The 70,190-nt window shown below is 43.6% G+C and overlaps 7 protein-coding genes, 1 non-coding gene and 3 pseudogenes across 10 annotated transcripts; 5 read left to right on the forward strand and 6 right to left on the reverse strand.

The window, feature by feature from the left end:
* Positions 1–9,272: 9,272 nt before the first annotated feature.
* Positions 9,273–10,980, reverse strand: LOC133910171 (uncharacterized). Its single transcript, XM_062352683.1, has one exon. It carries the CDS (start codon positions 10,378–10,380, stop codon positions 9,595–9,597), a length of 786 nt encoding a protein of 261 aa, XP_062208667.1. The 5' UTR covers positions 10,381–10,980; the 3' UTR covers positions 9,273–9,594.
* Positions 10,981–13,159: 2,179 nt separating this feature from the next.
* Positions 13,160–13,902, reverse strand: LOC133910172 (uncharacterized). Its single transcript, XM_062352684.1, has one exon. The coding sequence runs from the start codon at positions 13,809–13,811 to the stop codon at positions 13,455–13,457; it is 357 nt and encodes a 118-aa protein (XP_062208668.1). The 5' UTR covers positions 13,812–13,902; the 3' UTR covers positions 13,160–13,454.
* Positions 13,903–16,945: 3,043 nt separating this feature from the next.
* Positions 16,946–20,970, forward strand: LOC133909223 (uncharacterized). The gene is made up of 3 exons (XM_062351558.1): positions 16,946–17,878; positions 18,672–18,826; positions 20,336–20,970. The coding sequence occupies exons 1-3, from the start codon at positions 17,185–17,187 to the stop codon at positions 20,696–20,698; spliced, it is 1,212 nt and encodes a 403-aa protein (XP_062207542.1). The 5' UTR covers positions 16,946–17,184; the 3' UTR covers positions 20,699–20,970.
* A 368-nt stretch (positions 20,971–21,338) lies between these two features.
* Positions 21,339–24,076, reverse strand: LOC133909225 (uncharacterized; annotated as a pseudogene).
* Positions 24,077–24,221: 145 nt separating this feature from the next.
* On the reverse strand, positions 24,222–26,803 carry LOC133909228 (uncharacterized; annotated as a pseudogene).
* An 18-nt stretch (positions 26,804–26,821) lies between these two features.
* TRNAL-UAG (transfer RNA leucine (anticodon UAG)) lies at positions 26,822–26,901 on the reverse strand. The gene has a single exon. It is a non-coding gene; the product is annotated as a tRNA-Leu (tRNA).
* A 208-nt stretch (positions 26,902–27,109) lies between these two features.
* On the forward strand, positions 27,110–28,128 carry LOC133909227 (uncharacterized). Of its 2 annotated transcripts, XM_062351561.1 has the most exons (3): positions 27,119–27,527; positions 27,622–27,675; positions 27,757–28,128. In XM_062351561.1, exons 1-3 carry the CDS (start codon positions 27,255–27,257, stop codon positions 27,988–27,990), a joined length of 561 nt encoding a protein of 186 aa, XP_062207545.1. In that variant the 5' UTR covers positions 27,119–27,254; the 3' UTR covers positions 27,991–28,128. The 2 variants fall into 2 exon arrangements, with proteins under 2 accessions (XP_062207546.1, XP_062207545.1); XM_062351562.1 differs by lacking the exon at positions 27,622–27,675 and having other exon boundaries at positions 27,110–27,527.
* Positions 28,129–28,194: 66 nt separating this feature from the next.
* Positions 28,195–31,905, reverse strand: LOC133909224 (sorting nexin 1-like). 2 transcript variants are annotated; one of them, XM_062351559.1, is made up of 11 exons: positions 31,769–31,905; positions 31,524–31,658; positions 30,561–30,696; positions 30,285–30,418; positions 30,109–30,180; positions 29,803–29,962; positions 29,345–29,478; positions 29,170–29,238; positions 28,986–29,065; positions 28,667–28,727; positions 28,195–28,592 (listed from the first exon to the last, which is right to left on the reverse strand). In XM_062351559.1, the coding sequence occupies exons 1-11, from the start codon at positions 31,778–31,780 to the stop codon at positions 28,383–28,385; spliced, it is 1,203 nt and encodes a 400-aa protein (XP_062207543.1). In that variant the 5' UTR covers positions 31,781–31,905; the 3' UTR covers positions 28,195–28,382. The 2 variants fall into 2 exon arrangements, with proteins under 2 accessions (XP_062207543.1, XP_062207544.1); XM_062351560.1 differs by having other exon boundaries at positions 31,773–31,892.
* Positions 31,906–32,106: 201 nt separating this feature from the next.
* On the forward strand, positions 32,107–33,059 carry LOC133909226 (protein S40-7-like; annotated as a pseudogene).
* Positions 33,060–61,638: 28,579 nt separating this feature from the next.
* LOC133909230 (NAC domain-containing protein 90-like) lies at positions 61,639–63,352 on the forward strand. Its single transcript, XM_062351563.1, has 3 exons — positions 61,639–61,981; positions 62,096–62,445; positions 62,864–63,352. The coding sequence occupies exons 1-3, from the start codon at positions 61,825–61,827 to the stop codon at positions 63,119–63,121; spliced, it is 765 nt and encodes a 254-aa protein (XP_062207547.1). The 5' UTR covers positions 61,639–61,824; the 3' UTR covers positions 63,122–63,352.
* Positions 63,353–68,640: 5,288 nt separating this feature from the next.
* On the forward strand, positions 68,641–70,067 carry LOC133909231 (transcription factor DIVARICATA-like). Its single transcript, XM_062351564.1, has 2 exons — positions 68,641–69,173; positions 69,405–70,067. Exons 1-2 carry the CDS (start codon positions 68,809–68,811, stop codon positions 69,586–69,588), a joined length of 549 nt encoding a protein of 182 aa, XP_062207548.1. The 5' UTR covers positions 68,641–68,808; the 3' UTR covers positions 69,589–70,067.
* Positions 70,068–70,190: the final 123 nt, after the last annotated feature.

Genomic DNA, 70,190 nt, shown 5'->3' on the forward strand with positions numbered 1-70,190 from the left:
TCCAAACTTGGTTTTCTCTCATGGATTCTAACTCGGATCTCATGGCTCCAAGCCATTTTTCGGAGTCTGGTCCCACCATTGCTTCCGAGTAAGTCTTAGGTTCATCATTGTCCAACAATAATATGTCGCGCTGCCCCGTGGTTAGGAACATAAACCGCTCGGGTGCACGACTGAACCTTTCCGACCGACGTGGGGCTGGTGTATCGACAACAGGTTTTGCAACATCTTGCATACCGAGTTGTGGTTCAATAGGAGTTGAAACACTTTCAAGTGGTTCCCGAATTTCTTCGAGTTGCACCGTGCTCCCACTAACTCTCTTTGCGAGAAACTCTTTCTCAAGAAAGACACCATTCCGGGCGACAAACACTTTGCCTTCTTCCCGGTTATAGAAATAATATCCTTTGATTTCCCTAGGATACCCCACAAAGAAGCATTTATCAGATTTGGGAGTGAGCTTATCAGACGACAAACGTTTTACATAAGCCTCACAACCCCATATCTTAAGGAAAGACAATCCGGGACGCTTCCCGGTCCATATCTCATATGGTGTCCTCTCTACAGCCTTAGATGGAACCCTGTTTAACGTGAAAGCAGCAGTTTCTAGAGCGTATCCCCAGAAGGACAATGGAAGATCAGATTGGCTCATCATCGACCGGACCATGTCTAACAAAGTTCGGTTCCTCCGCTCGGACACCCCATTCCATTGTGGCGTACCCGGTGGAGTCAATTGTGGAACGATTCCACATTGCCTTAGATGATCACCAAACTCATGGCTCAAATATTCACCTCCACGATCTGATCGCAGAAATTTAATTGTCTTGCCTATATGATTTTGTACTTCATTCTGGAACTCCTTGAACTTTTCAAAGGATTCAGACTTGTGCCTCATTAGGTAGATGTAACCATATCTACTAAAGTCATCGGTGAAAGTAATGAAATACTGAAAACCACCTCTAGCTGTAGAACTCATCGGTCCACATACATCTGTATGTACTAGGGCCAATAATTCATTTGTCCTCTCACTTCGACCAGTGAAAGGCGTCTTAGTCATCTTGCCAAGTAAACAAGACTCGCATGTATCAAATGATTCGAAATCAAATGAATGTAGAAGACCATCTTTATGGAGCTTCTGCATACGCTTCTCATTTATATGACCTAATCGACAATGCCAAACAAAAGTGGGATTCAAATCATTAAGCCGAGGCTTCTTTGTATCAATGTTATAGATAGTTATATCCTCAAGATCCAATATATATAATCCATTTACTAATGGACAATTACCATAGAGCATACCATTCAAAAATATCGAACAACACTTGTTCTTTATTATGAATTCATAACCGTCTTCTTCCAAACATGAAGAAGAGATAATGTTTTTGCCCAAGGCAGGAATATAATAACAATTATTTAATTCCAAAACTAATCCTGAGGGTAGCGATAAGGAATAAACGCCAACGGCCAACGCAGCAACTTTTGCACCATTGCCGACGCGAGCATCCAGTTCGCCTCTTGCACACTTCCTAGTCCTTTTCAGTCTTTGCAACGATTTGCAAGTATGAATCATTGATCCGGTATCAAATACCCATGAATCATCAGGACGAGTAGCAAGATTAATTTCAATAACATTTATACCTGAAGAGGAAGTCTTACTTCCCTTCTTCTTTTTGAGTTCTTCCAAGTACAATTTGCAGTTCCTCCGCCAATGACCAGTCTTATGGCAGTGGTGGCAAGTGTCAGAAGCGGCAGGGCTAGCCTTGGGTTTTCCAACAGGTTTAGGCTTAGAACTCGAGATCTCATCCGAAGTTTTAGCCTTGTCCTTGCGCTTTCTCTTCTTGCTATCCTTTTGAACCATCATCACATGACTAGAGCTCTTCTTAATGCTTTCCTCAGCAGTTTTTAGCATCCCATGCAATTCAGCCATGCTTTTCTCCATGCTGTTCATATGAAAGTTCAAAATGAACGGCTCGAAGCTCGCAGGGAGCGACTGGAGAATTACATCCGTAGCCAACTCAGGGCTAAGGGGAAAACCAAGTTTTTCCAGGCTTTCAATGTAACCAATCATTTTGATCACATGAGGACTGACTGGACTGCCTTCTGTTAACCTGCACGCAAACAAGGACTTTGAGGTGTTGTACCTCTCGGCCCGAGCTTGGTTCTCAAACATGCCTCGGAGTCCCACAATCATATCATGGGCATCCCTGTTCTCATATTGCTTCTGAAGCTCAGAGGACATACAGGCAAGCATGAGGCAGCTAACATCCAGTGAATCGTTGGTGTGCTTCTCATAAGCCCTCCGATCCGCGGCAGGAGCATTATCAGCTGGTTCATCAGGATATGGGACCTCTAGAACATATTCCTTTTTCTCTTGTTTGAGAACAATTCTCAGATTTCTATACCAATCAATAAAGTTTGTTCCAGAAAGCTTCTCTTTTTCAAGAATCGATCGCAAATTAAAACTGGAAGTGTTACTAGCGACCGGTGCCATGATCTACAACAGAAAATGCAGGTTCAGCACTATGCCTATGTGAATCTTCTATTAAACAATTTAACAAAAGATACTTCACTATATGTGTTTTCCCTCTAACAACATATAGAGGATCAAGATCCATATTCAACTAAGTTCTAGTGAGCTTTGGCATCACTGCTAGAAACTTAGTGACATAGGTAAGCAACGCCTTGCTAATCACATCCATATGTGACTCTTGTTTGTTGGGTGGCATCGAATGCCCCGGCGCCCAACACCATGCCCCAAAGCCCAAAACCGTTTTGATAGCTTTATCAAGTAAACCAATACTATGCGTGTGGATGTCCGACATCCACTCTAACTGGTTAAGATAAATGATGGCACCCTGCTTTGGCAGACCTACCACACAATGATCAAAACCTTTGTAGGTGCAGCTATTGGAAGGGCATCAATTACTCTTGATTTTTCTGAGGGAAACTACTCAATCATGAAAATCATATCCATCACATATAAAACATGAAAGAATAGTATGACAGGAACATAAAAACATCACAGGCAATCATATTAAATGTGACATAGTATGGCCCCTTCACATGGTGATCTTCATCGCCACGGTTCCTGTCCTCCGGGTCATCATGCTTCAAATCTCCATGATCTTGTTCTAGTCTATTACACCTAATAGCACTAGATAAATTACATGAGAAGAAGCATCACAAGTCGACACGCAGGCCGTTATACAATAACATGACAGCCTTGGGCTGCAATTAACCATGACTCGCAGGCCATGAAAAATTACACACATGCATCACATATCACAAGGCCATACCAGTCACAACATTCTCTGCAAAAACGAGTTAAGCGTAGAATCGAATTCTAATGTCGTGATGGGATCATGTTATTACAACAATCTATGCGTGTACGCGACGGCGAAAATACATAGATCGCATCTATGAAATCGCTATGAAAATCTCATCGGATCGATCGTATCGAGCCAATTCCGAGTCATTCATAATGCCTCAATTTCCATTAGATCAATCCCATTGATCATCGCGTGAGGTTTTTCCAGAAACGATGACAGCACACACGACCTCGATCTGCTGTTCTCCCGACCATGTCGTGATGCACGCAGTTAGCCCCGATGGTGATTCCAGCCGGTAGGGGCAAGTCGCACGCAAAAACAGGTGGGAGATCGAGCTAATCTTTTTGGCTATGTGGTTTCATCGACTGGCATCTCATCCGATCTCTAATTCACCAACCGTGCATTGATCAATCCATCATATGAACTGATCAAAAACAATAGATCTAATCTATTTCTATCACATATCTTCTATATGTGATTGATCCAGAACGAAAACTACGCAGGATGGCTCTGATACCACTGAAGGGTTGCGGGTAGGCTACGCTAGCACAAAATAAATTTTCTCTACCGCATTCAACCAGGAAGCCATGCGAGTAGGGGATCATGAATCGTTACCACTTGACGAGCAGTGCAGCGGAAGAAGAGTTGGAGCAGACCAATCCAACGTCGTGCGCGTCAAGTAGTCGATCGTCAACCTCGTCCCGAGCACCTTCCGAGTACTCGCGGGTACGTCCCGAGTACTCCCGAGCAGATCAGCACCGCAATAGTAGCAGCACCTCTACGGTATCCACACGTACAAGGATGGAATCGCCGTGCGCCGGTGTGCTAGCACCGCGCGCCCGGCTAGGGTTTCGAAGGGAGTTCGGGAATAGGAGGCGGCCAGGGTTTCTGAAAAACTCTATGCGCCTTGGCCCCTGCCTATTCTTATATAGAGCACGCTAATGGGCCTTTAATCAACATTAAAGCCCATTATGACTCTAAACCCTAATAGTTCTTTAATCAACATTAAAGCCCATTAGCAGATCCAATCCGCAAACTCGATCGCCTCTAGGGCATATTACCAACATGTCTCTCTAGTCGCCATGCAAGCGTCCTCGCTGTTGGGCGGTGAATGGAGAAGAGCAAGCAACAATGTGGAGAGCCTTAGGGGCTGGTGAGAAACGAGTATGCATGGAAGCATTGGGATTAAGAGAAGAGTAATGACTACACAGTACGAGGGGTCACAGGAGTTAAACCTTAGAGGGTATCCTTGGAAGTTTTATCACCAAAAGCCTTAGGCGCCATCTAATATGAAATCTGCATGCAAAAGTTATACACCAGTTAATATGGAACGGAGGGAGTACCTTGCAACATGATTGACATGCTTCTTTTTGCAGTTGCCATCGAGATCGTGGTCGGCAACAGGGAATCTGTCTCGTTTTGGCACTCAACTTGGGGCGACGGGTTGCGTGGACTTCGTTCCACTCCTTTTCAATGCGAGTAGTGACAGACGGAAAAGTTTGGGAGAGACCCTACACAACAACTCCTAGATCGCGGACATTGACCTCTCTCAAATTACATCTCGTCTACATGTTAGCCAAGCGATTCGTCTGTGTCTAGCCTCTGGTGAGGCCACCTTGTGGTCCAACATAGTGGACGCCATTGTATGCAGGACGAACACCAATATAGGATACTCCACTTCTTTGGCCGACAAGATGCATTTCTGGGGATGCATCGACACATATTATATCGCCATCTTCTGGAAAGCGTGGGCACCGCCGAAGTGCAAGTTTTTTGCTTGGTTGACTGTCTAGAACATGCCATGAACCACAGATCGCCTGGCGAAGAGGAGGTGGCCTTCGAACTCCATTTGCACCTTGTGCCGATGAGATCCAGAAACCTCACACCACCTCTTGGTCGACTGCCGTTTCACTAGGCACATTTGGGGACATGTTGCAACATGGCTTGCCCAGCCGCCCATCGGCCCCTCTAGCTAGTTGCCATTAGCTTCGATGCATGATTGGTAGTTAGCTATGGAAGCCACACGCTTCATTCCACGAAAAGGTTTCAGGTCGCTCCTCTTGTTGGTTTCCTGGGAGATATGAAATGAACGAAATCGCCACATCTTTGATCACCGAGAGCAATCGTCGGCCTAGATATTTTGCTCTATTCAGGAGGAAGCCTCCTTTTGGGCTTTTACGGGAGCATGCCAGCTAGGGCACCTTATAGCTCGAGAGTAGGCTTTCTGGCGAGCCTCAGGGGTCACCTGGGCCTGAGTTCTTTCTTTTTGTCCTGGTTACAAAAACGTTTGGTTGATCTATCGAGTCTCCTTATTAATTTAACAGAAAGTTCTCCTACCGATCCATTAAAAAATCACATTATGCTTTTTTTTTCCCAAAGAACAGGCAGACTACATACACTCTTGCTCACTGTGCATTTCTTTCATGATGCAGGATAGACAGAGTTTCTGGTCCTGTATAAGCGTTATGAGATGTACTGTGCTTGCACTAACTGTGGAGGAAGGAGTGTACAGAGTGTTAGATAGACGAGCCAGATGTACGTACTAGCTAGCTTGCCTATGTACGTGTTATTGCTAATCAACTAGTCTAGTCACTCTGAAACCTGAAACAACAAGATGAACTGTGAAAAGTGACTGTAGCTGGTTCGTTGCAACGTCAAGCACATGAGTTAAGCTCATAGAACCGGTATTACTACCATCATTCTCTTGTCCGTGTCGAGGCTGTATACGACAAAAATCTAAAATTAAACAACATATATAAGTGTATTTACTAAAATAGATAGCATATTATCGTATTTATAAATTTAGTATTCGTATTCGACGTATCATTTAAAAAATAGATTTTCGGTACACCGTACGTCGAAAAAACCATATTCGGCACACCGTGTGTTGAATACGGTATTATAGCCCATATTTGACACACCGTGTGACGGATATCAACTGTATTCGCACACGGTATACCAAATATTAATCGTATTTGGCACACAGTGTGCCGAATATGGGTTATAATACCGTATTCGGTACACAATGTGCCGAATATGGTATTTGCCTTTCGTGTGGTCTCCGATGGCGTGCAAAGCCCATATTCGTGTCGAATACGGTTGATATTTAGCATACGATATGCCGAATATGAGCTACAGTGCCGTATTCGGCACACCGTATACCGAATATTAACGTGCCTATGGTTTTTCGGCGTACGATATACCGAAATTCTATTTTCAATAAATGATGTATCGAATACGAATACTAAAATTATAAATACGATAATATATTATCTATTTCAATAAATATGTTTATGTATGTTGTCTAATTTTCGATTTTTGCTGGCTACATAGTACTCTTTAACACGGAAGGATTTGAAGGCCGCTGGGCATCGACGCACTGTTCAAGCACTGTACTGAACTTTTCAAACGCTGTGGTGTACTCTCCAAACACTGTTCACTTTTTTTTAAAAAAAATGTGCCTGCCGCCTGCAGAATCCAGCCATGGTGTCAATCTAGCCATCCATATGTCTTCACCCTCAGCCTTTGCTACCGACGAAATCACTGTCGCTCCTCGCTACTAGACCTACGGTGCTTCAATGCCGAGGAGGTCGCTTATAAGCTCCTCTACTTAGATCCCCGTCTTTCAAAACCGCTTCCCCAACCAAAGCTCCCGTGCTCCCATTGTCCACCACACCGGCCGAACACCACATCCACCTCGCCGACGAACTCCTAGCCGCGAGCCACGATGAGCTTCGCCATGCTCTCCTGAGCATCGCGCACCCCCTCCCTCCCTCCTTCCCTCGCCACAGCGCCCTACCACCATCGACCTGATCGCCGCCACACGCTATGGCCGCCGCCGAGCTAGACGCCGTCGTGTATGTCGCCGCCACCCGCTCAAATGGAATCCCATATCATATTAAAGCTCATGGTACCCCTCTCCAGCCAAGCTCTGCCACCGTTCACCATCGGCGACCAATCAAAGCTCGGTCAAATCACCGTCCCCCTCCCCATAAGCATTTTAGGGTATTTTGATTTTTGAAAAATTCGAGAAAATACCGAAAGGAATGTTAATTGTATTGATAAATCGGCTGAAATAATCTAAAATACATGGAAAAAAAATATGTAGATCTTAAATAAATATGAAATCAATTTTGTTAGGTTTGTATTACTATCGTCTACATGTTAAAATTATATGCATGAAAGTGCTACTGCTTTTTCTATAATTAAATGAATGTGTTAAATATTGATAAAGTCATAACTAAATGCCAAGATGTCTAAAATTGATGAATCTAATTTTATTAGCCTTTTTTTATTATGGTCTGTACAGAAAAAATATAGTTCAATTATGAAATGCATGACGGGCGCAGCGCGCCTTCCGTCCTAGTTGTGTTCATTCATCACAGAATGTCCTATTTTTCTGACCGTATTACCAGTATCCTATTTTTAATTGGAAATTTTCCATTAGGGTTCTTTTTTCTCAATTGTAGGAGAAGGAGAAGGAGAATGATAAGTAAGAGAAAGAAGAAACATGAAATGATCTAGACATGAATTATGATGAATGATACTGATGAGGTGTAACTTAAGTAGAAGATTGTTTATCTTGGTGTTTTATTATCCACTTAGCCTATTATCATAACATGTGTGACTGTGTCTATTTATGACTTGATGATTTTGTGTGACTGTGTATTATATCGAGTACTCAAGTTACGATATGGCGATAGTTTTTTAGTTGAGACTTATGCTATTATGTGGTCTACCTGTGTTTGATATGAATTGTTTTTTTAGTGTGAATTAATTATGTATCATGTTAATGCTTGAAGTCATGGTTCTACAGGTCAATGCCCTCCGTTTGAATTGTTCGGATAGACTGTTTTCAATATCCTTATGTTTCTGAGTCCGTACCCGTTTCTGGCTTTCTTATTTTTAAGAGAGAATATGAAAATAAAAATAGTTAGGTTTTTTTTTACCATTTCTATCCGTTTTCATCTCTGACATGTAGTCACACATGTTACAATAATAACATAATAGAATAGACTTCGACCCTCGTTTGATTCTGACGGCCGGATTGACCATTCCATCCCTACTGAGCCGCAAAACACTAAGACAAAACAATCTTTTACTCATAGAATGGCAAAACACCAAGTCAAATAATCTTTCGCTCAGTCTACAACTCATCAGCATCATTCATCACGATTTATGTCTATATCACTTCATGTTTCTTCTTTCTCCTCATTCTCATTCCCCTTCTCCTTCCCCTACAATTGAAAAAAGTCTCGATTACAAACGGTATACCGACAATCCAGTCAGAAAAATAGCAAAACAGTTTTTGTTCCGTTTCCACGTAAGTCCTAAAAATTCAAAAATAATTAAAAAAATATATAGAAAACGGATCATAACGGGTAAATCCCGTCCGTTTTCATCCTATGCCACTTCACTGGGAAGAGTTTCGAAAACATGAATCTTTTTTCTTTCGAAAACATGATTCTAATTTGTTGTCAAGGAAAAGCACTTTCCTTTACTAAGAAGAACCAGGAAAAGATCTTAGCTGTGACAGTGGAGTGAGGTCGCATGTCATGAACAAATTCAGTGGTACTCTGGCGCTACACTGCACCCATGGGTGGGTTTCAAGCCTGAGCAATGGAGCGTCCATTCACACGAACCGTGCATTCATGTCACGGGATGTTCAAATGTTCAGAAGTCCATAGCCTATAGGAGGCTTAGATACGGTCGCAAGCAAATTGTGGTGCGGCCGTGCGGTGGCGATCAGCGGTCAAGCCGCAACCGTGCACTCGTCGACCTCGGTGCCCACGCTACGGAACGATAGACTGATAGGTGCGGTGCGTTGAGTCGTTGAGCCACCGGTGCGGAGTACCAAGCCGAAAGTGAGGCCAGTCTTGACTATCGGTTGACACTGGCAACTTGCCCTAGAAATTGAATCACACAGAAAACTGAACATATGTATCACTCTGAAATCTGAACTCTGTAGCACATTGTGTGCTCATATTATTGCTGAGGTATGTGCACCAATCATTGGTTCAAGTTTCAACAAACAAGCTCTTCAAAGTGCAAAATTCCAAGCAGGAAAAAAACACCGAAATCGAAAACTCTCAGTTCTAGGCCAGTCCCCAATCACCGTCGGCCAAAGCCGTGCCCATCCGTCGCTGACGAAGATCGAGGACACTCGAGCGGCAGCTCGAGCCCACCTACCGGCAACCGCGGCACTGTCACTTAGAGCGGGTCCCAGCAACGACATATCCCGGGCCCAATTGTTTCCCGCCCTCTCCCCAACTTAATTTACCCGCCGACGGGCCCACTGCTCAGTCTCTTGGCTGTCGGACTTCTCCTCCTCCTCCTCGTCGGCCGCCGCCGCCGCCAACGCCTCGTCTCCCCACGAAGCGGCTCTTCTCCCGGACTTGAACCTCCGCATTCCCGCAATGCCCGGCTGCTGCTCCTCCCCGTCCTCGTCCTCCAACGCCATCTTCTTGGCCGCGCCGCCTCCTAACCGGCCACAGCCGTCGCACCGGAACATGGCCACCACGCCGTGCCACCACCCGCGGCGCCGGCCGTGCCGCTCCCGGTCGGACAGGACCTTCCCAATGCATGACACCTTGGGCGACCGCGGCTCCGCCTCGCCGCCACCACCGGCCGCGCGCTTGTCGGGCAAGATCCGGCCCTGCGACGGCTGGCGCCGGGTGAACCGCGGGCGGATCTTTGCCGGGAGGCCGAAGAAAGTGGTGCCAGCCGCGGCCGGTGCGCCGGCGACGCGCGTCGAGTTGGTCCGCGTCTTGGCCACGATGGGGTTGGAGACGCCGGCGGCCGCAAACTTGGGGTTGGTGCTGCCCTTGGTGGAGTCGTCCCGTTCGTATATCGGGTTCAGCTCCGAGAACGCCAACTCGTCGCCGATGGAGATGGTTATCGACTCGGGCGGGAAGTCAGGGTCCGGCGGCGGCGGCATCCGCGGCGGCGAGGCGTCCCCGCTGCCCCCCGCGATGACCGTCTCGCAGGACACCTTTCTGTCCCCGGCGCCGGCGCCGGCCACGCCGCACACCAGGCTCTCCAGGTCGACCTGAGGCATTGCGCACACACAGCTCGCTTCGATGCCCACTCTGCCTCAAGGTACAAGTGCAGGGCAGAGCAAGACTGCAAGAGATTATACTAGCAGCTAGGAGCCTAGGACTAGGAGCAGGAGCAGAGGCAGCGAGGAGTGGTTGCTACTGGGCGCTTCCCTACAAAATTTTCTTGAGGTAGATGGGGGGAGGCAAATCACAGCGATGCTGCATCAGCAGTGCTCAGAGGCTGTCCTATAGAAATATTAGTGACTCGGAAAATGCCACCTCTGAAACGAAACGAAGTCCAAAAACGGATCTCGACCATTTGTCTCCCCGAAACACCAGTCTCAGTGAGTTGAACGAAGAGTTTACCCACTAGCAACTGAGGTTAAAGAAAGGCGATGACAATGGCAGCCTATGAAAGCAGCAAGCAAGTAAATCTCCCTAGTCTACGATAATGGCGAAGCAGACGGGAGTGACCAAGGCGATTTTATGTCGATCTTGAGTCCTCCGACAGTGCCCTGCTGTGGCCCTCCTGATTAATAATTTTAGTCTTTTCATTTTCCGCGTGGAACGGCTAGTGATCCCTTGAGACCGATCTGTCTTTTAGTTACGCAGCAGTGACCACCAAAATGTGATGAACCTGTTCGCAAATAAAGAACAGTTGCGCCTGCAGGATCATCAGGGCAGTCGATACCTGTCTTCAGTTAAAAAACAATTTCACCACCTCTAACTAAAACCAAGATCAGTAGCACACCAGTTTTTTTACAGTGGTCAGAAGTACGATTTTGATGGGTAATTTTACAGCAGGAGTGGTAGTTGATGAACAGAAAGAGGGGGAGGCTTGGTAAAAGGAATCAAGGCCAGTTCTTGGCACAAGGGCTGTTCGGCTATCACATGGCCATGTCGGACTGGGAAGTGAGTAGCAGAAGGCATCAGCTGGGCGCCAGCCCAATTTGTACTATTTTGTTGCCTTCGCTGCACATATAGCAGAAGTCTTTGATCGATGGGCTCTGTGAAAAAGGACCGTGTCTTAGCTTATAAACGTGCAATTTTGCCCAGTCCTCCGAGTTTCCAAGCTCGCTTGACATGGCAGCATTACATGAGATGAGCCTAAGAGCATTTCCGGGCTAATAACAAAACATAGCACATGACCTAACGATCGGAGAGCAGTGCTCACGATTCGCTACCTCTATGTCATCTTTAGCATCAACATCATAGCGTTTTCGGCATCTTCTCCAAAGGAGATCAATCTCCTCCCGATGCTTCTCCCCCTTATAAGATCGGTATGTTCACTGCAATCACATATGTTATTTCATCATGTCTCTCATAATCCGTTTTCTATGTTTCTATCATCGGGTATATTAGAGAGATATTTATATAGCGCTGCTATATACATATCTAAAGTACGCTCCTGCTATATGATCATGCTAGATTATTTGTTCAACTCCATGATTACTCATAAATTAAATTAAACTTAAAAGTGCTGATTTTTCCAACATATAAATCATCAAGATTTCTAAAATGGAGACGCAATAACAACACTGAGAGTATCAATATGTAAACCTGTCAACAAAAGTGCATTTATCCTAGGAAATTCGTCGAGTTGCATCTTGATTCCGAAGAGGTCCAAACTTGGATCTTGGTCAACAGCCCCACAGGCGCATAAGCTCCCATGGGGTCGGAATTATTGTACTCTGCGACAGATTCACATTATGAAACAGTGACGAATGGGACGAGGGGCCAAATTAAGATCAAGTGTCAGGTATGCCGACTTTGAATCTTAGTAGGCTTAGACATCTTCAATGGTTTCCTTTTGTGAGTCCCGTTTTATTTTCTAAGAGATTCTTATTTTCTTCAACGCTCTAGGTTCATTCTCTCCACCTCATGATTCTCTCATTTCATTTCACAATTCCCTTAGAAGGGAAGCTATTGGAGATGAGAGAAAATAAAGGGAATAAGAATAGGGATGAGAATTAGAAAGAAAACGAAATGAAAGAAATATGGTTGAAGATGGTGTAATAATATGTGCCCAACAACTATAACAGGCATCAAAGGCAGGATTTCTGAACTGGAGCACCCAAGCAACAACTATAGCAGAGTATTCTTGTCAAAGCAAGTCAAAGGAAATTAGAGGGCTAGTAGAATCTCGATTGTACAATAATCGCATTGCACAGTTGAATGCAAGTCTTTCAAGATTCAGACCGACAGCGGCAATAATCAATAATGCATCGAGCAAACTATTCAACAACAGTACATGGTAATACAATTACACAATCAAATGCATGTGCTAAATGGACACTTAGCAATTATTTGGTTCGAGCTCAAGAAAAATGTCAAGATAGTTTGTTATCACTCGATCATAAAATTTTGTACGATGAGACGCTGACTATAGAAAAGAGCAATATTTTAAGGCATAACAATGAGTCTGAACAATTTGATTTCTACAACTGAACTTCATACCAACCTACTTGATAGTTCACAATAGACAATGTTTGGTTGCGGGTTCTAGAAATTAGCAGGAATATTAGTCGAGTTGGTTGAGCTCTTTCTGTCAATTTATCCGGAGGACCATACAATGCACTGCTGATCTTCTGCAACCAAAAGCCATGCTAAAGGCCAAAATTAGGCTGCCAGCACGTTGGTTGAGCTTTCTCTATCCATTTGTCCATAAGACAGCCTAATACACTTCTCCAATGATGATAATTCAAGAAGATTCAATGAGATCACAGTATTAACTCAGTCAGCAATCCCACCATTACATCAAGTGGATAAGAGCAAACCAGCATCATGGAGTGCAAAACATTCGACGTAGCATGTTCACTAAGATGGGTTTTGGTGATGTTAACAATAAATTCAAATCCTTCGTGGGGAAGATCATACATGATCCACAAAATTTTAAGCTTCTCCCGAATGATTCAAGTACAAACAGAGAATCACCAAAGTCTCAGCACTTTATATTATATCTTCCTCTACTTCTGATCTAGGATCACCTACCAGACAAGAAACCAAGGACAGCCGCCAGCTCAAACGATGGGGAAATTGCTCTGAATCTTGTACCCCGTCACGTCAAGAAATTGGCAATGAGAGGCTTACTCCGTCACGGGCCGGAAACGGGCTTGGCGGGCCCGGCCGCCGGCTGCTGCGGCGGGGAAGGGGTCGGGGCAGTGGAAGAGGAAGCAATCTGCGACTCCTCGGCGGCGGCGAGCTTGCGGAGGCGTTCCTGGAGGACGCGGACGCGGTCCTCGGTGCGGCGGAGCTTCCGCCAGCGCCAGGTGAGGTAGGCGCCGAGGCCGCCGTAGACGAGGATGTAGGAGCCCCACACGTAGGGGTAGGTCTCCGCGTGCTCCTTCGTCTTCCTCCACTGCTCCTCCAGCTTCGCGATCACGCCGCCTCCATGCGTCGCGCCCTCCTCTGGCGCCAGCGGCGCGGCCTCACCGTCCCCGGCGGCCGCCATAGCTGCGCTTCTTGGTGTGTGGCCTTGCGGGTGGGGCTCGTTTCGATTTCTTTAGGGCAAGCGCGGAATGTGGGGAGCAACTTGTGATGGACACCGGCCCAAGCTGGTTTCATTAGCGTGTTGCTTTGCGCTTGTATATGGGCTTGTCTGAATCTTCACTGGGCTCGTAATTTTAGGGCCATATCAGAGAGAGGATAATTTTGGCTACCTTAGTGGGCCAAAACGATAGCCCACAAAGTTTCAACCGGAAATGGGCTGAAAATTCTGGGCCGGCATCCGCCAGCCTTTAATTACCTGCTGGCGCTGTTCGGTGTCAGAGCCTACTACTGACAGTGAAGCTGACCCATCTCTAAAATTTATATGGATCTTGCTAGTGCTAGCTCTAGCTATGCAAGAGAATGACATGTTAGTGCTATCTCTTAGATAAGAAAACAGTTTCTTTTAAAATTTATATGGAACTTGTCGTTTATAAATTTTAATACTTTACATGTTGTCCTACTTTAGCTATATAAGATATGAGGAGTTGTGAAGGATAAGATTTTTATAAATTTAAAAAAATATAGTCTCTCACTTTAAATCTAGTGACAGAAGATGTCCGGCTGGGACGAAACTGTTTATTGTCAGAGCTCCTTCATGTGGGATAACCGGTCTAGCACGTGCTGCTGCTACCCAGAGCAATTAAGGTGGATCGTGTCGCGGCTATAAAATTGATCTATGGGTGGTCTGGTTCATCTGCGCGGTGTCAGTATCCCAGCGAGCGCATGTTGAAGACCGTGCCTCGACGACGCCGCAGCGAGAGGCCGAGAAGGAGCGCCATGCCCATGTGAGGTGTCGTGGGCGAACGGCACCAGACCGGATCAAGCGAATTCATCACGGCCGTGCCGCCGCGGCAGTGCGACACGCCACGCGGATTGGCCACAAGCCCACAAGGCCGTCGCGCCACTGTGTGGTGCGTCGTCGTCGTCGAAGCGACACTTGAACGGATTTGGGCAGGTCTGACGTCTGGGCCGCGCCTGGGCTGTCAGTGCCTCGACGGTTGTTGGTTGAACCAGTCTTCGGGGCTACTCGACCGCTAGGACTGTCCCATGGTTTTGCTTTCGTTTGGCGTTGTCGAGAGGCAATCGGCAACTCTATTTTTGGCGACGAAGAATTTTATGTTAGCCTGATCGTTCGAAGCGGCAACTCTACTCTCAACAGATTCTCTTTACGGTTAGATTCTCGTCGTGAAGGGATTTCCGTTCCCTTCAGCGCTCCCAACAGTTTCCCTTCACGGTTCTTTTCACGACGGGATTCTCAGGTTCATTCCCTTCAGAACGGTATTCTCTCTCCGTTCCCTTCGCGATTCCCTTCGAAGGGAAGCTGTTGAAGATGAGAGAAAATAAAAGGAATGGGAACGAGGAAGGGAATCGGAAAAGGAACGAAATGAAGGAAATATAGTTGAAGATAGTCTAACACCTGATCTAACAGTCCCAGGATCGAACATCTGGTTACGAATTTATAATCGAGTAGATGCCAATTCAGTAACAGTTCAGCTACTAGAGGCAGGACTCCTGCCAATGGGTACTCACTGCAACTATTAGATCCCGTTTGTACCTCTTGACCTCTTAGTATGAGTGATTGTATGAAAAGAGCTTGTCAACGAACTTAAATGTTCATCTTCAAAATACTCCTAAGACATCATTCTTGTCCCGTTGGAATGTAGTACTGGATTCTTTTGAATAAGTGATCACCAGGTGCGATTCTAGCTTTCAAATCTTTTCGTTGAATTGTGTCTCCTAAACCTTAAGGTTAGTAATCCATTGCCGTCAAATGCGTTATTATATAGCTCCTCGTTAGGATATTTTCAGGTTTCCATGGAGCACTGGGGTGATCGCTAACGCTTTTGGTTATTTGAAGGTCACCTTGAAAGCAGCGGCGGATCCACAACCGTGTTAGGATGATACAGGATGGCTCTAGCATAGAAAATCCTATGTATCTTTATGTAGTATCTAACTCAAATTAGCCTATATAACTTCAAATCAGCCCAAATAACTTCATATCAGTTTAATATACATTGGCTCAACCCCGGCACAGGTTTGTTCTTGGATCCGCCCCTGCTTGAAAGTTCAAGACTTAACAAAACGTTGTGATTTTAAGGACCGATCCACCCATTTAAAAGACAGGTTGTCAAACAGGCCAGCGAGTCTAGGGGAAAAAAACACAGCACTGGTTTGGAATTGATTGGTGCTTACAATCCTAAAGAAACTTAAAATGCAAGAAATCTTTTTACAGGGCGTTCGGATGCAGAACATAAAAAAACACATGGATTTAGAGAGAAATATAGAAATAAATGAAAGTTTGTATGAGGTTGGACTGGTGTTGGAATTTTCTCCAAAATTGTTATGGATCGAGGCATTCCTTAGGAACTTCGTAGGATTTCAGTGGGTCCATTCCTTTATTGCGTTTCGAGGATCTACTTTACAAAGATAGCCTTAGAATGATTAATCGCACTGCATAATGTTGCACCTTTCGGTGGGTTATGTTAGCTAGGCTAGACTGGCTAAGGGCTAAATTAACTCTCTGCACCAGAAATGTTTGGCACGTTAAACTCTAAAACTAAGTAGTGGGACCAACCGCAAATTATATTTTCAATAAGATAAATTCTTGCCATTTCTCTAATATATAAAACACAAATGTGTTCTCATAACATTTCTTTCCTTACTTTTCATCCATCTAATAAAAATATCTAACATTTGAATAGTTTAATTATTTTTATCATCCACTCTCGTTCTGCAGTCTCATCATCTGTTTTACTAATATAAATAAATAAAAAATCAAAAGAAAAATTAGCAGTATTCTTCTCATCTTTTTGGATCCCATCTAAAACCAACCTAGAACATCACTCTTGATATATTACTCCAATAATATTCTGATAACATATATGCTTTTTCATACCTTAATTTTATATTTAATATTACTATATTTAATATTTATATTTTTGTTGCCATGCATAACACTTAGCTAGTAATGCTAAAAACAACCCATCGCCATTGCATCCGCTCCTGCTGCCCCACAGACGTTCTTATAAATCTGACAGTGTTCCATCAGTCAGACGGATCCTGAAAAACAGGCTTAACAGCCTACCAGCAGCGCCACGCATAACACTTAACAAATCTTCCGGATCAAACCAACATCCTTAACAAAATCCACGCAGAGCAGCAAAAAGGTCGGCCAGCCCGGGCCCACAAATACCTCCGCCAGACCGCCAACCTCGCCCCCACCCCAACGGCCCTCCCACGCAAGCGCATCCCGCCTCGCTCCCACTCCACGCCGCGGCGGCCGCGCTCCTCCGCCTTGTCCCCAAAACCTTTCTCCCCGCACGCTCCCGTTCCCCATGGGCAATTGCTCCCCGTCCCCGCGCCGGCGCCGCCCGACGGAGCCTGGCTCCCCGCCTCTCCACCGCACCGTCTCCGCGCCCACCGTGACCGTCAACTCCACCACCTCCGTGTCCCCGTACGCGCTCGCCAGATCCCCCTCCGTCTCCGCCGCAGCCGTCGACGCCGAGGACGGGAACGTCGTGCGCGTCTACGGCTCCGACGGCTGCCCCGTCGCGTGGCGCCTCCGCGTCTCGCTGCTCTACAAGGCCGCCGCGCCCGTCCACTTCACGCCCTCCGAGGCGGCCCCGCTCGGCCGCCCCGTGCTCCGCCTCTCCGCCGCCGACCCGGAGGTCTGCGGCCCCGCCGACGAGCTGCTGCATCACGTGGACGCCCGCTTCGAGGGCAAGCCACGCGTCGCGCCGCCGGAGAGGTCCCGCCGGGCGTCGCCGGCGGCCGCGGCCGCGGAGGAGATCGCCGAGCTGGTGCGGCTGCAGCACCTCAGCGCGGAGCGGCACCTCGAGGGCGTGGTGGCGAAGGTAGCCGAGATGGTGAAGAAGGGGAAGAAGTCGGGGAAGGGGAGGACCGTTGTGGAGGGCGCCGAGGTGAGGAGGGTCGGCAAGTGGTACGGCGATGCAATGGAGGTGATGCTGGAGCACGCCAGGATGGAGGAGACGCTGATCTTCCCTGATCTCCAGAGTGCAGCGCGTCCAGGTTGATTTAAATATGATCGCATTTATTTGTGCTGCATTACGTTATGCTCATAATTTTCATTGGATATCCATAGAGTTTTAGGCATTTGGTCGTACCTGTTTCCGTGTTTTACTAGTTTCGTTAGATTTGCACACCCAAACACTGCTGGTTATCTAATGGGCATATGTGTTTTTCGAGGATTTATGGGGAGGGTTTAACACATGCCTGCATCCGTCATTTCCTGTTGCACAAAAAAAGCGGTGCATTTGCCACTCCACTGTTTGATACCTTGCTCCATACGCAGTTCACATTCGTTTTTACTGATATTTTAGGTCCATTGGTTATTTTGAGGGATTGTTTACTAGTGCTGGTAAGTTTTGATGGATTTGGAGAATCTATTTAGATAGATGAGATAAAGGTGGCGTGTCCCTTTTCTTTCTCAATATGTTGCTGTACTTTGATCCAAAGTCTGTATTCCCCTGCCTTTCAACCTGTGCAGGTCTCGCTTTGTTCTGACCGGTAAAATAACCTAACAAAAGATTGCAACGTCGTGTACCAGAGCAAAGCTACTGATGAAAAACTGCACACCATTTGGCAGCTTCCAAGTCAAAAACAAGCAAAATGAGGCAATGCGAGAATTGTACTAACAATCTCCCACACCCGAAGTGGAATCATACCAATAGACCAGACCAAACGCTTATCTTGGCATCTTCGATCCAAGAGCTTAGTTGCGGATTTGTTTAATCAGCAAGTGGTTACTTCCCGATATGATTAGGTTGTAGTCTTATCTGGTGCTAAATACTTTGTGTGGCAGGTGTGTGTGATAAGGTTAACGAGCAGCATGGGAGGCACCTGCCAATGATGAATGGAATCAAGGAGGATATAAAAACACTGCTGACGTTGGAATTAGGCAGCCCCCTCTTCCATGAGGTGCTGGTCAACCTCTCGGTTCGTCTCAAAACTTTGCAGGTACAGGGTCAATGCATTTTGTAGCCAGTCAATCTCATCTTACTGTTCTTTTTTTCTTCTGCAAACTCATCTTACCGTTCTTCATCTGCCAAGAGCTTTAGAATTCTGTCTCTGCATTGCTTCTGAAATGTTTCAACTTAGTGCAGAATATACACTAGTACTAGGCTTTCTGATGGTGCAAGGTAGTATTTTGGTTTGAATGTCATGCGTGAAAGAATAGGCCAAGCACTATCTTAGGTATCTTCGGAAGTGTGCCATATGTCAACGGTCAATTGTTTAGGAGGTTGTTATGCAAACTTCACCTTTTGTAACTTGCAAGGCTTCTCTAGTGCCTTCAGGCAAAAGTGATAGTTATTTGTTGGTGCGGGTGTTATACTGTCCTAATCATACCCTTTTAGCAAATAATCTGCCATGAGAGATTCTCAGAGAAAGAGTAACCGAAACTTCGACTGAAGTGGGCTAGAAGAATGACGAGGGATCATTCACCAAGATAGCCTGAGGATAAAATCAGTTCCTTTCATCCTCCCGTGGAAAAGTTTGTTAGTCTGTTGCACTACTGTACACTTGCACTTTTCAGTGAAGTGGGAAGATCATGTAGGTCATTGATAAGGACCACTTCCAACCTAATTTTTCTATAAAACTTGCGTGGTCTGTCAAATAGGATCTGGATTCACCACCATGGCTATTGCATACAGCTCTTCTACTGCATTGGTATTGTGTTTATGGGGAAGTTGGAAAGGAAAAAGTAGGCTGCAGCAGAGCGCAACCTATTTGCTCTGTAAAACTTGCATTGTTTCAGCAACAAATTGCTTGGGAAATTTGGAGTCTTAAAATTGGATAGGGATCCACCAACATGGTTTTTGCACACAGCTCTACTTTACACTGGAAATTTGGAGGGTGTGTAGTGAACGTTGAGGGGAGAAAGTAGGATGCAGCCTCGCTCAGTACAGCTGGCCCTATTCCACATGTTCCTACCAAGCTGTTGAAATGAGTTTGACATAGGTCTGGAGACTATTGTCAATCGCATATGGGGGCACTCATCATGTACGCTTCCATTCCATGGATGCTTCACCTCTTTTGCTGAGATACCAGTCAGAAATCCTTGTTGCGCACCTGAGATTTGGTGACTGCCCTCACTGGGCTGGTTACTGATAACATTGGTTGATAAATGATTAGGAAAAATTAGCCAGCAATTTGGCTCAGATCGAGCTTAGTAACCTTAGCAACCTTTGAAGTTTGCTCAATGTTTTTTAAATGGTATTTTGAACCAGTGAATGTAATTCGTATGGATAAGGAGAAACTTGTCCGTAGAATATGGCAACTATTTAGAAATGAGCTCATGTAATAGGATTAGGTACTGATTTGACTTTTACAAATTACAATCGATTACTACTGGTAATTCGATATTAAGAAGAAACAATGAACTCCTTCATAAGCCATTACAAATTAACTTCACATTTCTATTGATTCATGTTTGGTGTATATCTGAAATCTTTCAAACGTTGGCAGGATCACACCAAAGAGCACTTCAAGGAAGAAGAGAGTGAGCTGCTCCCACGATTAGAAGCAGTAAGACGGATGCAGCGGGAGGAGGGGAAAGTTTCTGACAAGTCTAATTCTGCATGGGCTTCTGAGGCGATAGGTACAATGGAGGTGACACACTCAACAAAGCTCTTCCCCTTCTTCATGACTGGTCTCCTACCTCAGGAGGCTGTGCAATACTTAGATCTAGTATGCCGATGTACGAAAAGCACGCGGCATCTGGTCTCCATGCTCAGATCCCTCGCGGAGCGCCTGGAAGATGCAAACCCATCAATTATTCACAACAACCCCACCAAACTGTATGAGCATCTACTTGTAAAATCCCCATAAGCTCAAAGCCCCCTCTGTGCAGCTACTCGGTGTGTGCCACTTAAATTGTGAAAGCTAACCTTTTCTTTTCTTATTTGGAGTGCAGCTATGTATTTCGGGTTTATTGAGCGATTGTGAAAGCGTGTATAGCATATGGTGTTATCCCCAGCGTGTGTTGAAATGGGAATGATTGTTTCTGACTACTTCAGATTCAGAGGTGGTTTCCGGTTGTAATCTGTTGATGCTAATTCGACTCAGAATGAAGCATGATCACGGCTTCAGGTGTTCATATCTGATCTGCTTGTGATGTATGTATGTTGTAGATATGCAGAGGCTCTTTTGTTTCACTGAAGTAATTCGTTCTATCCTCTCTTATGAAGAGTACTTTGATTTCGGTGAAGGGAGTGCTTATTGGAGCAAAACAAGAGACTCTGAAACCAGCATTTCAAAACTTATGCCGAAACAATGAAACCATGCCCGATGTAACGAACGTTGGTTACCACTACTAATATGACACTAATTCACGGTTCCTGGCTACTAGACACTACAAGTGGACGAAACCTGACTACTAATTCAGAAACTAGGCTGATCAATAAGCTCAGAGCAGCATCAGTGTCAGATCCTGGGCAGATCCGACATGAATCGGCACAAGAACAGCGAATTCAGAGATAAATTGGAGAGATTTTCGATAGCAACCAGATAAATTCAGATGGTATCCAGAAGGTACAGTACTCTAGCTAAACCTAGGCAACTTCTTTCTCAAAGATCTCACCTGCTCTATTCTCCTAAAAAGTTACAGCGTTGGGCTTTACTGAAAAGAGGAAGAAAAGTTGTTAGCACCCGTAACAGTATATTACGGGACACGTTGTGGCCGTTGGATCGACTTAAAGCGATACCTTTGAATGGTGGATGTTGGATCTTCATTTACGCGCGCAGGCTCCTTCGCCCCTTTCTTCAGTCGTCGCTGCATCTTCAGTGTCGTCAGGCTACAGGGTCACCACGCCAGCTACGGATAAGAAGGCGTCCGTCCACGCCATGGGCGGACCCACCATGATGCATGGGTATTCAATTGAATACCCAACTTTTTTGCAAAAAAATTAAGTATATAGCACATATACTACGTATATATATCTTTGCTGCTTCAATTCATCAGACCACTCAGCAAATTGTAAACTAATTGTTTTAGTAAACTAATAAAAGTGATTTCACTAATTTTGGAGGTGTTATGGATTAGTTATGAATTAATCTATCTGCAACATATTTACTCAATCCTGCACGTTACAATAACTATTTTAAGATTTCATGTATTTTTACACGATAGAGGATCATGTAAGAAGACTAAAAAATTTTGTTTCATAATTTTTGGATTAGTAAATAATTAACTATGCATTTAACTCGAATTAATAAATGAGTTGCACGTTTTTCTTTTTTTTCAAACTTACTCTCCATGTAATATGATGTAAAGTATATTATTTTTGAAAACAAATTTCACAAAAGGTCTTATAATTGTCTCTAGTTTTTTTTTTAGAATTTTTTGTGATTTTTTTAAATTTTTTAAATTTTTGGACGTGTTTTTGCAACAAAATCAAACTTTTGGAGGTTTTTTTTGCAACAAAATAATTTTTGGAGGGGAAAGTTAAAATCCAAGTGACTTTAGGAGGGTTTGCATTTTTCCCTAACTGAAAAGAGCCCACATAGCAACAAATATCAGGTATTTATGATCTTTATGTTGTGACTGCCCAGTTCGGCAATCAGCAGTTGAGCGTAAATTTTTTGTGCAAGTTAAGGATAGTGACATCATTAAACGCTTCCAAGCCATAAAGGAACACAAAGTTAAATTGTAATTTTGTTTAAATGCTTTGTAATTTCTTTTAATTAGTTGAAACTTCTCTACTATGAACAATTTATACTTTAAAATTTACGCTATTATGGACTTCTCGTATTTTGGATTGAACATTTTTTTTAATACTGAATACCCAATCGTTAAATCCTGTATCCGCCACTGGTCCACGCGGAAGATACGGCCGCGGTGGCGCTACTACTATCCACGGAAGGCACTGTCCCCGGCGTGTCCGCCGGCTGAGCCGATGTCGTCCCATCGCCAGGTGACGGTGCCTTGGTGGGCGCTTCGGATGGGCGTGGCCCGGGGGGACCCCGGGCCGGTGAGACCGGCGCAGGCACGGTGGGCGGCTTGCCCCTCAAGAAACTTGCGGCAATGCTTCGACTGCCGTGCGGCGAGCATCGTCGCAGCAGCCATGGCTGCGCAAAGCCTCACCCCGTTCTCCTTGCACGCCTAGACGACAATGAGCTATGAATCTATGGCCAATGCAGCACTACAGGAGTATGCAGTCTGGAGAAACGAACACGAAGTCTGGAACTCACATCGAGCACACTTGTCGTCTCGTCGCGGCCGAGCCCGAGCCGCAGCATCTGCGTGGACCTCTCCGTGCCGGTCTCCACGAACGGCAGCGTGGACGTCCGAAGCCCGTTGATGGAGTAGCGCACCATGTCCACCCCGCGCGCCCAGAACGGCTTCCAGGTATCCCGCTGCGGTATCCTCTCCTCCAGCCCCGCCTCCGCCGCCGCCGTCTCCTCCGTGCTGCGCTCTCCATCACCGCCCAGCGGCGCCACGAGCTCCCACGCCAGCGCGTTCGCCGCCGCACACGGCCGTGTGGATCCGGACGAACAGCGCCGCTCCGCCCGCGGCGGCAGGCGGCAGCTCGTAGAGCGTGGCGAAGAGCACCGGTGCGTCGGAGGACTCGGGCTCGGTCCATGGGTTGCGGTTTAGCTCGTGCTCGAGGAGGGCGTGGAAGTCGGGCGCGGACTTGGGCGCGGGGAGCGGCGCGAGGGGGAGCAGCGGAGGCTGCGGCGGCGCGGGGGAGGGGAAGGCGAGCGTCGGGCGCGGAGGACGGGGTGCGCGCTCTGGAGGGAGCGCAGCGCGGCCTGGAGTGTGGTCACCGCTGCCTCGGCCGCGGCGCCGCGGGAGAGGTGGAGCGCGAGCAGCGTCGTACCCGTGCCGCCCGGCACGGCGTGGCACCAGCTGTACTCCGTGCCGCCCGCCGCGTGGGTGCGCCACTCCGCCGCATCGGGCTCGGCGCCCGTGCCGCCGCTCGCGGGATCCATGAGGGGGACGCTGCTGATGCTGCCCTCGGCGCCGCGCAAATAGGCGTTTGTGCGTGTGAGTTTGGATCGGAGAAGACGTGTTCGACTGGTGAGTGATCTGATCTGAAGGGGCGGTGTCTCCTTGTCGCGTTGTCCGTAGCTCGTCAGCAGCCTGTTCCGTGGCCGTCTCTGCTGATGGAGAACCACTGACCTGACGAGGCGTTCTGACGTTTCAAAGCAGAGAGTGAAATTTCATTCAAAATTTCAAATGAGAGGTCGAAAGCAGCTACAAAAATACAGTGCTATGGCGCCATCCAAAGCAGAGAGAATTTCCTGCCAGCTATCAAGTTATCATATGAAATCAAGGGAACCATGAGTCTATCATTTCAATTGTTTTGTGAACTCGATGCCAGACGTTCATCTACTACTCAATATCCGCATAGAAACAGAACAGTTTCTTCTTTATTAAACGAGGAACATTGAAACAAAGTATGGGGCTATAATGATTTCTCTATTGGTAACGGAAAGTATAGCATGTTGTCAGAAAAAGAAAAGAAAGAAAGCACAAAGGGCTCATTTGGTAACAAAATGAGAGTAGAAATGTTATCCCTCCGGTCATCAAACTTGGCGTGTCACACTAAATGAATGTTCCAAATGACAATAATATTCAATTTTGAACAGCTGACAGGAAGTTAGGCGCAATTATCTCGAGTAGTCCCTTGGGGTTGTCCACATGAATCCAATGGCCAGAGTTGGGGAGAACGTGAAGTGACACTTTCCCTGCATCAGGTTTGCGCTCTCTCCTTGATAATGCTTTTAGCCTTTGAACATCATCGAGGTCCCATCGATCACTGCGCTCTGCTTGTACTATTGCAATCTCCAAATCCTTTGGTGGGTGCTCCAGCAGTGCCCAATAGCTCCTTTCCCTGAATTTTAACAATAATTTAACTCAGCAACACAATTGACAGCAAAACATAGGTCTGATGTCATATCAACAGGAAATACTTGATGCTCATGCATAATACACGGTTACATGAGAACTTCACTAATTGAAGATGGATAAGGAATAAGATCAGAAAAGAGTCTAGTCATTGGCGGTAAAACAGCACCAAAACTTACCTATAAGAATTAAACATGAGGTCACATGTTTGTTGTCCTTCTTTAAGTTGCTGCCAATCCATTCTGAAAGTGACTTTGAAAACCCAAGGCTGAGCATATGGTCGACAACCCACCTGGTAGTAAACAATAACTCAAATTAGCATCAAGGATATGAACACATGCAAATCATTAACATGTGCAATTCCAGAGGCTCCTCATGCTAAACGTCCTGAAAGGTTCAAAATATTTTCTATCCTTCAACACTAAGGTTGCTTGCCTGACTGAATCTACAGTACAGAGAAAATAATTGTTACATCAGGCATCAAAAGAACATATTTAAAATTTTCAAAGGGCTATACTTCTGGTCGACTGTTAATAAGAAGTACTACAGATTTGGTAAACGACCAGTACCTAGACTTCTAGACTTTTATGTTTCCCTTAATATACGCAATTATCTCTTCTGAACATCAAACTAACAAATCCTCCACAAATGACTTTTAAGTTAATAAAGCAGTTGTTAAAAATGCTCTACCAAAATTTTGCGTCCATACTACTTTCACAATTTGTTCTATGTGTGTGTGTGTGTTGCTAGTGTTTGTATCCATGTAGATATATAAATGCATCAGGTAGCAAGGATGACTAAATCTCAGCAAGGGAAGGGATGAGATAGTACTTGCGCGATGGAAGTGAAGAGGGAAGACTCACTAGAGTTTGCAGAACCCGTTCAACTTCACCATCACTGTTATCAGTTTCTACTTGTCCAGGGACAGAATCAAGCACCAGAGCTGTTCTGCATCAAAGGAAAATATAGCATAGTGATAAATATCCTCTACTCTGAATCCAGTAATATGCACTGTGGGCAAGAACAACAAATTACCAAACCCTCCAAACCAGTACAACAAACTAAGGATGCAAATCAAATGAACTACAATTATAAGACGCAAGAAGCTAAGTAACTGCCCCCAGTCGTACTGTGATGTAGATTCTAGTTACAGGTACACAACTAAAAAATGTGCTTATTTGTCTTAACATACAGAAGCATGAAATTGCAGTTTTCCGCATCCAATTTGTTATCACATCTAAGTAAACCTCTGTGCAACGATATTTTCACTTACAAAATCAAAACAATCTGCGAAGATTACAGATGAACAAGTATCTTAGAATAAATTGCGCCAAGGCTAACAATAACTCCTCGCACCTGTTTGGGAAGAACAGCAGACTCTCCATACAAACCACGCGAGCAGCTCTCTGCGAAGTCTAGCCCGACCTTTCCACCCATGGAGTGACCCACAACAACATCCGGCCATGGCCAGCCACGGGCCTTCACCAAATCGGCGAGGTCCTTCGCGGCAGTCGACATGTCGTGGGGCGGGCCGAACCCTTTTATCCCGGCCGACCTGCCGTGGTTCCTCAAATCCACCAGAACCATCCTCCACTCTGCACGTCAATGCATACACACGCAACGCCATAAATTTAGTTCTCTAATCAACTCGAGGCAGCGGAGAAAATTAGGGACAAGTAGTGTGGTTGTTGCATAAAATTTGAGGCTCGAGGATACCGTCCGAAGGTGCGCGATTGTGGAGTTCGGAGGCAAGGGCGCGAGAGAAGGAGCGCCAGTTACGGCTGGAGCCGAGGAGGCCATGGAGGACGAAGGCGGTGGCGGTGGGAGGCTTCGCGGGGGACAGCTGGATCTCGTCGAAGGCGAGGGTTTCGGCCTGGTTGGGGGCGTCGGAGTGGACGGGAGAGGAGAGGAGGAGGCACGGACACGAAACGGAGGAGGACGAGAGAAGGCGCGAGCGGAGGGAGGATGCGGCCCGGAGAGACGCCGCCATGGCCGATCGCCTTTGCGGGAGCCCTGGCCAAGGCCGCGACGTCAGTATGAAGCCGCCGAAGGCTCAATCAACCAGTTCAGGCTAAAAAAAATGAAAAAGGAACGAAAAGCATTGACAGCTGTGGGATTTGAACCCACGCCCTTTCGGACCAGAGCCTAAATCTGGCGCCTTAGACCACTCGGCCAAACTGTCATTTGATGATGGTTTAACACTCTAAATATATTTCATTGTATAACTTGAGGGTAGTACTAATAACCTTATTCTTATCGTCGTGGGTTCCCCCCAATCAACGGCCAGGATGGTTTAACGAAACTTTAGTGCTTCATATCACGGGCTGCGAGTTTGAGCCACACACCTCGTGAGGCCGAGCAGTTCGCTCCAGGTTTCAGATCCATCAGCTTATCCATTCTTGTCCTCACGAATGAACACACAGCCTCTTTCAAATAAAAAGAATGGACACACAGCTGCTCTCGTTTCCTTTGCTGTCCTGAATCACCATTCCGGCCTCCCCCGCAGAGAGCTTGTATACGCAGCTGCAAGGAGAGATGTTGCTGACCCGGCTACCCAGCTCTTCTTGTTCTTCGACGGCGCTGCAGAGGCATGCGTGCACCGGCAAGGCCCCCTTCCGCGGCGCCGGATGCTGCAAGAAGCGTGAGAAGCTCCCCGGTTTGAGAGCCAGAGTGGCCGTCAAACTGCCGTGCGCCGCGCCAGGGAAGGGCGGCATTGTCCCGGCCGGCAACGAGGACGGGGTCAGCCTCGGCACGGTGAAGCTGCCTGGCAACATCGACATTGCTCGGTTCGAGACCCTACTCTTTCAGGTCAGCGTTCCTGCCTCGAAAAGCACAAACGGCATGGATCGGCTGGCGCTTTAGCATAACTTAAACTCTGAAAACGATGATATTTTACTGGCAGTGGGGGAACAGCCTCTGCCAAGGCGCCAACCTGCCACTCCCAGTGCCTCTGAAGGTAGAACAAACTAACGAGCTGCCGATATGACTTGTGCTCCAAAGTTCTTCACCTGACGGACAATTTTCATGTGCAACACAGGTGGACAAGGTTGAGGGCGGAATCAGACTAGGGTTCATCGCAGTCGAGGATGGCGTGACACAGACGATGGTTTACATCGACTGCGTGGTTTCTCCAGCCACGGACGGCTCTGGACCAGTATTCCGAGCAATCAGGAACGGTCCTATGAAGGACAAGGAGCCACCTGGGGAGCCCAGGATCATGAGAAGCCTTCTCCAGGCGATCCAAAAGTCTATTCAAATTGCGCGAGTTTGACAGTGTAAAAGGCACATGATGCAGGGTTGCAATTCTATGTAACTACTGACAACCCTCTAAATCACGTTATTCTAGTAGTTCTCTCCTTTGAGCTTCCAAAATGAAGGTATAAATTACTCTGAGAAAGTTCCAGGAACAGCACCATGGTCCAGCATTTCTTCATTATTCATGATAGTTCTTGAGAGATTTCAGTAGTTAGGTCAATTGATCAAGGAAAAGAAATTTATACTTATACATGCTCGTGCAGTAAGAAATGATGTCGACTGAATCTACCAACTGTAGCATTTCCAAACATCACAAGTATACAGGAATCAGTGTCAAAATAGACTGAAAAACAGCCAAAAAATCGCCAAGTGCCAACTACTAACATCACGAGGGAACACAAATCACATTTATGATGTTGAACAAGCTTCAAGCTTTGGGAGGACGCTGCGCCATGCATCAGCAATATCTTTAGCGAGCTTAGCCTGACCTTTTGCAAATTCATGGAATGCAAGCCCGATATCAGCTGTTTTCTGCTCTTGGAAACGTGCAAGCTCTTCATTCATTAGTCTAACTATGTGTTCGAACCTCTTTGTGGCCTCCTCACTGCCTGCTTTCAACTGTACGTGCAAGACACTAGTCAAAACAGTTATTCATTCACAACAAGAGTTCCACAAAATGAACAACAACTTGCCTCTCTGAACTCCATCTCTGCTTCCGAATACTTCTCAGGGTTCATGAACTTCAACTTTTCACTACAGCAAGAACATAAATAGAAATTTTAAGGTAGTATGGAACAGCCATGAGATAAAAAATTATAGGTTCTTAGACCCTACATTGTACTCATAGATAGACATTTTTTATTTAATCATGATAATCTTGAATTTGGTAGGGCACAAATTTGCTTAGGTATATCCCAAAAGGTGAAGGACTGGATCAGCATATTTTTCCTGATTCATTAATATTCTTTGTTGCTGAGCAGGAAATAGGTAAATGCGATATGCAATACATACAGGTTAAGCTCTTTATACTTCCTCTCCTGATCCAAATCAAAGTGCTGCCTGAAAGCATTGGCTCGATCCACCATGGTTGCCTGTCATGAACGTGAGAATAAGTAATGAACCAGTTTACTAATAACATTTCTTCAACATTATAGTCGATTCTCCATTTGCATATTTGATGCCAAGAGATGCTCACTTTTATTGATTGCACCGCACGCACATAATCTTTCAAAGGTTCTTCGAAGTTAAAGAGAAGGTTTTCTGCCTATAATTAAAGCGTGGCAATAGCATTAGGTCACAGAAACATTGAAAATAAATTGTTACGTATGGCATCTCATGCCTAGCAAAATAAATAAGAGTTTTATGATTACCTCTCTTTGCAGCTTTATTGACAACATCTCAGACTTAGAACCAACTTCAGAAAACACCTTTTCCATCAAATCTCCTTCACAAGCACCCAAAAGCTTAATCGCCTTCCCAAAGTCCGCCAGAGATTGCCCAAGTTCTAACCAACAAAAATCAGGACTGCATAATTGATCTTACTATTAAATTAAACAGAATTACATAACTAAGAAAGGAAGTTGAGATATCGTTCATGGTCTCTCAGCAGCACCTTCATGCTCCCCATGATATGACACACTAGGTCAGTTATTTCTTTCTTTTGAAGGAGTAAATTTAGAGCAAATGTACAATTCCAACTGAAATTGCTTTTTGGGTCTGCTTAAAAAACTTACAATAAAAAGGAACTATAAACTTGCAAGGTATTTCAAAAATATGAAACACTCGATGGAGTAATGATGGACCTTTTTCACAGGATCAACTGATATACCTCGGTGTCTTTTCACAAGACGGAATGCTTGTTTCTGTGCCTCTGCTAAATGATTTTCTAGCTCAAATATGTAATTTTTAAGCTTCTCATATTCAGGAGTAGATTCCTCCACAGGCTTTTCTTTTCCCAGAACAACATCACTGACTTTTGACTGCACATCCTACAACAAGATTATTACCAGAAATTGCAATGTCAAAATTGAGAGGCATGGAGGGAAATTATACAGCACGATGTTCTTCTAATCCTATCAAAAGTAGTGTTCCGCAAGTAGCAAGAATGTCTTACTGCACATTCAAGAGACAGTACCTTAAACATCTGTATGAAATCTGAAGGCTTCTTAAAAATACCAGTCTCATAAGACCTTGCTCTATCCATTCTCTGATTCGTGCATGGTCAAAACAAAAAACAACATGAGCAGAAGGAATACCATCAAGAAAAGGGAACAATTTAGCATTCTACCACAGCATATCTAAATACTTTACCTCTTCATCTGCCTGCAAAAATGTCCTCAAGTCTTCACTTTGGTTGAGTTCAGGGTGTGAAGCTATTCTGTTAATGAACAAGTCCAGAGCTTGACGACGCAATTCAATGAACTCTTTGCTAAACCGGAACTTCTCTGAGGGTAAAACAAAGTAACAACATCCCGGTAAGCAAGACACACACAGTATTGGCAGTATCGTTCAGCAATCCATATATTTTCCTGGCCTAAAGAGATTGGGATAAAAGGTTTTAAGAAAAATAGTAATCTGCCATCTTACCAACAGCATTCTTCTCTGGAAGGGGAGGAATAAAAATGCCTTTGTACTTCTCAGCAAGTCGATCATGCAACCACTCAAAATCACTATAGCGTCGAATAACAATTTTCTCTGGCCCCTCGAATTCAGGCAGGTTCGTCTGCAGAAACAAATGTTACCAAATTGGCAAATTAACAACAGAGAAATCATAGTATAGCCAAAAACAACATATCTGCTCACAGTAATAGGTCAATATGATAAAGCAAAAATATGCAAAGCCTAAAACGAAGAAGAGAGAACATGGAACTAAAACAAGTGTCAGAAGTCAATTCAATAAGCTACACATTCAAAGAGCCACATGATGGTACAAGAAAAGTGCATATTCACTGGCAGGTTATATAATTGCCACGCCATTCCCAGCAATATATTGTTTAGCTGCTTGAAAGCTTATCCAATTTGCTACTGTTTTGGTTTCATATTGAAACATAAATATACATTTTTCACGAACTCGAACTCAACAATCTTCATGTCATAAGGCCACCTCCTTCATGGTGTCCTGATGCCCCATTGCTGTTCTACATTATTCCTTGATTTCAATGTTCAGAACTATAATTCAATTTTCATCCATCTTCTTTCCCCAGCAAATACTTGGTTCTACTAATTACAGAACATTTATTAAAAGTTTCCTACGAAAATCTAGAAGGTCATCCGGATTTTGCTAAACAACGAGCTTCTAAGTACTACTGGATTATTACCGACTTTTAGTTCCAGATCCACATTAGGAAATTATAATCCAAATTTTGAGTTCCACTGATCCAGCTCTAATACTGCAACACACACTGCCAACAAAATAGCTCCAAATTTGGCAGCACCACACGGGCCTAAACAAAGCATCCACTCCAGGAGTTCCATGTTACAAAAAGCAAGTACTAAACCTGGAACAACTGGCGAGTCTGGGATCCGGTAACGGAGACCAAACCAGATTACCTTGGTGATGACGCGGTAGGAGATGTAGGCCTGGACGCCGGCGCCCATCTTGACGGGATCCGTGACGGATATCGACAGGAACGGCGCCCCCGCCGCCGCCGGCGCTGACCGCGGGCTCTGGGACGGGCTCCTCTCCTGCGAGAGCCCCGCATAGACAGATTCAGTGCGAATTAAGATCCAGGTGCGGGCGAATGGCCGGTGGCGCGGCAGAAGAGAAGCGGCGGAAGGGCAGGTCCTGTGATTACCGACGAGATCATGGCGAGCTTCGCGGCGAGGCCTCCTTCTCTCCGTGGTGCGAGACGGCGAAGCTGCGAGAAGAAGAGGACGACTTGGGAAGAAAAGGAAAATGATTTTCTTTTTTCGCTTGGATTTATTGTGGGCGCTTTTGGGTTAGATGGATGGATGTGTTGGATCTGGACTCTGGAGTCACACGCCCAGATGAGTCATGACTGCCGAGTGGGCCTAGCCTTTAATTAGCCTGGCCCAATCGTGGTCTGGTCCACAATCTGAGCCGTCGAAACACTGCACGAATCTCAAAGAAGTTATTTGCCCCACCTTTTCCTCTCCAAAGGCCCTGCCACTGCACCCCAGGCCACAGACTCGTGGACCCCAGGTCCGCATCGGCACGCCTCCCAGTTAATACGCGCTGATCACCTGCTCGCCCGCCGCCAGCTCGCCGCCTCCCACCAGTGACGTGACGTCTCCCCCACTCTCTCACCCGACAGCGCACGCTCCGCTCAGCTCAGCCATGGAGCGCGCGCGTCACAAGAGCTTCCTCAGCTCCGAGCGCTTCCTCGGCTCCTTCCGCGGCGCCGGGGACCAGACCGCCTACGCGGCCTTCGAGCTCGACGAGGACGACCTCTTCGCCTCAGGATCCGGGTTGCCCGAGCTGCCGCAGTCGGCGCGACGCCCGCTCATCCTCCCCTCCGTACGCGGCGGAAACCCTAGCCCCCTCCCCCGTCTCCGCCGCCCGCCGGAGGGCATCCTGGACGCCCTCCCCGAGCACCGCCGCTCGCCGCCTCTATCCTCTTCGTCGACGCCATCGTCCTCCGCCTCCCCGGCCTCTGCTCCTCCCCGTATGATCCTAGCTGTCCCCCGCCCGGCGCCGGTGCCATGCCGCAGGCTGCGCCGGTCAACGTCCCTGCGGCGCGGCTACGGAAGCCGACGGTGGTGGCGGTGATGGGGGAAGCGGATGATGCGAACGACGAGGAGATGCTGCCGCCGCACGAGATGGTGGCACACGCTCGGGCGCGGGAGTCGCCGATGACGACGTTCTCGGTGCTGGAGGGAGTCGGGAGCACACTTAAGGGGCGGGACCTCCGCCAGCTACGCAATGCTGTCTGGCAGCAGACTGGATTCCTCGACTGGCCAGTGGCCTTCAGTTAGATTTCAATGATTGGATTTGCATGTCTGGTTGCAATGTACATTACTGATGATTGGGTGCTAATTTTAGTTGGGCCTGTAAAACTTGTCTGTTCTATTATTTGTTTCTGGTAAGCTCTTGGTTTGAGCAGTTAAGTTACCGATATTGGGATATTTGGTTTGGCTTAAGATGAACTGTGCTTCATAGGTGGCTTATGTGTTAATTTACTGCAACAGGCAGGGAAATTCTCTTTTCTGTTATTCAGTAGTTGTGGATTCCAACATGACTGGGTCATAGGTTTACTGGATTGATTTGAATCTTTTCTAGATTTTGGGGTTTAAGTTGTGGAGCACTTTGAATTGCGCAATTGGAGCTTGACTTTTTTAGTTAAGGTTAAATGTTATTTACAAGAGGTGTCAGTTTCTGTACATTGATACGGTAGAACAGTGGAGGACATTCGTGCAAATTATCAATAATGGATGCCTTTTGCTTCAGCTTTGAATATCTTTTCTTATATTGGTTATTAGTTCTTCTGACCCCTCTACATCCTGATTCCTCTGTGAATTCAAGGGAAGCTGTTACCTTAAGATGTGAAGGTTAACTATAGATGAATAGCTTGTTCATGTATTATAACGGTGGGGTTATCTAGATTGTATCTTGTTTTACAGTTTTATTTCAGTCATTGGGTTATTCAGGCTGGATCTAACTATTTGTTTTTACACAATATGAAAGTTATGTTCAGAAGCTTTAGTCTCTTTGATGTCACCAAGATTCCAATCCAATCAACACAAATGAACCAAAAGGAAGACATTCATCAGTTCATATAATTTAGGGACTACTACATATTTCTATTGAATAATAAACTGAAAAGTCAAGAACCAAGTTCGTTCTTGGCTGGGGTGTGCTTATCTAATTGGCTACAATGCTTCACCATAACACTTCTTGTGTCATTGATAATACAAGTTTTCCCAGTAAACTGCAAAACAGAACAAGTTAAATGGAAGATTGTGTTCGATCTTAGTTTCTAATATGATCGAATAAGTGTTAAGTTTTGTTTGTGTTGTGCACTTTAAGAGTGATAAACTACTTACTGAATCAAATCAACCATAAATGGTTCAGAATACAGTGGAATACCTCATTTGACACATGTCATATATATTTCTGAAACTCTGAATATTTTGGAAGGAATCAACGGCTAGGGCTGAAGTGGTCGAAGAAAACGAGAGACTATACCTAAGTCGAACTCCATGACTTCTCACTAGATTTGACAAAAGAAATAATAGTAATGATTGTTACCACTTCCCAGCAAGGTTTACAAATGCGTTTGGACCTTAAAAACCGGTCCCCGGCGGTAATCGGAAATATGCGGTTACTGTGAAAACCGGTCAAAATTTAGCAATAATTTGGGTAAATTCACTTGGTCAAATTTGCAATTTAGAGGCAAAATCAGATCGAATCGACCGAACGGTAACCGGTCGAATTCCACCGGTAACCGATCGACTTGATTGATTTATCGATCGGTTTTTCTATATTTCTTGCATTGAGCACATTCACCGGTAATCGATCGAATTTCTCAATTTACCAAGCGTATTTCTCGGTAACCGGTGATGTTAAAAAAAAAAGACTCAACCTTGTAAAATCAATAACTAATTCATCTGAGCTTCAAATCAAGTGAAACAAATTTTTTTGGTTTCCTTGCAATATGGTCTACATGAGAAAAGTATTTATACTTATAAAAAGTTGAATATTTTCCGTGAGAAAATGTATTTGCTAAACCAAGATAAATGCATAGTTTGCTCTTTGCTAATCCAAAGATCATGAAACCAATTTTGTTAGTCTTCTTACATGATCTATATATTTTTAAAATACACGAACTCATGAAATAGTTATTGTAATATGCAGGATTGTGTAAATGTGTTGTAACTAGATTAATTCATAACTAACCCACCGGACCTCTAAAATTAGTGAAACCACTTTTATTAGTTTACTTATACTATGCTTTATGTAGAAAAAATAATAGTAGATATGAAAAAGTTAATTACAGTGTTGTTTCTTAACATGTTCACTTTCTACTTGTGAGCTTTGTAAAAATCAAAGAGAAATTAATAAACTCTAAATGAAGTGAAATCAATTTGAAAGATCCTCTTAAGATATTTCCTACATAAGAAAGATATGTGTTTGCATGTTAAACTTTTCCTTAACATAAGTTAATAAATGAGTTGCACGCTTCAACTTTTTTCTTTTTCTTTTTTCAAACTTTCTCCCTATTGAATATGACGCAAACGACATTATTTTTGAATTTTTTTACAGAAGGTCTTTGAATTGTCTCTAGTTTTTAAAGATTTTTGTGTTTTTTTGTTGAATTTTTTGAATTTAAATTCAAAAATCGGTCGCATTATGAAATTGGTGCATACTGGTAAGCTCGGTAATCACGGTTATCGACCGGTAACCAACGAATTTTCAAACCCTGCTTCCCAGCTATGTCAGGGAATGGATTAAGAAAATATGTTCATATAAAAAAAGTAGCATTGTATGTCTGAGGATTTGCTTCCTACTTTCTACTTTTCAGGTGTTATCTTTCTGTCTAAACTCTTTGGTATTCAAATCATGTGATAATTCTCCCACTACATCCAATTTAAAAACAAGATCTCCTTAGGTTTCAACCTCCCTGCTTGCTTTAGTTTTGAGAAACTTGCCCTTGCTAAATGTCTAAAAGCCATGATGTTGTAGCCTGGCTAAGGCCGGCCCGTTACACCGATGACAGATTCGAACATTCTGTATTGTGCCGTGCTGCTGTCAAGGGGGTTCAATTTTATGCCAATAGCAAATCAATGAAAGAAAAAAAAGGATAAATTTGGTGCTGAAATCATAGTGAAAAGTTGTATTTTTTTTTTCTTCACCATGGGTAGAAATAATTTGCGACGTGAATTCTGTCGGATATGTTGGTTGGGAATCTGGGGTTGGGGACCAAGACAGGCCGGCATTGCCAGCCAAGCTGCTGTCAGCATGTTTCTTTCGATATACCCTTAATTAGTGTATTGTGTAAGACACTGGTGTTGAATCTTGGGGCTAGAAATAACAAGGCCTTCTATTCATGAATTCCCAGTCTATCAAATAGAAAACAGATAGAAGCAATTGGAGGTATGAGAAATCATGCTTCCATGGAATAGTAAAAGAAGCCAGAACCTTTATCCTATTGTAGCTGAATCGCCACTGAACGTCTGATGGTGGGCAGACACAAAAGTTCATTTCCATGTTTCATGTTTCTCCAAGCATTATTCGCTAGGTGAGTTTCAGATAAACATAGACAATAGGATTGTGTAGTGACCTGTTGGGGCATCAAGGAGACAAGGATGTCTGCACTCTGTACTGTCCAAAACAGACAGCGGATTTTATTTAAGCCAGGCTTCTAAGACTTTGTCGTGCATTGAGTTATACGGTCGTTTCTTATTAAACGTTGAGTTATACTGTTGTTTCCGATTAAACTGCCTAAAAATGGCTTCCGATTATGAGTGTTGACACAAAATTTACAGGTGTTCTGGTATTTACACGGTATCACAATATTTTCCATGCTGCTTCAGCTGCAGCTTCTGAAATGGTATCCTCGTTGTTGCTTGTAACTACGATACTGCTTGGTTTGTTGTGGTGCTTCTTCGTTGCCATGAAATGAAACGAAATGCACTACTGGTGCAGTGATTGTTGATCAACTTTTTGTAATTCTCGTGTACTCAACCCCATCATTGGTTTCCTCTCTCCAAAAACATAAGAAAAGAAGAAATCTCCAAGGTTTGATTGTTCCATGAGAAGGACTCTATCTTTAGTTACTTCTGCATTTGTATATGGTGACTTACTAGCAGGTAAATATGTCAGAGCGATGTAACTATGACGACTTCTTCCTCAATGTGAAAGCAAAGAAGAGAGCAAAACGGAAACGACGGAAATTTCTGCCTGATTGTGCCATGGTTTTCTATGCTGTTCCAATCGAACAAATTTGTGTACCTCATTCTCGTTCTGTGCGTAGTCATAGATCTTACTGGTTGTCGCCGTTGTCATTGCTTACTACTCCATCCATGCAGTCTTCCTATCATTCAGTACTCAACAGAGTAATGCTAGACACTAAAAAAATGGGGAAAATGCAGAGTAATGCCAGACTGAGTATCTGATACATTGATTCCGGATAACCAGTAGCTGTTGAGTGTTGACTCGTGGCCCGTGTGGCGACCGTGTCCAGGGATGGTCGCCATCCGCTGCGTCATTCCCGCCCCGACGAATCCACCGTCCGGTCCAGTTCCGACGGACGGCGTTTCAGGTCAGCCCCCCTCCCCCCTCCCCCACTGTGAGCTCTCGGCAGTGCAAGATTCCCACGCCTCTCACAGTCGGTCCTGCTTCGATACGGTGAACTTGGACGGATCCTCCTTCCTCCGTCCGTCCGCACATCAGCCCGTGGATTTGGTCTCGCTACGGTGCACCGCACGGCGCCGGTGTCGCTCATCGCCAATACCTGCCGCCAGCTCCTACGCGGCCGCACCGCAGCGACTCGGCCTTGGCTCAAGGGCACGTAGCAACACAACCGGCTGCTCGTCTCGCGCGCGCTCCAGCTGCAAGTGACTCATCGTGCGCGCGCGTCGCTGTGGAGGTGAGCTGGTGCCTGCTACTAAGCCATGCGCCGCTCCACCCAGCATGGACTATGTATGAAGTAAACGTATAGGATTCGGTCCCGTTCGCTGTCTCGCTGAATGGGGAGGGAGCAGAACAGCAGTCGTACCGGGAGTCAAGGCGACATGGACACCAGTGGCAGACAATACGGCCGGGGCAATGTTCCATGCCCGTCCGATCCTACATCGGTTCTTTCTTCTTCAGTTCAACAGGTCAGTTTAAGGATCGAATACGTTTATGAATCAGTCAATTGACATGTTCTGCAATGCGTAATGACGATTTACAGACATGCCCAAGGTAATTATAACACGGTTGTGCTTTCCTGTTCTCTTACCGTCGTAACATTATGACTACTCACGAGCACTTTAGAACGTTGGCGTAGCACGCTTCCAAATAACTGAGCTGTACAGTTAGAGCTGGTTTAGTGTTTTGAGTGGATGAACATGCGTGAGGTTCTCTGTCTTTCAGAACTATAAAAGGCAAAACGCTCCGATCTCAGTTTTAAAAAGTGAACACGACTTTGATGACAAGATATCATGGATTCATGGGTACAGGGCGAGCAACAAAGTGGCTGGGAGGTCGAACCAAGTCCTGTGGAGAGGGATGGTAGGAGTAGTGGCCACACAGGTCATCCTATGACAGATAGGACTAGTTCAAAGTGTTTGATCTTAGGATCTGCAGAGTGATTGTGATCTAGTACTAGCAAGTTACGATATGCAGTACTGACACGTGATTGACCTGTTAAAGCTGCCCCAAGAAAAACAAAGAAATGCAGCTGTGTAATCAAGTACTCCTACTACTAGTGGCAGTGTGCTGGTGTATGCGTGGAACTTAGAACTCGGAAGCTTCACTATATAAAAAATAGATAAAATAGATACTATATAAATAACGGGTCGTAATATGATTCGTCACTTATGATAAAAATTACGATCCGTCATTTATGATAAAAGTGATGGGTCGTAGTTGTGACTCGTCACTAATGCCAGTCATTGATGACGGGTAAAAATTTGACCTGTCACCGATGACGATTCATCACTCACAGGTCATCGTAGGCCGGTCATTGGTGACGATGATTAACTTATCGGTGACGGGTCTCATAGGCCTGTTATAAGTGACGGGTGGCCCGTCACTAATGACGTTATTCAGAAATACAGAAAATGATACAAACATTAATAAAAAATATTTTTATTTTATTTTTTTCTTATTTTTTCTCACTTCAAAAATACTAGAATATGAACTATTTTACATTTTTGTTCAAGTTTGATGTAAGGGGTAACAGGTATGGACAAAAATGCTCGTTCTAAAAACGGTGCAGAAATTTTCGGAGGCAAGAACTCAATCTTCCAAGGCGTTTTAGGCCTAAAAAAATTCGTCAAACCTGACAAAGTAAGGGAGAAACAGATGTAACTTTTTATGTAGATGTCCATATAGTCAAAAAAAACGTCGAAATCGGAGTCTGTATGCAAAAGTTATGGTCATTTAACTGAATGCACTCTGAGTCAACTGATTTTTATGTCTATTGTAAAATTAACATTGGTGACGGGTCATAACTGTGACCCGTCACTTATGACCCTCGGCAAAATAGTTAAAATGATCTTTTATCCGAGTCCCTTCAGGACGCACGCGAGGTTGAAGCGGTTAGACAGCTATGTGCGCGAGGGTCCGTCACGAGTTCGATTCCCACGACACGCATATTCTAAAAATAGCTTGAAAAATATGTAGAGCCACGTGCCGAGTGGTGATAGGCCTGAGTTGGATTGGCTTGGGTGAAAAATATATTTTTTTGATTTTTTTTCGCGTCAAAAAAGCACGAAAACCGTATATCAGTTATAAGTAACGGGTCACAAATAAGTCATAACGTCACTAATAACCTTAATAAGTGACGGGTCATGATCTTATTGGTGATAGGTCCTTACCCGTCACTTATTACATGTCATCAGTGACGCGTTCGGGGTGACGGGTGTGGGACCCATCACCCATGACAGTTATGACCCATCACCCTTGTCCATTTTTCATGTAGTGCTTGATGACCTACGAGGCACGTAAAATAAGTTGCTCGAAGACCCACTGACGCGTTTTGCCAGGGTAAACCGGATCCTAAACCCGTCTCCAGTAAGTATCATAAAATCTCATACTCTATAGCACTATTTCCATATTCATTATTACTATTATAGTATTTTCTTTTCCAACTATCTCAGCATATACTCTATACACATTCTCTATCTTCTCTCCTATAACTGGCCCCCGGTCCTCGCGCACATCGCACCTAGCAACTTTCTCGCTCACCATCGCTCTGGCCCACCATCTCGTCCCTACCCCCCTCCACTTTGGCCCACTGATCACCACCGCCTCGTCCACGCCTCCTTCCTCCGCTCTGGTCCACCACTCCCCTCCACCGCTGCCCTCCCCCCGTCACCCCGTCCTTGCCTCGCCGTTGCTTTCCTCCTCCACACTGGCCCGCCGCTCCCCTCCACCGCCGCCCTCCCCCCGTCGCCTCATTCCCACCTCCCTCCTCTGCTCCGGCACCTTACGTCGTCACGGTCAGATTCGGCGCCCTACACTACCATGGACACCAGATCTAGCACCCTTGAGCGCGTCGTCGCCTCTCTCTTCCACTCCGCTCTGCCCCGCCGTCGCCTCCCTCCTCCGCTATGCCCCACCGGTCCTCTTGCTTACGCCCTCGCTGCGCTCCGCCTCCCTCCCACACCTGCCACTGGATTCAGCTTGGCCTCACCGTGCTCCGCCTCCCTCTCACTGTTGGCCCATCGGATCCTGCTTGACCTCTCCAAGTTTGCAACCTCTATCTCTGAAAGGATCTAATGTCCCTAGAGGGGGGGGGTGAATAGGGCTCTAATCGAACTTTAAAATAACTATCGATTTCTAAAATAAAGAGTAGCCTTAGCCTAGAAAAAGGAAATGTAACTACTCGAGCAAGCAAGCTAGAACATAGAGAACAAGCGTGCAAGCATATAAATTAAGAGTAAATTGAGGAATTGAAAGTAGCATGAAAGTAGATGCTAGAAGTAAATTGTGGAATAGAAAGAGAGTAGGGAAAGAGGACACCAATTTTTTTTCCGAGGTATCGAAGAGTTGCTACTCTCTTCTAATCCTCGTTGGAGCATCAACGTAAGGATATTGCTCCCCCTTGAGTCACCAAGACTCAAGTGATTATTAGTGATTGCCACATCTCTATCTCTGGATTAGCGAACATCAAACTAAGTACAAACTCTTCTCGGGGCCCCCATAAGAACTCCAAGAGCTTATCGAGAACACCTCCAATCACCACGACTAGCTAGGTGTTGACAACCACCAAGAGTAACAAGCTAATTGTTTCACTTAATCCCTATCAAGCCTAAATAGTAGCTAGATGCATACTCGCTACTCTTGAAGCACTAATTAAATCCTTAACCTTAAATTAGGGACATGAAAATCAACTCAAGCGCTCTCTCTTGCTTCTTGATGACACACACAGTGTATGGACTACTCTGGGTTACAAAAGAGATGAAAGAAACCGAGTGAGGGGGTATATATAGGCTAGATGTCCAAATCTAACCGTTGTCCAGTCACTCACACTTTCTCTGAACACCGGATGGTCCGGTACACACACCATTGCACAAACTGAACAATCCGGTGAGTAACATTTTCCAAAAGCTGCCTTCCCAGCTATCAGTAGCCATTGCCTGAAAAACTCGGGTGTTCTTCATACCACATCATCGGACAATCCAGTGAGTTCATTTCATATGCATCGAGACACCAAGTATGAAAATGCTTCGGTGTGTTGCACATATCAACATCGAACCAGCTAGTGCCTTGAATTCCATTTCCTCCGAAAATTCTAACTTTCTGTTAAATACTCCGGTGTTCATCTTCTCTGAACACCGGATAATCCGGTGTACTTAACTTCAATTTTCCTCAGAAAATGTCTCTTCTGTTTAATACTCCGGTGCACATATTTACCATCAACGGACAATCCGACGAGGTCATTTAGCTTCTGCTCAAAACAGAAGTAAGGTTTGGTGAGTACAGATCCTTCAGCATCGGACAATCCAGTGAGAACAAAAACTCTGAGACTCATCCAATTCAATCGACTTTGAGCACTAACTTCTTGACTTCTCACCCACGGGCTTCTTTGAGATACCTAGTGCTAGATTTTCACAGGTGTGCATCCAACTAAGTCTAGACTCAATTAGGTCAAACTACAACACTTAGCCCCTTTTATAGTACGGTCAAAAGAATAGAAAGGAATATATATCCACTCTAAGTGTTCTTCATCACCTTGTGACACTTAGAACTAGAAGATCCTTAATTTTCACGTAAATATCCTTTGATCGTCCATAAAAACTCATGAGGGACTAAGAAAACCCATACAATCATTGTGAACTAAGTTTTTTATTCTCTTCAAAACATACACGTTAGTCACAATGATACAATGGTCATTAATCACTGAAATACTTACCACTTACCTAGAGGCTGAGATGCTACAACCTCCTCAGCCGAGTGCGACAATGGGCTGAAACTTTCCTCCCTTTCGTGGGAAAGGCGAGGCGGTTGGGGAAGAGGACGGTCGAACAGTGTTGTGGCTATCTCTTGCCGCCCGCAAAGTTGCGGTCGTCTGAAGCCGTTTTGCGGGGCTCCACTTCATTGTAGAGGTGGATACGAACTCCGCTAGAGTCATTTTGCAGGGAGATGTCGAGCGGCATCCGTCCTGTAGCACCGAAAGCTGACTCCGCTAGAGATGGCCTAAAGAAGATGGCATGGCCGGATGACAACGACTGCACTTTGGAGCTCACACCCTCCAACTTACAGTACTAACTCGTTTGGAGTAGAAAGCGATGTTTTCCAATTCCTTATTTACTTTTTTGGAAGTCTCAATGAAAGCACCAGCCTGAATTTTTTCTCTTTCAAATGTTGTCATCTTTATTTGTTGGTACTGCAAAATGTCAATTAGACTGCATGTAAAAGATCGCATGACACTAAGCTACGAGCATTGTAGGACAAAAGATAAACTTTTTGAAGCATTGCTGTAGGCCGGCCGGCAAAGAGTCTGGCTATGCGAATATTTCAAGAGCATTGCCTTTAGAGGTGAAAATGGCTCAAAATCGGTCGGACGGGTGAAAATGCCTCGAAATTGGTTGCAACAAGATAAAGACGTCTAAACGGGCCATGTTTACTGGGCCGGGCTGGGTTGGCACGACACGAGGCCATGAGTCGTGCCTGGACTGAGCATGCGGCACGGCGTGCCGGCACGGCACGATCCGGCTGAGTTGGGCCGACACAAGCATGGCCTAGCCCAGGCTGGCACAGGCACGGCATGACCGCATGCCTCGGCCCGGTTAGACACGACCTGACCCAGCTAGGCACGACCGGCCTATCCAGGCATGGCCCGCCTGGGCTGGTCCGGAGCCATTGCGCGTGGGGCTGGCTAGGCTTTGCACGGGCGACATGAGAGGCACGCATGGATATGTCCGAGTTAATGGTTTAAATGGGTCATGCCCGATCCGTTTAACCCATTATTTTTTAATTTTCTAGTCGTTTTGTTACCGTTTGGATTCTAAAAAATTCAAATTTTTTTTGTGCAAAAATCACCATTTTCACCGTGCCCTTCCATTTCACACTAGCAACAACATTTTCTCTCTTGTTTCCTCATCTCATTCTTTTCTCAAAGTTCTTTAGAATTTATGATAATTTGACTAAATTAGTTTGAATTGTTGCCAAAAATCCAAGGAAATTCAAAACTATCATCTTGCTATCTTGAAGAAATCTTGGCAAATTTTTGCATCGTTGTTCTATCTTGTTTTATTATTTGACTATTTCTAACTCTGAATATTTGTATTTTTTAGTGCCATTTGACATTAATTATGGACGCCGATGATCATGATAATACGTCCATCGATCATCATTTTTTTCTTCAAGTACTCACAGGGGACTACGACCCCTTTGATAGCAGTGTTGCAGGTGAAGGACCCGAAGGTGAACCTTTGGTTGGTTCACATGCAACAGCACCTCCATCGTCAGGCTCTACAAGTGTGCACACATTAGCAAGCACCGGCTCTAAAAGATCAAGAGTCGATACTTTCGAAGTTTGGCAAGACTATGGAAGGTTCGACAAAGAGGAAGATAGGGTAAGTATCATGTATGCTAGGTGTTATATTTGTAAACATGAATTATCGCAAAGCCCTCAGGTGGAACGGGGCACTTGAAGAGGCATGCCACAAGTTGCAAGCAAAAGAGTGGAGCAGCCATGAAGCAGACGGTGTTGCAGTACAACCCCGATGACTCAATTCGTCATTAGGAGTATGACTCTGCCAATGCTCGAAAAGAGCTATGCTACTTCATTGCAAGAGCGGGTCTGCCACTCAACATTGGTGAGTCTGCTGCATTTGAAGATTACATTAAGCAAGCTTATAATCCTAGATTCACGCATGTTTCTAGACAGATTGCATTTGCAAGAGTGATTGGGAATAAGCTGAAGCACGAATGCAACACACTGTAGAGAGCACTGAGCTTAAAGATCCATTCCAAAATTTGTATCTAGATGTGATGAGAACGTGTAATTTCTATTTTTCTGAGGTAGGTTGTACTCTTTTTTTCCTTGCTAGAAAGGTTTTTAATGATGCAACCTATCAATAAAGATTATTTTTAGAATTAATTATGTGTCCCTATTATTTCTAAGTTTTTTTTATTTTATTAATGATTTTTCTTTATTTTTTCAAAAACGACCTGCAACCTACCTCTCGTCTTAACCTATAAATACCATCTCAAACTCCCTGTGATCCCATCAGCCACCCATATCTCTTTTTCTACTTGCTAGCCAGTAACCACTAGACCACTTCAAGAAATCAATTCCATATTTCTATTCATGGATGAAGACGCCGAGAAGTTGCGTGCATTGTCATGGGTGTGACAACATTTTGAAAATATCTTTAGAGAAATTAATGGGGAACAGGTAAGATTTGCCAAGTGTAATATATGCAGCCATGAATTAGGTGCCAAATCTTCAAATAGAACAGGACACTTGAGGAAGCATATTAAATATTGCAAGCAAAATTCTAGGATTTCTAATGAAACCATATAATTTTCGGAGCATAACCATAGGTTGTACTCTTTTTTTCTTCTAGTAGAAAGGTTTTTAAGAGGCAACCAATCAATACGCTTCTTTTTATTTATTTTCTATTTTTTGGTTTTTTTTGGAACTTTGGAGCTATTATTTTTATTTTTTCTATTTTTAGAGTGCTTTCGGGCTGATCATGCCTCCACCGTGCCCACCAGCCCCGCCGTGCTGCAAAGCCCATCGTGCCGGTCGGGCCCCACTCTACCACTGGGCACATCATGCCAGAATCGTGCTCGGGCCAACCCGGCATAGTACGGTGGAAGATGGGTCATGCCGTGGACCGAGGGCATGGCACGCGAACCGGCACGACAAAACCCGTTATAGTAGCCATGCCTATTGGGCCATGCTAGCCAAGCCCGTGCCAGGCTGGGCCAGTCTGAGTGGCCCATTTGGTCATCTCTGGAACAAGATTTTCGCGGTATTTGAAACCATATTTTTTATTGAGAACAAATTCGAATATGGATAGTTTAGATAGGAATATGATCGCGGATCATGTCGAAAACGAATACAAAATGAAAGATGGATCGAAACGAATACTCCCGATGAATATTTATCGAAACATGAAAAACTACTCAAATTAAAACGAAAAACATATTCATAAGTTACTAAGCAATAGCTAAGATAATATAGTACATACACTTAGTCACTTGGATAATAAACAACATAACTTAGTTCATCACGATTTCACAAGCTCACATATCATGCTTGGTACAAGTTAACATAGAACTTAAACTTAGTACATATATTTAAACATACTTCATCACGAACTCACAAAGCTAGTAAAATACTAAAGATAACATATACACAAATGGAAGGGAGGGACTTCCTCGGGATGGGCCTACCGCCGTAGGGGAAGAAAACAGCGAGGGTGCCCAGCCCTGTGTTGCATGCGGTGGCGAGCATGGACAACGCCACCATCAGGTTAGGCGAGAACCGGCAGACGACCATGTCACTGCCCTTGATTGGCATCCCGTACGGTGGCTAACGATCGAGGGAGAAGCACCCCATTTAAAAAAATTAAACATGTGGTCCTTCTAATGGGCGACACGTTTAAAATCAAAAAAATTCTTCATTCTCTTGCTCTTAAAATTCAAAATACTATTAAAATTATCATGAAAATTTTTGGTGATGTAGAGGATACTATGATTTAGCTCTCAAAAATTTTCAGACAAAAATATGATCTGTACAATGAGAAACAGAAAAGACTATGTAAAATGAAATTTATCTTTTTTGTTCTCATTGTATGGATGATATTGGAGTTGAAATTTTTTAAGCTAGATTATAGGATTCTCTACACCATATATATTTTTCAGAATTTTTCATAATTATTTTAATAATGTTTTGAATTTTGAGCGCATTGGAATGTTGTATCAGCGTCTGGGCTTTGGATAGTATCCGAACTCAAGTACCCCGGATATCTGATGCCGATGCCAATTCCGTCGGAAACTACTACGTCGATTCTGAAAAAAAAATCTGATGTCGATCCTGAGCTAAAAATATCCAATGTGATTCCGAAAAATCTATCTGTTTCAGATTCTGACTCAAATCAGCCGAAAATTATCCGAGCCGTTTTCACCCATACTCTAACGTGCAGAAATAAAGAGGTGGAGATTCAGGTTGGTTTCCTCCTCTCCTCCCCCCATGTATAGATAACCAGGAGGAAGGCTAAACCTATGGGGGCGTTGTCGACTACGGGTCGTTGGTAGCCAGTGAGCGGGGTCGAGCCGAGGATTCACGGCTAGAGATGTAAGTGTGTACTCAATAGATAGTTTTGGATCAACACTTATGAAAGGATAATGATGTAGTCTAAAGGGAGGTGAATAGACATTTTAACAAAACATCGACCACTTTTACTATTTAGCCTAAACATGCAGCGGAAAAAAACTAACAAATTTTTCACAATTGCAAAATATAAATATATTAGGCTCAACTAGTGCACAATCACCATAAACAAATGTGAATGTTAAAATTCTAGGGTGTGACAAAGATTATTCAAATCTAACAAGATATGCAAGAAAACTCTAACCAAAATGCCTAAAATTACGGTTCATCGAAAGTTCAGGTACTGTTCATTGGAACTTTTGATCAGCTCAGAAAAACATATTTGCATATCATGAAATTAATTCAATGCACATACAAATAAACATACAAGCATGGATATCAAAGTAATGCATAAGAGTAAGAAAATACAGAGAAAAATGATTTGTTACTAAAGTTCAAATATCCACCGATATTCTACGTGTTCGTTGAGGAAGCTTGGTCACACTTGAGTCGAATCTTTTTCAACCCTTTTCCACATGAGGTTGCACACATGCACTCCTCTGTTGGTTGCACACATGCACTCCTCTACCGCATTCACCCAGGAAACCATGCAAGTAGGAGATCATATATCGTTACCACTTGATGCGCAATGCAGCAGAAGAAGAGTTGGAGTAGACCGATCCAACTTCTTGCTCGTTAAACTCCTCGAGCAGCTTCTTGATTAGATCCACGACCAGTCCAACGCAAGTGGTCAGGCTCCTTGACTAGCTCCAAGCAGGTGGTCATGCTTCTTGATCAGTTCCTTGAGCAGGTATGCCGCGTTCTCGACCAACTCTGAGTGGTCGCGTCATGCTCCACAACCAAGTGAGCAGGTATGTCGACCAGCCGTGTAGGTCCTCGACCAGTCGGACAGAAGCGTCGCAATCTTCACGCTGAGGAGATCAACACCTCTATAATATCCACACGTACTAAGCAGGATAGTCGAGTGTCAAGAGGAGATCAACACCTCTATAATATCCACACGTACTAAGCAGGATAGTCGAGTGTCAATGTGCTAGCACCGTACGCGTGACTAGGGTTTTGGGAGATCGTGTGGAGGGTTGCGGCTAGGGTTTCGGAGTAGCTCCCCTCTCCATGCCCCACCCCACGTCTCTCCTTATAAAGAGCTTGTTAATGGGCTCCCACGTTGGAAGCCCTTTAGGACTCTAGCTCCTCATATATCACAATCCAATTAAACCCATATACGAATCCAATTCGTATGTTTTGTTCAAACTCATTAAGTGTGTGAACCATTAGGTTCATGTACATACGGCTATTTCTTGGAAATCCTTTCCAAACCGAAATCAATAGCGGACCCTAGCAGGACATGTTGACTCCCGAGTATACACAAAGATCATATCAGCTGAACCTTGATATACACATGCACCGATCCGTTCACCTCATGATACCAATCAAGCTCAAGGTAAGATACGTGTCACCCTTATGATAGCTCGACCATTCACTCAATCAAGTAGTGGATTCATCATGATTAACTCTTTAATCGTATTGTCATGGTCATGCACTTTCCCAATCTAAATACCTCGAGGGGTCCAGAGATATCTCTCTTGTTATCAAGAAGGGGCAAATTTCATCTTGATCGCTCACACTCCACAACATGTTTCATAACAAACCCAAAAATTACCTTTATGACTAACCAATTATGGAATAGCATTTGGCAACCCCAAAGTATGTCACTACACATTCTGGGAATCAATGATGATATCAGGTTTAAGGATCCTGCAGGTACACCATCTGAGATAACAACTGATGGCACATCATAATAACAATCCTAACAACATCTCAAGATAGGTCTATTCAACATCATGTTATCTGACATAAATGTTCACATTATTGACCTGGTATCTCTATACCTATGATCCGTGAAATTTGATCATCAATCAATATATGTTCTGGTCTTATGAATTATCATAATAATATGTGACCATGGATTAATTTAGAATAACATCATGATACAAATAAAGAGTTCCACGAACAAGTCACATACTTGCCAAACAATTTAATAATAGTCATTCCTAGAATAACATGTTATTCAAAAGTATATAAACATAGATATGATACAATCATCTCTATGATTACCTCTACGGCATATCACCTTGATCCTTGTCTCCACTACGGCCAACTCTTCCTCTACTCGGAGATTGTGAGTTCCGCAACTACTTCCAGACCTCCTCACAATCTTCACTTGAGGAGGTCGCCAACAATCCACCATTGATCCGTTTAGGAGACGGTGGTCTTCAAGAGTAACAAACTCATAAACTTGCACACGATCAACGTCGAGTGCTCAAACACACGCAACTAATGCGACACGTGCGAGCAACCCAAGCTACACACATCTCATGCACCTCACTCTATCCTCACTAAGCCACAAAGCCTTAATTCTCATAAAATTTTGATAGAGAGGGGAGGAGAGCACTCAAAAATAGAACACCAAGTTCTAACACCTCGCATAAGCACCACAAAGGAAGCAAAATCACTATCAAAGCTCTGCCCCAGGTAAGGAGGCAAAGGGGTATAAATACCCCACTCTGAAAAACTAGCCATTACATCGTATTCTAGCCTAACTCAGAACTTCTGGGTCCTAAGCCAGAACTTCCAACTTAGGTCAAAAAGTTATCGTTACATCTGTTCTTCTATTCAAAAGTTAATCAAACTCGGAACTTCTGGTTCAAAACCGAAACTTTAAGTATCATGAGAAAACCAAAACCAAGAGCTTCCTTCCGGGTTGAACCCAGAACTACTGACTAACTCAGAACTTTCAGTTCAAAACTGTAACTTCCGGTTTTAGCACAGCTGACACTATGAAAAAAATGATAACTTTTGATGATTTCAGACTCTATGGAAAGCTTATTCGTAGGGCTACACATCCCTACTAAATTCATGATCTCAACTACATTGGATCAAAACTAGGAACACTCCAAAAATTGATTCGGACACTTTCACCCATTATACAAAGCTTCATCCCCTAAGATTAAACTAGGTACCACGTGTAACATGCCAACCACCACTATGCCGCAACCACTTTTCACCACTAAGACCCACAACACAAAGGGTTAAATCTAAAACACTTTTTTAGATACCTCGGATTGCTAAACCAAACTCTCAACACAAACACATCACACACTAAGCATGGTTTGAGCACTCGACACAACAATCGAGCAACGCTTTTAGCAGTGCCTCTTGATTGTACAACTATCGATCCTATAACCTGGTCTCCCACCAAACACCTGGAGAGCGGTAAAACTAAAAAATATATTCTAGTTATACCTTTGCCTTGAGCAATCCTATCGGACATGACGAAACATCATTCAAGCCCCGATGCTTCACATAGATCTTCAAGGCTTGTCATCACTTCTCTTCATCTTGATGATGATGATCATCCTTGCTTCCCACTTTGATCTTCAGTTGATCTTCCGAAAGTTTCATAAAGTTTACTTGATTGATTCCCATGCACTAAGCATGAAAGACTTCTCTCTTTTCATCATCTTCATCCAGTTCACCACTTAGGCCTGAAACGCAAGTATCAAGCACACAAGTTATCCACTAAGTTTGTCTTGATCTTACTCTTCCAACATTGCGTATTGAATATCTCAATTCAACTCATGCCTTCTTATGCAATCTAACTCTAACTCACTCTCAAGTACAAAACACACATAGGTTAGTCCATAAAATCCAATTGATAATTTTATAACTTAAGTCACTTGACCTTCACAAGTAACTTGGCATTTACTCTTATTGTTAATCTTCATATGTAGCATAACCCTACTCACTCTCAAGAACATAACACATGGGTTACTCCATAAAACTCAATTGACAATCTCATACATTTAGTTACTTTATATCCACAAGTAATTTAGCCTTCATGCTTATTGTCAATCTTCTCCTTTATCTCATCATCATCACCTAGAGCTCATTCATCTTGATGCATCTCTCTTGATCATATGACATTCCTCAATGAATCCATGCTCAATCATCCATGCATCACATATGAAACAACCTACTAACAATTCTCAACATATTTGTTAGTACATAGGTATTATCACTAATTAAAAAAACCATACTTAGGGGCTAGATAAACCTTGAATCTCCCCTATTTTGTTAATTGGTGACAATATCGCTAGATGATTATATTTGAAAATTTTAAGTTCTTACTATACAGCTAGTTCGAAAATCAAATGTATATTAAGAACAAGTTTTGAGAACATCAAATATCACAAAGATACCAAAACTAGCTTTACTAGTATCAAACACCACTAAGGTTTTGATGTTAGTAGAATTAAACATATTTATGTAGCAAACTACATGTGTGATTGAATCTTGAATATGGCATATATTGTCTATCTCAATTTTTGGATAGAGTTTCCATTATATATATGAAACAAGCATGAAAATGTATATATCAAAGTGAATATGCAATGCAAACAAAACCATGCAAATAATGCATGCAGAAACATTCACCTGATTTATCAAAGGCACTGCCTTTAAACCCCCGCTCCATAAGCAAAATCCTCTTAAAAATATAATATCTAGTATAAATTTTTCCCCAATTGACATCAATGTTAAAATGAAAGAATTTTGAGGACTTGCTAAATAGAAATTCTCCCCCAAAGAACATTAGCCCTATCTCACAAAATAAATCATCGAAAGCTAATGCACAACCATGTATACAATGAGCTCTCTTACAAATTTGTGTATTCTCATAATTTGAGTTAAATCAAATGCGCATATCCACTTATGAATAATTTAGGGAGATCATAGTATACAATGGGTCAAAGGCGTTTAAAGAGATGACAAATGAGATTTCAAAGAGATATCAATTTAAAAAGATATCAAATGGAATTGAAAAAGATACAAATTAAAAAATTCAAGACAACCCTAATGAAATTGCAAAATATGTCAATTAAAAATCCAAAAGATATCAATTGAATACCTACAAGAGATACCAATTGAAAATCTAAGGCATATTGATTGAAAGACATGCTAATTGAAACAAATTCAATTGAAGACAAGTCATGCATGAGTCCAAAGTTAATATCCAAAACACAAGTGCAATGTATTAGGTTTAAAGTTAAACAAAATTGTTAACATTATAATGAATATTTCATTTATCACAAAGAGTTAATATTTCATAAGCTTACATGTCCAATAGAGTCAAACCGGACTATAAACCTCAAGCAAAAGTTAGATTTTACAATTTTCATCAATATTGCATATACGAGTAACTTAAGCATTTGATTTGAATTATTTTGCATATTTGAAATTTGATGAATCATAAACATGATTATCGAGTTCCCACAAAGATATGCTACTTCAAATTGCTCATATTTGCAATAAAGAGGTTTTTAGGCACTTGCAAGATTTTTTTTTCAAGTTATTTTTATTCTATGATGCAACCTACACAAGGTTGAATCTATGACATTAAATGTATGAATTAAAAACTAGTTATTGAGATGATATTGGATTGATGTAGTAGATCATTGTTCATCCTTGTTTAGTTTTACTTTGATACGATCCTTCTTTATAAATACTAATGGAAAGATGAAGATATTCTTCATGAATTTCAATTGAAATGATCTTCATTTTGGAAGAATCTTCATTATGATTATTCCAAGCATCCAATACATCTATATTGTACCTAAAACTCATTCAAGTACAATTTGATCTCAAACTCATTAGGTCCGAAGAGGTTACCACAAATCTCAACATATAGAGCAAACTCTCCAATAAACGGTGCATATTGATTTGATATGTAATTGATACCAATTAAAATTCGTATCAATTGATAGATTGAAATCATTGAAAGCATATATCAATTGAAGTCAAATAAAAACTTTATGCATCTTTTAGCCAATAAGAGCTTTTGAAAGAGGCTTACTCTATATGTTGGATAAAAAAACGAACATGCTATATATATTAACAATTAAATTAAAACAAGCATGCTTATCACTTTCAAGATCCAATAAAATATAATTTGGACAAAATATCATATAAGCAATAAAGATACCAATTGAGAGATAAAAATAAAAATAATATCTGAGTTACATCTAAGACAAAAAAGATCAACAAACAATCACTCACAAAGTTCAATAAATGAACTAAGTAAAAAAATTGAGCAAATGAAGAGATGTGTAAGTTACAAACATGCTAAAAAAAACTTACCTAAAGCAAGTATATTGAAAAACATTTAAACATTGAGATAGTAAGCGTCCATAAACTCTAAAAGGCAAATTTCCTTTAAGAAACCAATTTTTCTAATATAGGAGTTAAATGAAATCTTTCGCAAATAAAATAAATCACTAGAAGTAAACGGTGGAGATAAAGTTGATCAATAAATATTACTGCTTGTATTTCTACCAATTGTAAGAACAATAGTATATAGAGATATCACAAGTTGGTAATTGCAACAAGGCATATAGCAACTTTCTTTTGAAGAAGCATGTGAAGCAAGGTTTATACATTAAGGATCATGCTTCAAATGCAGTTTTCATAAAATCAACTATCACAAGTAAACACATAAAAATCATAGTTGATTTGATACGAATGAAAAGGTGATTCAAATAAGATCTTGAGATTAAATAGATCACTAAACAAGTACCAAGAATCTCAAGTTTCAATTTAAAATCAAATATGAATTAACTAATGGATATTTACGATATTGAGCTTTATATGAGCTTGACATACTATATAGATGCTAGATAACAAATTATATCAATTTTGAATAGTATTGCTCAAATATTCACAATTTATAGGTATTTAAGATGCAAAAAGCATAATACTCTCCCATAATGTAATAATCCATTAATTTCTCCAAATAACCAAATAGAATTCAATGAAATGATTAAAATTAAATAAGGCGTCAAAATCACACAATCAACAAATGAGCGTGCAATGCATCCTACCCATACTAGATATATGACTTATCATGCTAGTCGGCAAGAAAGGTTAGGTGTGCTAAAAACGTATTATAGCCCACTAGCAAACAATCAAGACATGTTTGAAACTTTGAAATAGGAATATAGGCATGACAAAATTACAATAGAGTTTACATATGCTAGGATAAGTATAAACTCTAAAACAAGCATAGATACAAAGCCTACACAAGTAAAAGAGCTAGGAACCTTCAATAGTTTCTAGGCACATCAGATGTTCTGACTTTTCAATCGAAAGTTCCGATATATGAAGAATTCTAGAAATTGTAGAGCAATAAATTTATCACAAAGATGGAAATATGAATTTAAGACATTGTGATAGAAATAGTTACCTTCACAGAGTGACATTGGATATATGATAATTATATTTTCACATAACTTGGCTCTTTAATCAATTAGATGAATCTTCAAATAATTTACCAAGTCTCCAATGCCCTTCATTTCACCTATTAATCAATTTTAAGATTTTTGGTCCTCAACATTGTTGGGTCCTAATACATTAGTTACAATATGCTTGGTAACCCAAATGACCTTTTTATTCTTCAAGCCACATTGAGTATTAATCAATTTGGTAAACACATTATTAATTTTATTATTTCTAAGCAAATAATACCTATTGACAATGGGAGGCTTACAATGAGTACCTTGGGGACATGATGATGATAAATGTCCCTTTTTAATACATGTATAACAAATTTTGCCGCATAGCCTCTTCACTTGAGGCTTTTCACCTTGATGATCATTTGTTTGACCACTTTGCTTGTGTGATCTTGACATAGCTTGGAGCCTCTTCTTTTGATGTTGATCATCTTGATTAGAACTTCCTTGATATCTTGATGATAAAAGAGCTTCTTCCCTCATAGTCCTCATGTCTTGTTGTTCCTTGATCAAGGCTCTCTTCTTTTTCTTCTTCAAAGGGTAATCCCGAATATGATGACTCTTTTTCTTGCACTTGAAGCAAGTGGTGAGTGCGGTGGTCTTCTTTGACCTTGACCCTTCTTCTTGGTATTGTTGGACTTGCTCTTCTTATTGGAATTGAATTCAAGTCCACTATTGTCATTTGGATGCCTTTAGTCAACTAGTATCTCATCAAGAGTGATATTCCCTTTAAAGCACATAGCAAATCTTTCTTCAAAGAATTGACTTGATCGCTTTAGTTCCTTAATTTCCTCTACAATGTTAGTTTCACAAATAGAATTAGAGGACACAATTTTTGTAAAGCAACAAGGTATAGATAATTCATCATTGGATATAGAATTTTTATTAGATGGATTTTTAGGACTAGCACATGTTAAATTTACATTATTCAAAGAGTGTACTATTGTCCATACGAGGTTCATATGATTTTACCTTTGTGAGAATTAGCTCGTGAGCTATTTCTAACTTAGTATAAGAAGCTACAAGATTCTCATGAGAGCATGAAAGCTCATCATAATCTTCTTGTAGTTCCACATACTTACTAGTAAGTTTTTCAAGTTAAGTACTTAGCTTAACATTTTCTTTCTCCAAAGATGCTACACAAAAAATAGAGTTAGAAGCAAAAACACCATTAATAGAAGAAATAGTGGATTTATCCTTAGATAAAGTATTGCAATTAGGATATGTTATTTTTAAATCCACTAGAGGCATATCATCTAGTTTATCAATTAGATCATGTTTAACTTGAAGATTCCCATCAAGATTGGATAAAGAGTTATGAAATTCTCTAAGTTTTTCATATTTCTTATTTAAGACTTTAAGTTCTTCTATTTTATCAATTAGGATTTCCTCTTACCTCTCATGGTTTTCCTCTTAGCCTTCTATTATACTCATGAGTTTAATCATTTTAGCATATCCTTTTTACTCAAAAGATCAAACTCAAGCTTATCACTAGCACAAGCATCGTTACTAGCAATACTATTATCCTCACTTACTGATTTTTTTTTTACCTTTTGCCATAAGGCACAATGGAACATCGAAGAGTGGGGTTGAGCACATTGGAGAAGTGGATTCTTCACTTTTAAGTTGAGTATAATCCATCCTATAATATCCATATTGGTGACATGTATAGCAAATCTTGTTTGTTCTTAATCTTCTCTTTGGTGGACATCACTTCTTGATTTTTCTTGAGGCCTTTCCACCTAAGCTTTGTCTCAAGTAAGCTTCTATTTCTTTCAAAATATTAGTCTCACAAATACTAATGGAATAGATGCATTACAATGAGGATAATACCATATCATCATGATATAAACACAATTTTGCACTAGATGATATGCAAGGGTTAACAACACTAGTACATATAGAAATTTCATTACAAGTGTTACTAAAGTCTAAAGAAAAAAAATTGGACACTTACTCATCACACTCACAATTTTATTAACTTGCTTGGATTTGTCAATTGGTGAGGTGAATGATAAAGTGACATCCCCTTAGATAAAGGAGGAAATCATTTGGTGCTCTTCAAGATGTGATGATGAAATAGAGCTCTCTCCAAATGACATCTCCGAAAGAGAAACATCTCCATCCTATTTTGGCTTATCATATCTTAGTTTAAGCGTTGACCAAATGAGATGAGCGTCCTCAAGTAGCATGATCGTGTCAAATAAATCTTCACTCAAAGCACTAAATAAAGCATTAGTAGCTTTAGCATTGAGATGTATGCATTTCTCTTCCTCATCAAATGATATAAATTTATTGTTAGGAGGAGAAATACTCACATCTATAACTCGCTCTATTTGAGGACTCATAGTCCTAAAAGTAGTAAACATGTGAGTACTCCACTCAAAATAATTTGAGTCATCTAACAGAAGTGGTTCTATGTGCATTAATCCACTAGTCGATATCTTTACTCTCTAGACGGTAAAGCCCTAAAAAAAGACTTGGCTCTGATACCAAATGAAAGTTCAATAAAGTTGCCTAAAGGGGGTGAACAGACGTTTTCACAAAACTTCGACCCCTTTTACTATTTGGTCAAAACTTACAGCAGAAATAAACTAATGGATTTTTCATAACTAAAAAACCTAAATATGCTTGGATCAACTAGTGCACAATCACCATAAATTAATACAAATGTTACAATCCTACGATGTGACAAAGATGATTCAAAATCTACCAAGATATGCAAGAAAACTCTAATCGAAAGTTCTGAAATTACTGTCCATCAAAAGATCTGATACTGTTCATTGAAAGTTTTGATATTGTTCATCAGAACTTCCGATCAGCTTGGAAAAACATATTTGAATATCACGAAATTAACTCAATGCATATACAAATAAGTATGCAAGCATGGATATCAAAGTAATGCACAAGAGTAAGGAAATACGGTAATAAATGATTTATTACCGAAGTTTAGATATCCACCATCTTTGTTAAGGAAGCTCGATCACACTTGAGTTATGTCTTTTTCAACTTTTTTCTCACGAGATTGCACACATGGACTCCTCATCTCCACTATGGCCATATCTTCCTTCACTCCGGAGATGGTGAGTTTCACAACCACCTCCGAGCCTACTCACAATCTTTACTTGAGGAGATCATCGGCAATCTACCATTGAGCCGTCTAGGAGACGATGGTCTTCAAGAGTAACAAACTCCTAAACTCGCGTACGATCAACGTCAAGTGCTCAAACACACGCAACTAATGCGATACGTGTGAGCAACCCAAGCTCCACACACCTCACTCTATCCTCACTAAGCCACAAAGACTTGATTCTCACAAAATCTTGATAGAAAGGGGAGGAGAGTACTCAAAGGTGGAACTCCAAGTTATAACACCTCTCATAGACACCACAAAGGCAAAAAAAACCACTTCCAAAGCTCTACCTACACAAAGGAGGCAAAGGGGTATAAATACCCCCACTCTGAAAAACTAGTCGTTACAGAGCATTCTGGCTTACCCCGAAACTTCCAGGTCCTATGTCGAAAAGTTACCGTTACAACTGTTCTTCTATTCAAAAGTTAATCGAACTCAGAACTTCTGGTTCAAAACTGGAACTTTGGGTTTCATGAGAAAAAGCAAAACTGAGAGCTTCCTTTTGGATTGAACCTGAAACTGCTGACTAACTCAAAACTTCCGGTTTTAGAATAGCTGATACTCTGAAAAATAGCGATAACTTTTAATTTCGATGTTCGATTTCGATGATTTCGGACTCCATGAAAAGATTATTAAGAGGGCTACACATCCCTATTGAGTGCATGATCTCAACCACATTGGATCAAAACTAAGAACACTTCACAAACTGATTCGGACACTTTCACCCATCGTACAAAGCTTAATACTTCAAGATTGAACTAGGTACCATATGGAATATGTCAACCACCACTGAGGCTTGGCCACAACTGCTTTTTGCCACAAAGGCTGACAACACAAAGGGATAAATCTAAAACACATTTTTAGATACCCTAGATTTCTAAAACAAACTCTCAACACAAACAGATCCCACACTAAGTATGGTTTGAGCACCGACACAATAATTGAGCAACGCTTTTGGCAGCTCCTCTTGATAGTATGGCTATCGATCCTATAACCTGGTCTCCCATCAAACTCCTTGAAGTCGGCAAAAGTAGAAAACCTATTCTAGTTATACATTTGCCTTGAGTAATCTCGTCGGACTTGTCGAAGACATTCTAAGCCCTAATGCTTCTCATAGCTCTTCATGGCTTGTCATCACTTATCTTCGTCTTGATGACGATGATCATCCTAGGTTCCCACTTTGATCTTCACTTGATCTTCTGAAAACTTGATGAAGTTACTTGATTGCTTCCTATGCACCAAGCATGGACGACTTCTCTCTTTTCATCATCTTCATCCTGTTCACTATTTAGGCATGAACCGCAAGCATCAAATACACATGTTGTCCACTAAACTTATCTTGATCTTGCTTTTCTAACACGACGTATTGAATATCTCAATCCAACTCAAGCTTTCTTATGGAATCTAGCTCTATCTCACTCTCGAGCACATAACATATATATTAGTCTATAAAACTTAATTGACAATTTTATACCTTAAGTCACTTGATCTTCACAAGTAACATAGTCTCCACTCTTATTGTCAATATTCATATGGAGCGTAACCCCACTCACTCTCAAACGCATAGCACATATGTTAGTCCATAAAACTCAATTAACAATTACATACCCTTAATTATTTGATTTTCACAAGTAACTTATTCATGCTTATTGTCAATCTTCTCCTTTATTTCATGAGCATCACCTAGAGCTCATGAGATAAAGGAGAAAATTGATGCATCTCTCTTGATCGCATGGCATTCATCGATAAATTCATACGCAATCCTCCATACATCACATATGGAATAATCTACTAATAATTCTCAACATAATCGTTAGTCCATATGTATTGTTATTAATTACTAAAACTACACTTAGAGGCTAGATAAACTTTAACTTGATTTATTTTTTTCTTAATTAGGTAGGACTGAACCTTTAGTAATTTTTTTAAGTTTTAGATCAATCTAATAACTTAAAAAAAAATACTAAGCTTGATTTCTAGTCACAGCTGAGGGAGGTTACGAGCAAGTAAAGACTAGGGCAGGCAGATCAGGCCTTGGTGGAGAAGGAGACAATTGCTGAAGATGGCAAGGTGCTACTATGGTAGCATCGGTTGGCACAATCAGGTGCCGGTTTGTTAAAAAAAACTATAGTGACTGGTCACTCTTTAGTTTTTTTTTCTCCCTAGACTCAACTAGTGGCTCTTTAGTGGTCTCCATATTTTAGTATGCATTTTTGACATGTTAATTTGTATGCATGAGATGACATGTCTCCTGCATCTCACCGGGATCAAATATTAATTTCGTGCCATCCTTCCAATTTTTTTCCATAATTACGGTTTTCATCTTCTCTGTATTCGAGGAAAAGATTACGTGGCAAGCGTACAACGCAGAGCATAGAACAAGTCATGCCAGGTAACAGACAAAAAATTCAAGGACCATTTCGTGAGTCAATCCAGGCATCCCACACTGGTGGCTATCATTCTACAGCCTACAGAGTTGTTTTGCCTCGCAGGTTAGCTCCAGCTCCAGTAAGAGATTTTTAGGAAAATTATATATTAGTGTTACCCTTGTTGTCATTCGTACACTGCTACATAGGTACAATGTGCATTTATGACTGTTGTTTGTTCGTAATAATTTTTATTGAGATTATGCGAATGTTGGTGACTATTTTCGGCAAGGAATTTTATGATTTTTGAAGACATTATTGCTACGAAATAACTGATCAAGAAATAATAAGATAATGCAATTCAAAAGGTTTTGAACATGACCATAGTGGCATTTGCGAGTAATAAACCCTCAGCTCCGTGCGTTTTGCTTGCTCCATGAAATTGCACTACACTGTTGAGTTGACCACTCCACAAATTTTTATAGTTAAGAGTGTTTGGCAGGGCTCCACTAGATCTAGAATGAAATTGAGAGCTGAAGTTTACTGCCGCGTGATCTCTAAATTAATTAAAACCCTCCTACGAAATTAGAAAAAAAAATTCAAACAACAATAATTATTTTTACACGCTTCCTATAGTTAAGTTCCTTAACACTAGGTTTAGGGGAGGGGTTGCCGTCGGTGGGAAACTTTATCGCCAGGCTTAGAAGAGCTCCTGGTGAAGGAAGCTGGCTCAGCGGAGGAGATGAGCATGGGGGTGGAGCAGCTAGGTGACAGGGGCCCCACCAGTCGCGAGAGGTGGAGGCCCTTCGTTGGGTTAGTGTCGAGATGGAGGAGCGTGAAAACGAGTTGTTAGCGAGGGGGATAGCGGTCGCGGATTCGAAGGTAGGGCTACCGGAGGAGACGGGCGGGGGAGCGAGCTAGTGTCGGTTAAAGAAAGGCTGCAAGTAAGGCAGGATCCAATAGAGGTCGTTAACGTGAGGTTGAAGAAAGACTATGAGCGTAGGATGCATATTCAACGGCTCATAGTTATCGAAAAAAAATAAGAAAGAAACACGCACCAATTAAATAGCAACGCCCTTATTTTTACTGTATCTATTTTCTTTCTTTCTTTTTGGCTAGGAATGTAGTTTATGAGTCCTACAAATTGCTGTCGTCACAATGGAAAATACAGGATTTTGTGACCATTAGATCAACATGTCTAGCTACAATCCTACTGTTAACCTAATCAACATAGGGTTTTAATCGTGCCATTTGTTTGTTAACTACATCAGCACCAGTGAGATTACCTAAGCAATTCCGAAAGCAAAACGAGCTGTACTGTTCTAATCGCTCTGTTCTCCGGGATTAAATTAAAGGCAAAAGATATGACACCACTACTATAGAAATAATTTTTAGAATTAAGTGGTAATCTATTTTTATAGGTGTTTAGTTATTCGTCTCTGGTCAAAGACTATGAAAATAGATGATTTTATATGCACAAAAGAAATTGTCTGTGAAAACTTATTACCAGAGATGGTTCAATTAAGTAATCGTATATGATAATAGATTTTCACATGCGGTTAATAGATTTTTTTTATCAGGCACCCCCTCCCCTGGCCGCGCTGTCGTATGTCACAAGTCACGTAATTTTTCACGTAAAATATGCACTAGTGTGGTTTGTGGCACTCAAACTCGAGACTTATCAGCTCGCGCGATACGTTATTACCATCCCACTACAGAATTACTAGTGATACTAATAATATAGACAATTCTTTTGATTTTTCTGTCTAAAACTTAAAACGATTATTTGAACATCTAAATGATCTTAAATGAAAAAGTTTTCAACTACAAACTGTAGATCTCATTAAGGGATATAATTTTTATATAAAATTTATCCTCATCCAATTTTGTATAAAAAATATATGAATTTTTTAAAATAAACTGTTATCTATTACCAGAGACGGTATATAAAAAATCGTCTCTGAAAATGAGCTTTTAAATATACAATTCATATACAGAATCATTTATAAAAATAACCTTTTACACTAAATCGTAGTAATCATAACGGTTGTCACAAATAGACGTATATAAAAATTTATTTCTTCGTATGGTCTGAAATAAAGGACCTACTTAGACGATTTATTATATAAGTCATCTGTAAAAAGATATTTAGTTATTTCACAAAATAGTTTTTATAGTAGCTACTGGCGTGCTGACTCAGTCGTCCGCACTAAAGCGCACCAGGCTTTCCACCAGCACTAACCCGTCCCACCACGCCACGAGAAATTTCTCCCCAATAAGCCCCAGCTCGGCGTCGTCAACCATGAGCCGCCTCGTGCTTCCCCATATATACGTCATGCGCGCACGCATCCACACCTCACCACACCGCAGCTAGCACGCGGCTCTCCGAGCTTCGTATGCTTTGCTCTCGGCTGCAGCAAGCCTCTCGTCCGCCGGCCGTGACGTATGTCACCCGGTCGAGCTAGCAGCACAAGTGGATAGCTAGCTAGATACGTAGCGAAGAGCAACGCGCGTCGGCTAGCTAGCTCGGCGCACGCACGACTCGGCATGGCCGGCGGCCTGCCTCCAGGGTATCGCTTCTACCCGACGGAGGAGGAGCTGATATGCTTCTACCTCCGCAACAAGCTGGACAGCCTCCGCGACGACATCGAGCGCGTCATCCCCGTCGTCGACGTCTACTCCGTCGATCCCTGGCAGCTCTCAGGTTCAACCTCGTAGTTAACCATCCGTATTCGCCCGCTTTACAGTCCGTGTGTCGCCGAAGCGCGCGCGTGCATTGCGTTCGCGTTAACCGCGCGTCATGCCGCTCTACATGCAGAGATCCACGAGAGGCGCCTGTGCAGCGGCACCGGAGAGGGGGAGCCCTGGTTCTACTTCTGCCCGCGGCAGGAGAGGGAGGCGCGGGGCGGGCGGCCCAGCCGGACGACGCCGTCGGGGTATTGGAAGGCCGCGGGCATGCCCGGGGTCGTCTACTCCGCCGACTGCCACGCCATCGGGATGAAGAAGACCATGGTGTTCTACCGCGGCCGCGCACCGTCGGGGACCAAGACCAAGTGGAAGATGAACGAGTACAGGGCGCTCCAGTACACCGCCGCCGCCGGTAGTGGAACCGATGGGTCCTCCTCCACTAAAGCCCACGCCGCCGCACCATCAAACCTTCCTCCTCAGGTAATACTCAAATGATTAATGGATGTTGCTTTCTTTGCCGTTGTATACATTGGCACGTAGCTCATATATAGCTTCCAAAGCTACACAAGAGGCTGCGCATCAATGTCATGCACATCTCCATATAGATTGCATATATAGTTGCCAGGGCAACTTGCATTGGTCGATCGATGGTGGCTGTCCTTTTTGGCGCCGGTTAAGTGTCCAAAAGCAACTTGCGATTTGTATCTATAGGTTTCATATTCCGTGTGGTTCATGTCTTGTGCCTACTAACAAGCTTGATATGCGAATTTCTGGGAAATTAAGGGTTGCACCCTAAAAACCCAATAGAGCATTTGAAGTTTTGTATGTATGTGCAAGAGCAACTTTACTTATGGTCTGTAATTTGTTATCTGAACTCGCATATGTATGTTGTTTGTAGTTGAGGAGCGAGTTCAGCCTGTGTCGACTCTACACCAAATCCGGAACCCTGAGACTCTTTGACCGGCGGCCGCTCGCCGCTGTTACAGGCGGTTCTGGCGAGGATCCAGGGCCATCCACGGCAGCCGCCGCGTCACCAGATTATGGCCATGGCTCCGGTGACTCCATGCAACCGCAGCAGCTGACGGATGGTGCCCACGATCCATACGGGGACGACGTGGACAACTTGGATGCCCTTTTATACTGGCCTAGAGACTAGATGCGGCCATGCTCGCATGAGCTCACCCTTTCCGTACTTACTGATCCACATGCATGGCGACATGGATTCTTTATTTCTGCCAAAAAAAAGAAGATGAGATACTCCATCTTGTAGCTTAGTACTGGTTATCCTGGAACAGGATTCTATTTACTGCCTCGAACTCTTGTATGTACAGTCATTTACTGTACGAAAAATTTCAGAGAAATTCAAATTTTGGTCCTTTCCAGAGTAGATTAGTGGTAGTTTGTTGTTATTCCCATTGCACTCTCTCTGAACCAGCTCCAAAAACAAGTATGCTATAGTGCTATGGTTAAATTTCTCAAGCTTCATAGAGTTCACACATTAAAAACTTTTTTTAGTGACCGTGTTAACACGTATAAACTCTAGGAGCTTAGTGGAGGGGTTGCTGTCAGCCAGGGACAGAAGGGGCTTCCCTTCGTCGTTGGGTTTAGAAGAGCTCGTGAGAGAGGGAGCCCATTCTGGCAGAGGAGGTGACGGTGTTGGCCGTGAAAGTTGGAGAATCTCTGGTGAGCCAGTGCCAGAGTGGGGAGCACGAAAATGAGTTTTTAATGAGGGAGAGGCAGCGACTGTGGATCTAACGATAGGACTGTTTCTGGATGTAAGAGTGCGAGCCAACGTCAGTTTAAAGGTTGCAGGAGGGATGAGATCCGAAGGAGGTTGAATAAAAATAATCCATGCAACGATTCATAGCCATCGTCTAAAAAACAAAAAAAAAAACATGCGCCTATTAAATAGCAATGCCCTAAATGTCTACATGCAGCAGGTCTATATATGCTCGTGGTTAATTTCTCCGAGAGTTTTCTCCACTGGGATGTGGTCGGCGAGACTGCGACAGAGTCCCGTTGGGCTGCACCAAATTAACGTGCACAAAAGAGACTGAAGCCGTCGCTGGATGGCACTTTCGCGTTGACCAGGCGTTGAACGTTCCTGGAGAGAGAACGAACAGCGTTACCCGACCCGGGCTGCTTCACCATCCGCGCGCTGGCGTTCGCGCATTGCTTCCCGTCACGTACAGCGCAGCATAGCATGGTCTTTTTTTTCTTTTGAAACAGATGTTTCGAAAGAACTGGAGCTAGTTTAATTTGGAACGTGCAGCGGCAATGCAGCGATACGTACATCTACGCCGAAGTCTCAGAAGGCTGGAGGGTTAGTAATAGTGGGTCAGCGTGTGCTATCATTTCTCGCTCGGTCGCTCCCGTTTTGCTTTCGCGTTGCCGAGATTGTTGGGCTGGGACCTTATCCTGCACTGGCCCACACGGACACGGCCCAAAGCTAACTCTCGAGTTCCACTGTTGATGTGTTGCTCCACTTCTTTTCTGACGCCAGGGGATCCAGACGTGGGCGGCCGCTCGGCGCTCGCTCGCTGTTCTTCTCCGCCTGGCAGTGCAGCAGTAGTGTCGCCGTGGAGGAAAGGCAAGTACGCCCAATGCCGAAACTAGTGGTTGTGAAAGATACTGAGACGCTATGGTATAGTGGTCGTCACATCAGCACGTACATGACATGCTATTTCGTTCCAGAGGTTATTGGAAGAGAAATGTCTCAAAAAGAAAGTTACCGAAGTGGAGATGGATACATCACGAATGAATATTCTAATGCTTTGGCATACGTATTCAAAGTTGGCAGCCAATGTAGTGCGTACTGTATCACATTCCACAGTTCGGCGGAACGAATCGCGCGTACGCTTCCGTCCTTTGGCTGTTGACGCTCACACGTCGACAGCTCGGCAACCGGCGGCCACCAGAGCTCCCCGAAAAGCGCACTACACGAAACAAACTGTATCTTGTAGGGGCATGTTAGCGATTGCTTCGGACTAGAAGATGATTTGGGGAAGGTAGCAGAGAATTTAGGCTGGGATAGCAAGCGTGATTCTAGATTGGGAATTAGCCAGACCATTTTTAGGGATTGAGTTCAGAGGTGAGGAGTTTATAACCGATTGCCTCCCTCTCTCGACTCTGGCACCTTAAGTAATTCTTATATGACATCGGGCGCACAAACACAACTGTTCTCTCATGTCACCTTAGCCAACTCAGATTCAACCAGACAGACGTTCGAACGCCTGTGCCTCTTTGCTCGTTTTTCCTGAGTCTCCTGTTGGCCTGACTTCCTCACCCCACTGGTAATGCCATCCCTGACACCCTCCCCCCTGAGACAGTCTGACCCTAGGCTGGGGCATGAGGAAAGCAAGTGCGAAGCTGGTCCATGTCTTCCCAGGTGGTGAGTTGCACATCCTGATTCGACCACTTTATTAGAGTTTGGGAGACCAAAGCATTACCTACTAGAACTCGTCGAGTCTGTAGGATAGTCTCTGGGTACTGATAGAGGTCGACAACAGGAGGTGGAGTGGTGACAGCTCGCTCTTTGTCCCCCAAGGCCTTGTGCAACTGAGAGATGTGAAACACCAAATGAATGGTGCTTGAAGGCGGCAGCTGGAGATGATAAGCAATAGAGCCAACATGTTCCAGAACTTGATAAGGTCCAAAATATTTGAAGGATGGCATGTTGATGGAACGAGTGGCCACGGAGGACTGAACATACGGCTGCAACTTGAGGAAAACCCAATCTACGACATGCAGGGTGCGCTCCATTCTGTTCTTGTCCGCCTGATGCTTCATCCGCTGCTGAGCACGATGAAGGTGCTGCTAGAGTAGCCTGAGCATCAACTCATAGCCACTGAACCATTGCTTCAAATCAGTGACAAGACAGTGCGCCTTGGGGTCAATACTGAAATGACGAGGGCGATGGCCGTAGAGGACCTCGAAAGGAGATTTGTTAAGAGCGAAATGGAAGCAAGTGTTATACCAAAATTTAGCGAGAGGAAGCCAATCGCTCCACTTACCCGGGCAGGCATGGACGAAATAGCGAAGGTATGTTTTGCTACACTAGTTCATGCATTCTGTCTGGCCGTCTGTCTGAGGGTGGTAGGTGAAACTCATTCGCAGCTGTGTGCCCATGAGCTATAAGAGTTCTTGCTAAAAATTGCTTGTAAAGATTTTGTCATGATCTGAGATTATGGACTGCGACAATCCGTGAAGCTTGTATATATTGTTCAGATAGACCAAGGCTATCTTGTGCGCTGTGAAGGGATGACCTAGAGGTACAAAGTGAGCATACTTTGACAATTTTTCCACAACAACCAAAATGCAATTTGAGGAAGAAGAGCGAGGTAGGCCTTCAATGGAATCCAAAGAAATTATCTGCCACACTTGAGTTGGGACTGGGAGAGATTGGAGAAGATCGGGATAACGAATGTGCTCTAGTTTGGCCTGCTAACAAATGTCACAATGCCGTGCATATGCACGGATTTGAGCTTTCATACTTGTCCAAAAAGAACAGCTGAGAGATACGTCTGTAAGTGATAGGGAACCCTGAGTGGCCATCGGATGCGCTCTTATGTAAGGCTTGAATCACTTTCAATTAAAAAAAGGGTTGTCATCGAGCCAAATACGTTCATGGTAGTATATGATGCCCCTTTTTAGTGAAAATCCTGATGCATAGGGGCTAGAAATGGCCAATTCCATGAGCAATTATTGTGCGGGGTTACTAGCAGAGTAACCCGTTGTCATGTCTCGCAACCAGACAAGAACCCCGAAGGAGGTGGCGAGCAAATCCTCATCAGGTGCATGAGGCTGGTGGGACAAGGCGTCAGCAGTGCCATGCCCCAAGCTTTTCTTGTACTGGATAGTATAATCGAGGTCCAGAAGCTTCGTGAGGGTGCGTTGTTGCCATGGAGTTGTTAGGCGTTGGTCGTCTAGATGCGATAGGCTGCGCTGATCGGTCTTTATTGTGAAAGGACCATATTGAAGATAGGGGTGCCAATGGTCCACGACAAGAAGATAACTTTAATTTTAATGTGCTTGTCCTTAATTATCATGATTTATGCTGCATTGCTCTACTCTTTATTGACGGAGCTCTAGTTATTTTTAGTTGTGGATGTTTTCTAGTAATTTCTATAGTAAGCTAATATCGAACTAGGAAAAGCAATATCGAGACATTGAATAGATAGCTATCACTATCTATTAATGTGAGTGAATTTGTTTATGAATAAGAAAAAAATATTTTAAACTGAACATGGAATATGGATTCATCGCAACACCTGTATTTTGTTTTTTTAAAAAAACAAAAAATATAGTAACCAATATTAAGAGAAAAATATGCTTTTTTTTACAAAAATCAAGTTAATAGGTTCTAAATCGATTCAAATTTGGCTCTCTTCTATCCCCTTATAGTCTAATCCTGCTCCGCCCCTGTACTTGTTCATCTGAATTCATTTCAAGTGGCAGCGAAATGATACTGCGCACCAACCTGCCGGTTTGGACGAGCACCCGGTGAATGACACAAGACATGCCCGGCAATTCCATCATGTCGTCAGGTCATGGTGTGAGTACCGGTTATTTCACGTGAAGAAATACATGTTCTTCGGAGCATGTTCATTTGATCGGTACAGGACAAGATGCATAGCTTGATTACGACTCGTCGTCTCGTCCAATTTTCAGCCACTCGAAGCGATGGTGACTCAATCCAGAAAGGGGTGCCACCCGAATTGGGTGCCTTCCATCAACGAAAGGAAAATCTCAGGAGCAAAAATATACTAATACAATTCATCTACATTTTTCCTTTATTTCACATATATTTCAATGCCTAGTTTATCTCTATCAATTCCATAAATTTTACACTTTGATTATATAAAAATTGAAAGAATTCGAGTGGTATTTTGTTAAATTTTCCCGTGCCCCGTAGAAAGAATTCAAGTGGTGTTTTGAAGGTTACAAACAAAGCAATGCGATGTCTTTGTGTTTTTTCTTAAAAAATCCCAATAAAAGGGTGATTTTTCGCCCAATGGTCAGAAGATTAGGCCTTGTGGTCCTTTAATTGTGCAACAGGGTCTATTTCCGTGAAATTTACAAACGGTAGCCTATTTTGTAGTTTTAATAATAAAAAAATTGAAAAATCCGTCAAAACCTGGTGTCAGCTCGGCCATGAATGTAGCTACTCAGGCCGTGAGGCCGGCCCATGGGCTGAGCAAATGTTCTTGTGTTTGCCGATGTTATTTTAAGTTCAACTTGCGAAGGGGGCACTTGCCGTGCACAAGAGTACAAGACGAACAAACGCCACCTTGACTTTCGCGGGACCAACAAACTTTACCACGCGCAGCCGCCGAGGAAAGCAAACAAACAGCTCGACTCAACCGACGCCAACGAACCCACCGACGCGCACAAGCAAACATCAGCGGGTCCACGCGAAACCAACGGAACCGAGGATCCGGCGAAGCGCAAACCGTGCGCCCGTACCTCGCCCGACGTCTGTTCACCGTAGTTTACCGCCGTGTCCACGCCCGCGCGCACCCAGCGCACACGCGTCCGCCGAGCCGGCGCCGGCCCCCACACCCGCGCACGCCCAAAACGTGTGCACGCGCTGAACAAACCCAACCCAACCCCTCGGGATTGACTTGATTCCCCAGGTCCCTTGTTACGGCTCCCCCCGACCCGACCCGAATCTTTATAAATTCCGTTCCCACGCGCACCAAGCCAACGGCACACGGCGCCGCCCGCCTAGCCAGCCACCCATCCGTCCGTCCACAACGAGCGCCACGCCGCACGCCACGCCATAGTTGTTACCGACGTGACGCTTCGAGACCGATCGTGTCGAGCCGAGGGGAGGGGGAGGGCATGGATTTCCACCACCACCACCACCGCGTCCACGCGGCGGGGCCGCCAGCGCCGGCAGCGGGGCGGCCGTGGAGCAAGGCGGAGGACAAGGTGTTCGAGAGCGCGCTGGTGCTGTGCCCGGAGCACGCGCCCGACCGGTGGGCGCTCGTCGCGGCGCAGCTCCCCGGGCGCACGCCGCGGGAGGCCTGGGAGCACTACGAGGCGCTCGTCGCCGATGTCGACCTCATCGAGAGCGGCGCCGTCGACGTCCCCGGCTGCTGGGACGACGACGGCGAAGAAGGCGCTCCCGACCGCCGCGCTGGCACTGGCCGGGCCAGCCGCCAGGACAGGCGCCCAGGAATACCCTGGACCGAGGAAGAGCACAGGTACTACACGCCCTCTCTTCCCTACCATCTCAGTTCGCGCTCGACGCCGCCGTGGTTCCATTGATCTATGGTATTCTAGAGACCTCTCAACGTCTTCCCGCATTGCCTTGTCAAGCGGAGAAGCCAAGGAGTTCTTCCCAGCTGGCGCGTGGGCCCCCCTCGCCAGCCACACGTAGCCGTCTTTTTGTCCTTGTAAACTTACGCCGTCTTTTTCGTTCGTTGCGTGGCCAGGCTGTTCCTTCAAGGGCTGGAGAAGTACGGGCGCGGGGACTGGCGGAACATCTCGCGGTTCGCGGTGCGGACGAGGACGCCGACGCAGGTGGCCAGCCACGCGCAGAAGTACTTCAACCGGCAGTCCAACCCCGCCAGCCGCGACTCCAAGCGCAAGAGCATCCACGACATCACCACACCTTGACCTGGCCCGCCCGCCGACGGCGACGCACTCTGTCTCAGGATAAATGCAAGTAGGAGCACTAGTCCACGACGTGTACATAATGCTAGTCATTTAGCACTACATCTTAAATTAGGGTAAATCCTTAGGGCCGCCCATGGATCTCCGCATTGCTGTGGACGCACAGCGACTCCTTGTGTTGGAGAAACAGAGGCAGAGTTCAAGCAGGCCGGCTGCTAGCACGTGGTTTAAACTTACTCGTAGCATGATTAGGAGTTGAAATATCTAACGGAGATGATGCGTCAATGTCGTCTAGTTTACTAGTTTAGGTGGATGCAGATCGATGCAGGTGTCACTGGTTTATGCTGCTTTTATATGATGGTGTCGAAGTTGGAGTGGATAACTTGTACAGTCGTTGCCTGGTAAAGTTCAAAGATATATGTGTCGAATATATAACTCCAAGGTATATATATATCCTGATACACTTGGATATTTAGAAGGTATATACTATAAAAGGCTTAAACGGTTATCTAACTTGAGTATAACTAGTATCTAAAGCAAATTCATCTACTTTGTCTTGATCAACAAGTTGAAGAACTCTCTATCGATTACGGCTGAAACCAAAA

The sequence above is a fragment of the Phragmites australis genome, chromosome 2 (assembly GCF_958298935.1).
Source record: "Phragmites australis chromosome 2, lpPhrAust1.1, whole genome shotgun sequence".
In the NCBI taxonomy this organism is placed as follows: Eukaryota; Viridiplantae; Streptophyta; class Magnoliopsida; order Poales; family Poaceae; genus Phragmites; species Phragmites australis.

Excerpts from the sequence above, each read along its gene's own strand:
- LOC133910171 (XM_062352683.1), bottom strand. The coding sequence starts at position 10,380 with ATGCCTCAGGTCGACCTGGAGAGCCTGGTGTGCGGCGTGGCCGGCGCC.
- LOC133910172 (XM_062352684.1), bottom strand. The coding sequence starts at position 13,811 with ATGGCGGCCGCCGGGGACGGTGAGGCCGCGCCGCTGGCGCCAGAGGAG.
- LOC133909223 (XM_062351558.1), top strand. The coding sequence starts at position 17,185 with ATGGGCAATTGCTCCCCGTCCCCGCGCCGGCGCCGCCCGACGGAGCCT. Across the intron at positions 17,879-18,671 it reads CCAGAGTGCAGCGCGTCCAG|GTGTGTGTGATAAGGTTAAC; the intron begins GTTGATTTAAAT and ends TTTGTGTGGCAG. Across the intron at positions 18,827-20,335 it reads TTCGTCTCAAAACTTTGCAG|GATCACACCAAAGAGCACTT; the intron begins GTACAGGGTCAA and ends AAACGTTGGCAG.
- LOC133909227 (XM_062351561.1), top strand. The coding sequence starts at position 27,255 with ATGTTGCTGACCCGGCTACCCAGCTCTTCTTGTTCTTCGACGGCGCTG. Across the intron at positions 27,528-27,621 it reads TCGAGACCCTACTCTTTCAG|TGGGGGAACAGCCTCTGCCA; the intron begins GTCAGCGTTCCT and ends TTTTACTGGCAG. Across the intron at positions 27,676-27,756 it reads CACTCCCAGTGCCTCTGAAG|GTGGACAAGGTTGAGGGCGG; the intron begins GTAGAACAAACT and ends TGTGCAACACAG.
- LOC133909224 (XM_062351559.1), bottom strand. Across the intron at positions 30,181-30,284 it reads TTTTGCAGGCAGATGAAGAG|AGAATGGATAGAGCAAGGTC; the intron begins GTAAAGTATTTA and ends TGCACGAATCAG. Across the intron at positions 28,593-28,666 it reads CAGAGATGGAGTTCAGAGAG|TTGAAAGCAGGCAGTGAGGA; the intron begins GCAAGTTGTTGT and ends TTGCACGTACAG.
- LOC133909230 (XM_062351563.1), top strand. The coding sequence starts at position 61,825 with ATGGCCGGCGGCCTGCCTCCAGGGTATCGCTTCTACCCGACGGAGGAG. Across the intron at positions 61,982-62,095 it reads CGATCCCTGGCAGCTCTCAG|AGATCCACGAGAGGCGCCTG; the intron begins GTTCAACCTCGT and ends CTCTACATGCAG. Across the intron at positions 62,446-62,863 it reads CATCAAACCTTCCTCCTCAG|TTGAGGAGCGAGTTCAGCCT; the intron begins GTAATACTCAAA and ends TGTTGTTTGTAG.
- LOC133909231 (XM_062351564.1), top strand. The coding sequence starts at position 68,809 with ATGGATTTCCACCACCACCACCACCGCGTCCACGCGGCGGGGCCGCCA. Across the intron at positions 69,174-69,404 it reads TGGACCGAGGAAGAGCACAG|GCTGTTCCTTCAAGGGCTGG; the intron begins GTACTACACGCC and ends TTGCGTGGCCAG.